This window comes from Cupressus sempervirens, chromosome 11, assembly GCF_028749045.1.
Source record: "Cupressus sempervirens isolate cs-2001-9-10 chromosome 11, ASM2874904v1, whole genome shotgun sequence".
Lineage (NCBI taxonomy): Eukaryota > Viridiplantae > Streptophyta > Pinopsida > Cupressales > Cupressaceae > Cupressus > Cupressus sempervirens.
Genome location: NC_143128.1, coordinates 28,595,465 through 28,667,553, shown reverse-complemented (window position 1 = coordinate 28,667,553; position 72,089 = coordinate 28,595,465).

Genomic DNA, 72,089 nt, shown 5'->3' with positions numbered 1-72,089 from the left:
ACCTTAGCAACCTATCATCGACCATGCAACTGCCCAAACAATGTACAATCCCTATCAGCAAATTCCTCACATCCATCCATATTCAGTGACCCCATCTAGAACATACCTACCTCAAGGCACTCCTACATTGGGGGCACCCCAGCCATCACCTATTAATTTAGAATGGGAACAAATGAAGACAGATCTGAAAGCCATCCAAGAAGGGAATGATCCGAAGACATTCAAGTTTGAGACTGTGTGTCATTATCCATTTGATAGAGCCATTACTATGACTCCATTCCTCAAGCATTTTGAAATACCTAAATTTGACAAATTTAGAGGAAAAGGAGACCCATTCACCGACATCAAAGAATTTTACATGCATTGCCAAGAAGTGGCATATAGTGACATCTTCGTCTTATGCCTCTTTCCCAAAAGCTTGGTTGGGCTAGCTCTTGAATGGTTTTATAGAATCCCATATGGCACAATTAAAAACTTTGCTAAATTGTCTGAGGCATTTGTAGCCCAATATGCCCATCTTGTTCAAACAGAGTTATCAATAGTTGACCTTGTCCACAGTAAGCAAAAAGGAGGAGAAAGCCTTGCCAAATACATGAAAAGATGAAAAATCCTTACCACCCGCATATCTTGCACCTTGCCAGAAGGCCATGTGGTGAAAATGTTTATTGATAATGCCCATCCCAGCTCTGCTCACCACATGACCATGAACTGTTTGCAGACTTATAAAGATATCAAAGAGAAAGGAATGATCCTTGAGCAAGGACTCATCAAATATGTTGTGGTCAAGATTTACAAGGAAACCAACCAAAATCAATCACATTCCAATGAAAAGTCTAGGTATTGGAACAAAAACAAGCACGTTGCAATAGATGGCATCACTAACACCAGGCATGTGAATATTGTTGGTCCTTCTCAAAATCAGTCCAACCCACCATATCAACCAAACAATCAACAAGCTATCAACTACCAACAACAGAGTAACCAAAGCTATCAAAACCACAATCCAAGATCCAACTTCTGAGGATCTAGCAATCAAGCTATTGCCATCAATGTAGCTACAAGGCAAAAGACCATATTCCAACCTGCACCTAGAAACTATACACCCCTTGGTGAACCATTGGATGTCATTTTTGAGAAATTAGTCAAGGAAAAGCTCATCTAATTTCATCCTACCCAACAAATTGATCCAGGCCAATCCAAAGCTGCATGGTACAAAGACAATGAGTACTAAAAATTTCATATGGTAAAAGGTCACACCACCCTCAGATGCATGAAACTGAAAGATTATGTGCAGGACCTCATTGATTGGAAAGAAATCACAGTTGGAGCACAAACCTCTCCCAATGCAGGCTTGTAGATCTATTAAAATGTGTTTCCTCCTCACAATAACCAAAATCCTAGAAAAGCACCTATTCAAAACAACAACAACAACACCAACAACCGCCATCCAAACCAATAGCATGGGAAGAACAATGACCACACTTCATCCTATATAGACTATGGTAGCCTCATAGGTTGTATATCTGAGAAAGAGCCTTCTGTCAATGTTATCAATATCCGAGGACCAGACAATGAGTGTGTCGTCACCACTCGAAGATCATGATTTAACATCATAGGCCCACTAGTTTTATCAGCACCATCAGCTCCATCAAAAAGCTGGTACAATATCTTGGAACACCTTGGGAACATGCTAGCCCAAATCTCCATTTTAGACCTTCTCCGCACTAGTCCTGTGTACAAAGACATCCTTGATATTTCTCTCATAGAATCTCGTGTCCCTTCAGATATCAACACTACTAATTTTCGTAATCTTGTTGGACACCTTTCATCCTCATGTGCCCTATCTTTCAAACCCACTGACATACCCGTGGTCGAGCCAGATCACACCCTTCCGCTTCGCATAGCCATCATGGTATCCAATTTTTCCATAAAAAGAGTAATGATAGATAATGGATCAACCTTGAATATTTATTCATATTTATTCATAAAAATTTTATTTTTTACCAAATCTTTATACTTCTTTTATTGATGAAACTCAATTGCTATAAGTACGCAAGTGTCTAGGTGTGGTAACCCTTATTCTTGAATGATTCCTTACTATCATGCTGTGATGTGACCCATATTTAATTTTCAATTGACCGAATTCTATTTTTGGACAATTTTCACATATCCATGATAAACCACATTATTACTTGTCATAAAAAATTGTTATGACATTAATTAGCTAAAAAATGAAATGTGAAAATGGGTTTGTAAAACAACAACAAAAGAAAGCCTGAATTCATAGGAGGGAAATAGTGCAAACAAAGCAAAGAGTAAAATTGTCAAGTAGAATGGGTGGACAATTGTAGCGATGAGAACTAGTGGAGCATACTACTTTACTCTTAGATGGAGAGGAAGTGAGGATATTTAATGCATGTGGCTAGTTACGCTATTTCTTAAATTTAATTGCATTTGATGAAGAAATAGCCATGGAATTTACAAGAACATTTAATGAGGGAGAAGCTACTGTATGGGGTTTAATAGTTGTTTCTATAGAAGAATGAATAGCAAAAGTAACTAGGTTACCAGCAATAGGAGAACATTATCCTAATACATATGATGTAAGATTGACCAAGGCTCAGTTTGTCAGACCAACTAATCCTTAGTTGGATATCACCAAACAAGGTTGCAAAAGGATGTCTCTTTTGCTGCCATACAACAAGCTAGTTATGGACATTATCAGGTACCTCACCTATGAAGGAAGATTTTCATATTTACATGCACATCATTTTAAATTGCTCAACTGTATAAGGCACAATTATCCAGTAAATGTTCCCAATTTCTTGTATAACATGTTATGCATTAGTTCTAAAGAATCCCAGAAGGGAAAGGACAATTCTATCACCGATCATGCCCTAATTAAATTACTCAGAGAGAGATCACTTAAAGATGCCTCTCCCATGTCATGGGCAGAATTTGTCCAAGCTAAAACTCTACCACCCTAGGCTATCCTTAATGAATAGCCTAGTGAAGAGAATGCAATTATCATGATGAACCTATTGAGCAAAGCACTCAAGATGCTAAAGCTGGCAATGTGCAAGAAAATGTGTCCTTACCTATTCAATAGACTCAAAAACTCACCTTTGCCCAAGCAAAGAGAAAAAAAAAATGACAAGAAGAGACCTTGGCTCCAGTAGTAGAAAAGCCAAACCTTGAAGTCACAAAGAAAAAGAAAACTAAGATGGGTCTTGTAGCAGTTACTCCTACAACAAAGACACTGAAAGGAAGAAGTAGGAAGAAGGCTGTGATACCAGAGGAGACCCCTATGAGAAGAAGTCCTAGAATGAGGAGACAAATTTCTAAAGTGACAGTAGAAACTTAGTCTACTTCATCCAAACCATCCACTAAAGAATCCCTAGTACAAATTCTTCCTGATAACTCTCCCCTTACCCTAAAACTGCAAACATTCCTTAAAACCCTAATGAGGAATGGAGGGTTGAAGTAAATGAAAATCAAAATGATCCCCCAATAGGCCAACAAATAGTTCCCATAATGAATGAGTTAGTTTATTCAAACACTAGCCTAATTCCCTATAAGCCAACATGGCTTAGATATTTCATAAAGCAGTTATGGAAGGAATATAGGAAGAGAAAAAATAACTATGAAGAGGATAGTGGTTCTAGTACCCTACAAAAAATTCTTTTGTAGTTGTTTGGACAACATATGCTTGCTGTCACCCTATGGGAAGAGGAGAGGAAGAAAATTATGAAAGTCATAGTGTTCATAGCTGAGGAAATTACAAATTTGAAAGAGCAATTGGAAAACCAAAAAAAAAGGATGGATCATGCCCTCAAACTGGCTAATTAATCACTTGCTTACAAACCACCACCTCGTATTTATGCTATGTGTTAAAGGAACAATTCCTTTTATTCCAACTCATGCTAAACCTCAAGAACATAAATGTAGAATTCAAATCAGCTTAGGAATTCAATGGTTTATACTAGACTCTGCCATCCTAGCAGCAGAACTTGCTCTGTGAGTTATATGTGCACAATTTTATCATTCTAGAAGAAACTCAATGGAATCCTTAACTCTATTTAGGGGATATATATATATGAGGGATTTGATGTCTTAGATGCATAATGAAGCTAATTATGATAGATAGTTGAATAATTATAGAGATGAGGAAAGAACAAAGCCCCTGTCATTAAGAGTTGTGACCAGTAAACTAGAGGAATTTTTTTAGGGATTGGTTTAGATTGACTTATGGGGATAAGAAGAAGGGAGTAAGGGACATAATCTTTGTTGCCAGAACCAAGGTCTATGCAAACTATAAGAACCTACCTTACTTTTCTTTTTAGAAAGCCACTATTGGTGTTAAAAGTAGGTGGGCTAGATTACCTGAGACACTTAAAAGATTAGAGCCATAAAATCCTATCAATTTAGAGGATGCCCTTCACCGAGTTCCAAAGTATATAGAGTTGGCGAAATAGGCTAGGATAGAACTATGGTGCTTGCCCCTAGTTTACATTTTTTTTTATCATTACCAAACTCTTTTAGGCCAATTTTATGCTTGATGACTAATAGCATTAGTTTTGAGATTATCAGACATTGATTCACATTTAGTTGATTATATGATGAGATTACTTGGTACTTTATACTTCATGTATGCATGATGATTATTACAATATTTTTAGTTATTGATGATGATTAGCTAGATGGATTGTCATATTTGTTTTCTTATTGATACTTACCCAATAATGCATGTGTATGGTGTGTGTGTGTGTGTATATTTTCTTTATGTATGGCATTTCTGAATTGGTTAAGGAAGGGAGTCATAGTCACCTACTAGTTAGGATTTACACAATGCACCACTTCCTTCCATTGCCTATTTAGCTTAGTATATATGTGTTTGTACATGTGTGGATTTATGCCAATTGCAAGTACCAGGTACTGACTTCCCTAAATTTCCAAGATGAGCGTACCCTATCACATTATCTCAATGGTAAGAGAGAGCATATAAATTTTTAAGTCCAAATCCTAAACCTTTGAACCCATTTGTCCTAGAAAATTAGGACAAGTATCTTAGTTGATTACCTTCTGAATGTGTCGAATGACATTAATTTGTGATTATAACCCTTTACTTGATCTTGTATGTGTTTTTCTATGATGGGTTTTTCATATGTTATTTTATAAGTCTTTAGTGATTTTTGATGAGGCTAATTATTGCCTCTATTTTATGATAATTTAAAACACTTTATTTTACTTCCACCAAGACATTTGTGAACTTATGTTTATTTGAATTGATAATTAACCTATGGGTAGATAGTATGTCATATTTTGCCAATATTAAATATAACTATCAAAATGTGTGTTTTAATATTTGAATTTAATTTGATAATGATTATTTGCAAATATCTTTGCATAATAACTAACTTGTTAGCAAAGGAAGCTGAAGATGGTCTGAAGTATTCAAAGGGAAACATTGAAGATAGCCAACAACATTCAAGGAGAAAAGATGTTAAGGTTTAGTCGCGGTGGAAAGAGTCATAATGGTGCTAAGGGACATGGCTACTAATATGGAGGAGTTATGAAGAATTGTTATATTTTCTTTGCATTCATTATTGTGTCAAAGTGGTTGTCTAGACTTTATTATTCATTCAGTGAGTTGTTATCATTCCTTCCTTTTTCCTGATGGATTTGTAGTTAGTTATTTTTGCTTTTCTATTTTAGAATAATTGTTGATCTTCTATTTATAGGGATTAGACCAATAGTGTTAGAAGTTAGAAGAAAGTTTATGACAATAAATTGTTGACTCTTGCAATGAGTTGTTTTTATAGTTTGATGTATCGTTCTCATGTAAGGAATTTTTGGAACATAATAAAATAGCTCTTAGTTTACATTTTTTGTTAGTCGATTAGCACAAGCCAACCAAGGGGGCCCACTTGGGAGGTGGATTAGATTAGAGTAGTGTAGATTTATTTTCAAGCTTCTTTAGTATTGTAGATAGAAGTTGTAAGTTCCTTCATGTAGCATCATACTTTGTGAGTGTTCCAGCAGCATCTGTAAGAACAGTTATAGTAGATTAATTGAGTTGGAATATATATTTGTATTTAATTGTATTTCTAGTATTCATTTCAGCAAAGAGTTAAGTGTTTTAGTTTCTTACAGCACTAGTGTAGGTTCTTTTCTTACATTTTACTTTCCTACAAAATAAGCATAATGACTCATTAAGAAACCTAGTGCACATACTATACCGACCATTTCAAGTATACATCCCTAGGTTGACAAAATTAAATGCACCTCATGGTGGGGAAATATAGTCCTTAGAATGAATACACTATTCCTAAATATCTTTGTATAATAACTAACCTGTTAGCAAAGGAAGCTGAAGATGGTCAGAAGTATTCAAAGGAAAACGTTGAAGATAGCCAACGACATTCAATGATAAGAGATGTTAAGGTTTAGCTGCATGGAAAGATTCATAACGGTACCAAGGGACATGGCCGCTAATATGGAGGAGCTATGAAAAATTGCTATATTTTCTCTGCATTCATTATTGTGTCAAAGCGATTGTCTAGACTTTATTATTCATTTCGTGAGCTGTTATCTTTCCTTCTTTTTCTTTGGTAGATTTATAGTTAATTTTTTTTTCTTTTCTATTTCAGAATAAGTGTTGATCTTCTATTTATAGGGATTAGACCAATAGTGTTAGAAGATAGAAGAAAGTTTATGACAAGAAATTGTTGACTCTTGCAGTGAGTTGTTTTTACAATTTTATGTATTGTTCTCATGTAAAGAATGTTTGGAACATAATGAAATAGCTCCTAGTTTAGATTCTATGTTAGTAGATTAGTAGAAGCCAACCAAGGGGGGCCCACTTGGGAGGTGGATTAGATTAGATTAGTGTAGATTTGTTTACAAGCATCTTTAGTATTTTAGGTAGAAGTTGCAAGTTTCTTCTTGTAGCATCATACTTTGTGATTGTTCCTATAGCATCGGTAAGAACAATTATAGTAGAAGAATTGAGTTGGTATATATATTAGTATTTAATTGCATTTCCAATATTCGTTTCATTAAAGAGTTAAGTGTGTTAGTTTCCTCTAGCACTAGTGTAGGTTCTTTTCTTGCATGTTACTTTCCTGTAGCATAAGCATAATGACTCATTAAGAAACCTAGTGCACATACTATGCCGACCATTTCAAGTATTTGAATTGCTAGGATGAGCATACCCTATCACATTATCTCAATGGTAAGAGAGGAGATAAATTCTTAAGTCCAAATCCTAAACCTTTAAACCCATTTGTCCTAAAAAATTAGGATAAGTATCTGAGTTGATTACCTTCTCAATGCGTTTAATGATGCTAATTCGTGATTATAATCCTTTAGTTGATCTTGTATGTGTTTTTCTATGATGGGTTTTTCATATGTTATTTTATAAGTCTTTAGTGATTTTTTCTATTAATTAAGTCAAATTAAATGATTAAGTTAATGATTTAATTTAATGGAAAATTATTATGATATTTTAATATTTAATTATATTTAATTTATTTGGAGAATCAATTAAATAAAAAGAATTAAATTTAAAGATAAAAGTTATAAGGTTAATTTTAGAATGTGATAATATTTATTTAATTTAATAATAATATTTTTAGAGCTCATTTTTAAATAAATGCTAAATATTATTATTGTTTAAGTTAATAAATATTTTATCAATTAACATTTCAAAAATGCTGTAAAGCATGGAAAAAATATTAATTTATTAAAAAGTTTTAAGTTTGCATAATGTGTGCATAAGATTAAAATTTAATAAATTAATTTAAAAGAAGTCAAGTGATAATTAAATAAAGTTATTTTATAATTCATTTAATGTGCATGAAAAAGATAAAGAAAAGTTAATAAAGAGTTAAAGTCTATTAAGCAAGGAGTCCTCTCTGGTGATTGCACAATTAGTGCCCCGAATTTAGGAGAGAACTCCTAATCACCAATTGAGGGTTCTTTTTTGAGGGACTGTGAATTTTGGGGGAAGAAAATTTTAGAAGAGAGAAAGTTTTGAGAAGAGAAGTTTCTCTCATAATCATTTTGGGTGTAGTGATTAGCATCATAATCCAAGTAGATTTTTGTGATTAATTCGCATAGTTAATTACATTATTTCTTTTCCTGTCTTATTTGTGTTTGTGAGATGGTTAATTGAATAATTCTTTGTGATGGGTGTTTCAATTTTGGAATTGTTGGTATGCATGTAGATTTCTTCTACATACGTAGAGATTAAATATCTTAAATTCCCTAATCAATAATTCACAAATTAGATTGAAATTGGAAAGGGTTTTGAAATTAAAAGAAAAATTTAAAGAGAAAATTTGACTGGTTGGTCATATTTATTAAATCAATAATTAACTAAATAATATTAATATGGATTTGTTTATATATAATTAGTAATTAATTTAGTTAAAGTTAATTATTTAAGATTAATTAATAATGGAGGTTGTTTAATTAAGTTATACATTTATGTAAGTATTATAATACTGATTTTAATAAAATCATAGATTATCTTTATTGGAAAATCAATAAGTATTATTTTAATAGTTTAAATAAATGATTATCGTTAGAATATTTTATTAAATTGACTTTAAATATATGGGGGCAATTCTATATTTTATTCAAACAAATGAATGGGTTAACTTGTAGGGTAAACTAAGAATCTCTTACTTGAAACGTACATTGAAACACAAACTGAAACCTTAGATTTAACTCATCATTATGTTTTTAAAATCAAACCAAACTATGAAACCTACAGTTTGTTATTTGTATGTTGTCTATGTTTTGGGTTTGGGTTTACTAGAGTGTTGACTAGTTTTAGGATGTCTACTAGAGGCTTGGGGGTTCTATGATTGTGATGTTATGATGATTGATCTCAATCTTTCTAAACTCAATCATGGTAATGTGTTGGTATGCTTTATGATGAGTTTGTATTTATTGTTCGTTATTGCTTTCTAGTGTTCATGTGTCAAGTTGAGGTGAATGTATGACATAATTGACTTAACCAATTTGGAGTCTTCGATCAGTATTTTGGGATGCTTTCTAGTTGCTCATAGAGAACTGATGTGTTATAGTGATTATCTTTTCATGCTTTCTAGTCAGTTTTATAGGGCTGAGGTGAAATTTGTGATTCTTTATTTTGTACTTTTATGAGCCCAGGGTAGGTAACTTGTATGTTAAATCGAGAAGTGGCTTGCAATGGAGGTTGGGGCCCAAAGTGGGTACCAGGATAACTCATTATAAGTAGTTTAATAAGTGATAACATCTCATTAAATGGGTTTAAAAGGAATTAACAAGATATTGGTACCACAAAAAATCACTAAGGGGTTAGAGGATTAAAAGACTAGTCAGGTAACCTTAGAGTTGACTCATTAGTACAGCTTGTCAATATGCAAGGATAATAGTGCCGCATAGGGTTACTAGGGGGCCAGAGGATCAAAATCCTAGCTAGGTAACCCTAGCATTGATTTGTGTGATGACACTTTCCCTCTAGCAATATAGATTTCCTACGTATCTTTGTGTGCCTTTGGGTTTAAAAATCGATTTATCTTGGAAACTTTGAGTTAGATTACTTTTAGGGTTTCCTAGACTTATAGATTACTTTTGATTTTTGGATTGATATCTTGTTTGGGATTTAGGACTATCTCCTCAACGCGGTGGGAGTGGGCCATCTAGGTTCCATGCAGTCGGGTGGTAGTGTTTTTTACTCTTACCATTGAGATCCATCCATTGATACTGTGGTTGGAGTTCCTGATTTGTATTTCCTCTCTTTTTATCTTTGTGTATTATGATGGATGGTTGTATCTTTATGATGGATAGTTATATCTTTATGATGGATGGTTAAATTTATTGTATTGTACTTTATATCATGGATTTGAGGAGGATGATGTAATTTATTTTTATAAATGTATATTCTTTTAGCCTTTCATACCCTGTGACATGTACAATGGATGATTGAGCATTCTAAATTTTATTGCCAAGTGGCATTTAGAACAAATGCATATTATTTAAATGGACTTTGAAATTTTAATTATTCTTTCATGTGGATGTGGTATTTATTAGACTTAGTATTAATTAAATTTAAATGTGACTCAATGTCTTGGGATCCTTAAGGAATGCAATCTGTTTGCTTATGTATGAGTATATGTTATTGCTTCCGCTACTTTATGTTTGATGTGTATATTATTCTTTCTTTAAAAAAAATGTTTGGAAAACTTAGCAAAACTTTAGGTTAATTCTTTTGGATCCCTTGGTAGGGCGTTACACCTCAATTCTACAACACACCAATTACTAATATGTTCTTCCAAGTCTTTAACTAGCTCGAGTGTCCAAAGACACTATTCAAAACCAAATACCAAGAGTCCTCAATAAATCTTCTTTTCATAGATACTAACCCATATGGGAAGTATTAATATTCATGCTAACAATAGCTGAAGGATCTGGGTGTTGATTAAAATTTTGAACAAAAGATAATTATAGGTTAAAGGTGAATAAAAGTTTATTTATGTTGTATATATATGTGTGTGATGTGCAATAATCAGGGTTCTTTGACACCTAAATCTATGCCCTTTCTGCAATCAACATGAAAACTCAACCAATAATCAGTGGACCAATGCCTTAACCAATGAAATATTTATCATTCTTCTATCAATTACTTAAAATGTTAAAGTAACCCTTAGAGACAATCAGTGATCCCTTTAAAACAATTGTTATCACTTTAATGCTTCAAATTGACAAATGGATCAAAATAACTTTAATACTAGTAAGTCCTATTGAATTTAATTCCCCTTAAGAACCCAATAAGACAAAGATACAGATTCAACAATCAACACAGTAACTTTGTAATAATAAGTATTGAATAAATTTCAAATATTCATGCAAATCTAAAATCAATTAAAGAAAATTCAAAATTTAATCTAGGGAACAAATCAAACAATAGATAAATGATATCACCAAAAGATCAAACGACCATGTCAAATCTCTGTATTGCTTTCGATATTATTCACCACAAAATTTTGTGTTGTTGGTGCATACATATGACAAAATCTAGAGTGAACAAAATGAATCCCTTCTCAATTGATAAAATGTAGGTTATAAAATGGGGATTGTGAATGATTGTGATATTTGATGATCCTTGTATCCTTTGTAAAAATTCAAAGGATGCATACAAGCTTCAGATCATCATGACGCTTCCTAGAAAACCCTAAATACAACTAAAAACTTTATTTACAATGTAAAGGCTTTAATGAAATATTTAATCTGTAGTGCCTCTTTGATCTCCCTTTTGATTCTCTTGACATGTGCTTTAATAATTTAAATGAATAAACCTTGCACACAGAAAATAACTTAATGAGAGATTTTAATAAAGTAACTAAATTAGGATATTATATTTAATTTAGTATTTCTAAAAGCTCTTTCCGGTACATAAGCACTTTAAAAATATTTAACCTTCAAATATTACTATGGAGAATATTCTTATAATATTGATTTTCTAATTTTAGGGTAAAAGTACACAATTTTGAAAATGAAAACTTTACCCTAAAATTGAATTTGACGGTACTTTATTAAATATCAAGAGAGACATCATTTATACTGCATATGCATTTTATTCTTTGCAAACTTGGGGTAGAAGTAAATAAAATACCTATCCTTTTACAAAGAGATGCAAATATATTATATTAATAAAACAATTCTTTATTCAACATATGCTTTTAAAGAGTTATCTTTACAAAGTAATAATAATAATTTTTTATATATAATTTTTAATTTAAAATTAAAAAAATTAAATTCAAAGTTGCTTCTATGAGTTTCATCCAAAATTCCAAATCATATTTATATTACAATATAATGTTGATAACTTCATTATTGGATAAATCAAATAGTAAGTTTTACCATATTTAGAAAAAGAATCTAATTATATAATTTCATAAATTATTATTTTAGTACTTATATACAACTATAGTTAATAAATTAAATATTTGTTAAAATTATATATATTATTATTTTTATTCTATTTATGAATTTATATTAATAATATGTAATGCATTTTATAACATGGCATATTGTATTTGATAATTATTAAATAATCTTTAATAAATCTTAAATACTGTTAAATTATAATATATTAAATAATACATATTATGTGTCATGCCCAAAAAATGGGGCAAAACACAGGTAATTTTTTTTTTTAAAAATCAATAGTTATTAAGTTCACTAAGTTTGATAAGTTTAAATTAGTTAAGATAATAACATGATTCCCCTAACAGTGTCCTGACATTTCCACTTAAGTTTATAACTAATGAGTATGGATAGATCATCAAATTAAAACTTTCATTGTTTAATCGATTAATAATTTAAGCAAATCCAAATTCAATTTATTAAAGATTTAACACATTGCCGCTTGTATTTACTTTAAAAAATAATAAGGGTTAATACTCTAAAATCATTCAGATGACAATCTAATAATTATAGAGCCAATTTTTTTGGAGCATTAGAAATAAATAGAATTTACTAATTAATATATCATCACATCAATAATTTAACTTTATCTAAACTCAAGTCTAATAACAGTTTTATTTAAAACTATACTCTAATAAAATATTTCTAATAATAACAATATAAATTAAACTAAATATGACTAAACAATAAAATAAAACAATATAACATTTTCTATTAATCTAACATATACCATGCTACTATTATAACACTAAATAAATCTATATTAACACTAGCTAAAAATTTAAAAATAATTATAATTTAAAAATATACTATTACTTTAACAAATTAATTAAATTACTAAAAAAAAATTAAACTAACTAATATCCTAAGACTAGATACTACCCTATACTAACACCAATTTAAAACATTAAGTTTAAAGCTTATATATATATATATATATATATATATATATATATATATATATATATATATATATATATATATATATATATATATATATATATATATATATATATATATATAAACTTAAACAAAAACATAAAACATTTCTTAAATTAAAAACAAGGTACACTATCTAATCTCCCTAACATTTAACTAATCAAATCCTAAACTAAAAAATCCCCTAGCTACCCTTAACTAACCTTACACTTGGCAAAGGGACAAATGGATTGTCCCATCCACTTTCCCCATTCTCCCATGCCTGAACATGCTACCCTAGAATGCTTGGAATGCTACTCATGGAGTTGGAGTGCTGCCCAAGACAGTCAACCTCAAAAGAAAGATGGAGATCCCAAACAAGGAAGGTGGTGGCAGGAAAAGGTAAGTTAAAATTTTGTTTGGTATGAAAGTTGACATGCCCACTTGCCTTGGACATCCACCAAGGATGTTACACGCTGCCCTAAGGCTAAAATTTGTAGCCCAAGTACTATTTCCGAGGGAAAGTATGCTTGGGATGGTAGAGAGCTGAAAGAATAAGAGTTTTGAAATTTATAACAACCTGCACACCATTAATGCCTTCTTCAAATCCAAATTGTCATATCTAATGGGTCAAGGCATGATGTTGACAAGAATTCGCTGGCTAAGAGGAAAGTTTGAATTAATTACTTTTGTCGGACTGAGAAATATGACTTGCCTTCCCTTACAAATTTATGTTTTTTTTGACATTGAAGCCTAAGGTCACAAGGGTTAATAGCAATCAAGTCTAGTGGTTAGGTTAGGATAGCTATACAAGGTAGTTACAAATTTATGTAAAGTAGATGAGTTAAGGATATTGTTAGGATATAAGAACATGTAATAGTGAAAAGGCTTATATTTATTATTATAATTCTTTTTTTAATGAATAAAAGAAGATAACAAAAATATCAAAAGGAGGAATATTAGGAAGAATCTTTTTTTGATACTCTGTTGCAAGAAAGCATTTAATCTTACTCCCTATACAAAATGAAGTGAGCATTTTTGCTCAAGAAATGGTATTATTTTTTTAAGACAAATTTAGCTAAGTGTCTTTTTCAAGTAATTTATTTATCACAAGTGCGTTTTTAAAAAATTATTATTATTATTATTTGTTTAGATAGGTTTATAACTTAGAGTTCAATAGTTTGTTTCCACAACAATGCAACATCAATTTTTATCTCCTATAAAGCACGAAATCGAATTGATGATTCAACCATATCAATCTTTTTCCTAAACATAATTGAACTCAAAATTTCATAAAATTGCATGTTACAATTTTATCTATTTTTCAAAACACATACATATAACTAAAATTATGAAAAATCTCATGAGCAAGGATTACTCAATCATTATTTTATTGACAACCTGATTCAAAGGCTCCGTTGGGAAAGAACCAAGAAGAAAACCCGGCATCATTGCAATTACAAAAAAGGTTTTAAAATATAATTTACACATGATTTCAATCCCAAAATTTCGACCATCAAATTTAAATTTCCTTCATGGTCCTTAACAAGGGACCCATTTCATTTTCTGTAATACATTGCTGAGGTCGTGGAGGGAATGATAACTGACCAGGTGACAAACAAACATAACAAGGAGACAAAATTAGACATTCATATCCATACTAGGTTTTCACAACAAGATTCAACATTGAATCAAAACTAGGGAAAGGTGGATTTTTTCAATAGGAGATGTCAGACACAATACCAAAATAGGTGTCCAATCAGGGCTATAACTCAAGAACTTTCATTCTTCCATTTTTACATGCCAAAACTCATACGTGGTTTGTGCTGATAGGTAGGGGCCCATAACATCCTACCCTCACTCCTTCTTCTCATCCTGAGAAGAGACTCTACACTATTGGAGTCCAACTGAATACCTTTCCCAAAATTGGCCACTTCTGCCCTATCCAAGGGTGAGTGATGCCAAAACACCCATACAAGAAAACTTTGAGATTCAAGCAAAACATGAGAGAAAAGCATTCAAGAAAACATGGTTTCAATCCTTCCCAAGCATACCAATAAACAACACAATAACACAAGCATGAACCGAGCATGAAACAACATAAGCAACATGAACAAAAGATATGAAGAACTCCTACCTTGACAAAGAGGTTATGGTAAAATGAACAATTTGAGAAGAGTTTTTCCTTTCTTTCCTTCAATCTTCCAAGACTTCTCTCTAAAAGTAGAGATTGGGTAACAACCAAAACTACTCAAAAATGCATCCAAACAAGATCCAAACTCAACCACCTAAAAAGGTAATAACGTCCCCCACTTGCCTAAAGATCTAGAGGTTTCTAACTCAACTAAACCTAAGGCTAACTTCTAAGTGGAGTTGAGGTTATTCAACCCATGATAACAACTTTCAATTTTCGCACTAAGGCAAAAATAGACTTTTTGAGTGACCATAAAAGTCAACAAAAGGGGCTAGGGGGGTGGAAAATGCCCCCAACCCATACCCATACCCCTTCGGTATTAAGATTTCATGTTTTTAGGCCTTAAGGATTAATTTGGGACCAAAAAAATGCTAGGAATTTTCGGGACTATCTAACAACTTAAAAAACCAGACTAAGCACCAATCTGGATTAGGGGTAACTAAACTCGATTAAAAATAGATTAGCAAAGAAGGTCAGTAACTTAGTCTGACTTAGGTCCATAGGTTACTTAGCTCACCCTAACTAGCATGCTGGAAAGCATATACAATCCACGAGTGTCAAGCGACACTATAAAAATACTGTTTACAAAACATTAACATTTACTGAATATAGAACAATACATTCATACATCTCATGATATGAATAAAATATGAACAACAATTTTCCACAAATGGCACATAGGGTTCAGTTTCATTTCTCCATTAGGTTTTCTTAGCTAAAATACCCTGCACACTCATTGCACACATCAATAGCTCTAGAAAATCACATGCATATATGTATATAGCATATCAAGGAAAACTTATAAATTAAAACATTCATCTTTCAAGTAATTCAACTATTTTATCAGGCTCTACTCATATTCTCAATCATTAAAATTTCATAATCAAAGTGTTAATTTTGCATTTACTTACTTTAGTACACATGTTCATAAAGCATTAAATAACTAAACCAAATATCTGAAAGCATAAAACCTTGAACATCGAGGTACCATAATCAACGTCATCATCATTGGGTGAAAACACCTCATATCATCGTTAGTGAAATTTTAAAGTTTTCAATAGTCGAGATGATGTAGTAGCTCTCGAATCACTGGGTATTAAAACATAGATATATCAACTACTCTAAATTTCATTTAGGACATTCACAAAAAAAAACATTACTTCATATATGTTCTAATTTTCTACAACAGATTCAACTGATGAATTCATATTTAACAAGTACATACGAGGATGGATCTTAGAATATGTTATATAGCATAACATATTATCTATTGTTTATTTATGTCACACACTTCACCAAATGGAGACTTGTCAAGAAAGCACATATTTTTACTCATTTTTCAATTTAATTTCATTCATATTATAATACAAGATAAATGAATTTGTTATAAATATTGAGGGTATGTGCAAGTAGACTTCCCATAAATTTATATTTTAGCTATTGGTATAAAATTTATTTTTTTCTACTATTTAGGTGTAGTATGCATGACTTTGTGTGGATTAAAATATTTTGTGACAAATATGTGTGTGTGTGTGTGCGTGTGTGTGTGTGTGTGTAAGACCCTCAGAGCAAGGGACTTAACTTCTTAATAATTGAACAAATGCACTATTTAACTGCCTTTGTGAGTTGTTCTATTAACTTATTAATCAGAAGACCCACCCCAACCCCTTATTATACTTTAGTCACCAGGGGTGGGTGGAGAAGGATGGTTATACCTAGGAGCGGATACCTTTCAACCTCAAGAATGGACTAGGATGAGCTACAGTCAACTTGGCAGGGTAGAACTAGTGGAGAGGAGGGCTACCCCAGTAGAGATCGGGACACACACACATGTGTGTGTGTTTTATTTTTATAATAAGAATTTTAATCATAACCTTTCCATCACCATAATCATAACCCTAAAAATAATCATAATCATAACAAAGAATACTTGTCATGACCATAAATCCAACCCTAACATTGAATTCTAACTGTACACCAACCTTATTTAAAATTATTGTGGGTGGAAAATGAGTCTTCATAAAATCAATTCAATAGAGTTTCTTTACTCAAATTACACATAAGAAATGAGAGGCAAGAGGCCTCATTTTCTTAGGAGTTTAATTTTATTCAGTGCACAATGTGAAATGTTCCTTTATATGGGGATGTGGCACATGAACTTTATATTCTTTATGTATTCATGAGAAACTAGAATATACCAAACATGCCCATTGATTTAGGGGAATTGTTTACCGTTAGGAGGCATCGCTCGTAGTTGAGAAAGAAAAACAAGATGTAGAAAAAAAAAAGAAATATGGGTTTCTATAGTTCAAGAGGCCTTTAAATCAAAGCAATATCAAAATTATTACACCGGAAAAAAGGGGTAAGGAGAGTAAAGGCTTAAAATCTATTTTTGTGGTTATAAGAGATTTATGTAATTGAGCTCATTAATATGAAAAACATGATTCAACATATAGAAGCAAAGGGGAAGAGGGAACATACCAAACTAAATGAGAGTATAGAAAATAAATTCTAGAGAACATTAAGAGCTAAATCATTTAAAACAAGAATTTGAACAAGTGAAAGCATTGGGAGGGAGCAAGGAGTGGAGAAGGAAGAGTCCCAATTAGAAATTTCAACCATCAAAATAAGAGAAAATAAATTAAAAGAATATATTGAAGTCAAGTCTTGAGCACAAGCTAAAAATGGATTCCAAGTCAAACAAAGAAATTATAGAAAAATAAATAAAGAGGCAAATAAAAGGAGAAAAATGAAAACAAGGCCATAAACATCATCATCAAATATTAATAGGAATTTGGTAAGAACAAGCTTACATGGAAAGGCTATATTCTTCAAGAAAATAGAATTGGAAACAAAATATGAGGAAAGAATAAGCATGTAAGATTTGTGCTAAGAAACATGTAAAACAAGATTGCAATCCCAAATATTAGGGGGTCCATCAAATGTACTCATATATAGTTAGATGAAGACTTGATATTTTCCCAACAAGAAGAGAAAAGGGAGTAAGAGAGATTGAAATCATCAAGTGATGCAAGAAAGTGGGTGTGGTTGAACACGGGAAATTTCAATTCGGTTACATGAGAAATAGGATTTTAGGGGCCTATAGAAGTATTTGCACATGATAAGTTGGAATTGTAGAGGTTATCAATGGGGTACTTAGTAGAGGGTGAAGGCATTTATAACTATTGTTATCAAACATGAGTGTGATAGATGCAAAGTACAAAACTTTAAAGGACATGATAGTCTCAATATAGAATGAAGATATTGAAAAAGTAAAGAATGTGGAGGGATCATAATCCTAATGAGAAAAGAATGGAGTGGAATAGTAAAAATAGAAAAAGAAAATCCAAATAAGCAATTTATATGGCCAAAAATAACATTAAAGGTGACAAAATTAGGGTAGATGCTTGTTATTTTTCTCTAAAAAGCTCAAAGTTGTACAAGAAAATAAATCTAGAAAGAAAAGATCCTTAAACTACTTTAAACAAAGTCAATATTTTTTTTATAAACACAAGAGAAAAAGTTTTGATTGGTGATTTTAATGCTAGAACAACAAACAACCAATCTATTTAAATGGGCAACAAAGGAGGGATAATAATCCTATATGGCTAGAGAAAAGTGAAGACTTTGAGAAATGAGTTCACATTATGCGAATCAAATGTGTCAAACTATGCGAGGTAACTACTAGGTTTATATAGTTTGTGTGGCATGGTTATTTGTACTGGCATGCCAACTTGAACAAAATCCCCAAAGGTATTTCTTGTAAAACCTACAATGGGAAAAGTACTCACATGACAACTATATGATCTATTCTCGGAGTACTATTTCTAATTTTTCATAGTTCAATATTGGAAGCACACTAGATATAGAATACATAAATGGATAGAAAAAGGAGGGAAAAGAAGCAAAAGAGAAGAATGACCTTGGACCAAGACACACTAACACTAACCATTGACTTAGACACTTCATTGAGAAGGTTTGGTACACACAAGGTGGAGAAACCTTTTGTTCCATTGTTGATTTTAAAACTTGCTTTGATATCATTCCATGAGTCAAGTAGAATGGACAAGTTTTGGATATCCAACGAGTATAGAGCAACAATTCATTAACTTTATGAGAGGGTTATAAATAAATTGAAAATCAAAGAAAGAGGCCATGTTTGAATACTTTAATAGAAATGTTGGAATGAAACAAGGGTGGTCCTCTTAAACTCGTGAAATGACTTCTTTGATACCTGCTCAAATCTTGGAAATAACTCTTGCTGAGCTTGAATTCCAAAACAACTCTTCAAAGGGAGGCACTTTTTCTTGGTCCCATTTGTACAGCAACTATAGTTATGACAAAAAGAGGTTCTTTCAGCTTCACATCACAATTGGAAGGATATTGTTGTATATTGCTTCTTTGTGATGTGGATAAAAGAGTGATCTTCCTCTTATAATGTATAGATGGATAGGTTGTAGCCCAAACTATAGAAGAATGAGTTATAGTTCTATTTTGATGAATGTGTAACTGTGTCTCATATTATTACTATTGCAAAAAAACAAAAAACAATCACATATAATAGGACCTATGTATTATCTTCTAAAGTGCAACAATCTTGTCCATAGTACTAAGTAGTATTAGCATTTACAAAGAATTCAATATTCTCTCCCAAATCTAGACTCTTATGATAGTTTTTTTTCTTTTTGTGATGGATAAGGGGTCATGAGTAAATTGAAATCCAAGAACTCTTCAATAAGAAGTGTGTTGCAGGCTCTTGCCTAAGATAGATGTTTCAACATTGGTACTGTCCAGGCTTGAACAGGAGACCTAGAACTCTTATGATAGTTACAATCTGTAACAGTTTCTACATTTTCCCTCAAATACATGAACCATTAGCTGTGGATTTTCCTGATATTGTCAGGTCCTATTTATGGTGGTAGGTTCATGCTTTTTCTTTGGCACTTTGGCTTTTCCCTTGGCCTTTGCACAAAATGAGCATACAAATTGCTGCATATAATGCTTAGCAAAACCCTTTTGATTTTAGTTTATCGTTAGATTCCTAAACATATAAATGGGTACATAAAATAATATTTTTACTAGTAGTGAATAAGAGTGCTTTTAGATTTAGGCAAGAGCCTACAATACAAGGGTAAATTGTGAGTTTCTTATATGGAAAGTCTTGAATTAGAATCTACTTAAGATTAATAATAAAAAAATGAAAATAATTTACACATAATAGAAATTAATCTTGACTTTACCCTTTTACCAAAAAAAAAATTTGTCAATAACTGTTAGAAACAGTGAAAAACCCATGCCAGTCAAATCCACATCAGCTTCTATTATAGTCGCTACAAATTTTCTTACTAAACGGATATGGATGCTGTCCTCCAAAATAGGTCATACAACTCTATAAAATCCACATCTCCTTGTGGACTAAGTCTTATAGCTCATGCAGCCATCCACTTGTCAAAAGCCTAGGATTTTCCTCTACTGGTTTTGTAGCTCCAATCCTCTATCTACAGAGTCTATGAAATTGGATTTTTGTGTGTAGCTAGATCAATATGAATATTGCAAGTTATATTTTCTTGAGATTTGCTGTCACCATTTTTTGTTAATTCTTTGTTTTCAATTTTCTTCATGGTATCAGAGCTAGAGAAAAAATTAAAGTTGTTGGACAATGTTAAGAAAAAAAATGATGAATTAGAAGAGAAAATGAAGAAAGTAAAAGAAGAAAATGATTTGTATTTAGTTTTGAATTGGAGGGAAAAAGTTATTTAGGGTGATGAGATTTGCTTTCTGATTCATAGTTATTTGGAGAAATTGGAACAAGTTATAAGTGATTAGTGGGATTGGGAATCCATATTTCTTCTATTACAGAAGGACTATTTTTTTAATGGTAGAATCATACATTTTGGGAGCTTGCATTATCGGTTGTACCCGACACTTCAAAAGTTTTTTTTTCTTGGTTTGACATATTGATGAACCATGTATCTAAAAAGTATTCCTAGAGAACTAGCGAGCACAGTGACTGAGCACCCATGTGACTCGGTAGATGGATTATTTTTCATATGGACTCAATATTAGTGTGTATGGAAAATTCTAGAGTTGGTTTCCCTATCATTAGATCAATGGTTTTGTGAAGTTTGAAGGGTTTGTGTTAATCCAAAACCACTTGTTTAAGTAAATATATTGAAGGGTTTGTGGTAATCTGAAACCATTTGTTTAGGTGAAAATCCTAAAAGTCTTGAAGGGTTTGTGGTAAACCAAAACCACTTGTTTGGGTGAAAAGCCCTAAAGAAGGGAAAAATAAAAGTTTCTATGTTGTGAATGGGTACCTCAAAAGGCTTAATGCCGGGACCTATCATGTTTAAATTTCTTATTGTAATTTCTCCCACTCAAAGATTCTTTAGTGGTAGAAATTAAGGGAGGGTGTTAGAAACAGTGAAAAAGCCATGCCAGTCAAATCCACATCAGCTTCTATTATAATCGCTACAAATTTTCTTGCTAAATAGATATGGATGCTGTCCCCCAGAATAGGTCATACAACTCTATAAAATCCACATCTCCTTGTGGACTAAGTCTTATAGCTCATGCAGCCATCCACTTGTCAAAAGCCTAGAATTTTCCTTTACTGGTTCTGTAGCTGCAATCCTCTATTTATAGAGGCTATGTAATTGGATTTTTGTGTGTAGCCAGATCAATATGAATATTGCAAGTTATATTTTCTTGAGATCTGCTGTCACCATTTTTTGTTAATTCTTTGTTTTCAATTTTCAATAATAACACTGTTCATTAGAAAATCATTGTATGACAAATCTCCCACAGAAGCATCAAAGACCACTTCCAATCTCCTTCACCTGCAGATGATCTCGAAGGAAAGATGATTCTTGAGAAGAAATATAATATGATCATATTCCTCTTCAAGATTATCTGCAAGTGAGGGAGATCTGTTCATATTTGTTCAGTTCATTCTCATAGATTTTTAAAAAAGAAACTGTATCATGACACAGTAAATAAACTATGAGATATTGAATCCACGATACAACAATTTAAATAAGCATTGAAAATTTTTTTTGTATTCCATTCCAGTCCACATTCCGTTGGAATAAAAAACCATTCGCATTCCCCACCATTCCAAAACCCAAATTACGTTCCAATGATAGCGTGAATGCACTCGCAAGAAATGAGAACCAAAAAAAAATTAATCGTTAATGTGGAATGGTTAGATTGTTGTAATCCAAATTAATAGTTGGATATTATATTAATACTATTTGTTGGTTGGTTAGTAGATAAACTATAACATGTTAATTCACAATTTGATTTAAAGATAGATTCCTCTAATTTTAAGATAGAAACTATTTACAATAGTATTTACAATAGGAGAAAAAATGAAAATGTGTATTAAGGTTAGATTTTAAAGACTACAATATATTATATATAATTAATAGATATATACATTATATAGTATATAATATATGTAGAAAAAGTTCAACTTCAATTTTAAAATATGAACGATTTTATTAGAAATTAAAATCTTGATATATTAGAATATATATATATCGAATGTAGTATATAATGTATATAAAACTAGTAGCTAAGGATAGGGATAGGATTATTTTATAAGGCTTATTAATCGAGTTGAAATGGTTTGTTCGAGTATGCTCCAGTGCCTAATTAGAAAGGTAATATTTTATGATTAGCATTTAATTTGATATGATGTTTAATTAGCCTTAAGTTTAAAGTTTACTTGAATGTTGTTTGGGACAAGGTTCATTTTAGTTTAGTGTTCCTATTAGGGTTCCATTTGGTGTAGATTAAGAGTAAATTAAATTTGTTATTAGGGTTTCATTTTTTCTTTTTTTCTTTTATTGATTAAGTTAGACTCCATGAATTTACATTTAACATTCAATTTTGTTTAGTCTTAAATTCCAATATTGTTTAAGATGACATTTATTTTTATTTAATGTTGATGTAGGTTTAGTAACAAGGTTAAAATATGTTTAGGGTTACCTTTTAATACGGTTTAGGGTTTACTATTTATTATGTAAAATTCCAAGGGTTCAATTTGATATAGATATATAATCAAGACTTAATTTTATACAAGTTTATATATAAAATCTCCTCTTCCCTCTCTGCCTTTCGTGTCCTCCATTTCAAGATCCCATATCTTTATTTCCCTCTCTAGCCCCCTATCAATTTCTCTACATTAACCTCATCATCTCATTATCTTCCCATAAATTTATATCTCTCTCGAGTGCACTCATGTCATGTATCTTTGTCTCTCCCTTATTTAGGACCACTATCTCCATCTTCCCCCCTATATGTATTAATATACTTATCTTTTTTTTGTTTCACTATATATTTCACCCTCTCCCTCTCTATACATGTACTTATATGTCCCTACCACTTATTTTATTATCTAAATGGATATGTCTCTTTTCCATCTATTTGAATATTTATATCTCTCTATCTCTCTCTTTCCATATTTATCATTTATCATTTTCTCCATCTCTCTATTTATTCCTTTCTATCGTATATATACACATTTTATGCTTCTCTCTCCCTATACATATCCTCCTTTCTATTTATCTATTAGTTGCTCTCTCTCTCTCTCTCTCTCTCTCTCTCTCTCTCTCTCTATATATATATATATATATATATATATATATATATATATTTGTGATTTACTATCCATTATTGAAAGGGTTAAGGGATAAATTTTGTGTACTTATATAATTAGGGTTTAATTTGATTTAGGTTTATATGCACACATTCTTTTGCACATCTACCTATCTCTCTCCCTTTTTCATCCTTCATTTGCATATCCCATATCATTTTATGAGCCTCACTATTCCCCTACCCATCTCTACATATTAAACTCATTATCTCATTCTCTTCAATTATATTTTTGTCTCTATCAAGTTATCTTTCTTCATATATTTGTCTCTTCCTCATTTAACCTCACTCTCTCTATCTAACCTTCTATATATATCTAATATACTTATCTTCATTTATTTCACTATCTTTTTATCCATCTCCATCTATCTTTGTTCCTATGTATAATTATATGTCTCTATCACTCTATCTCTATATCTCTTCCTCTTTGATTTGAATATTTACATCTCTCTATCTCTATGGATCTCTGTATATTTTTTTCTTTTGATCTTCTTCATCCCTGTATTTATTTATCTCTATCATACAAAAATATACACATTCCATGTTTCTCTCCCTATATATATCCTCCTCTCCTAGATCTACCTATTAGTTATTTCCATCAATTTCTTTATGAGTTTTTTTTCTATTGAAATTATATAAAGTCTCTAGAGCTCTTTTTCCCAAGTGGTAATAATGCAAAAAAACACTAAAAACACATAAGTTATGATTTTCTCTTTAAAAAAGGAAGAAACAATAGTTCAAGAATTCATCTTTATGGAAGCTCATTTGTGATACAAATGACTATGAATTGATTTCCAATAAAAACTTAGTTGGGAGACTTGTATAATTAGGAGAATACAAGATAGATGGAGAGATCCATTCTTGTTTCAGTAAAGGTGTATGAAAGTGGAGCTATGAATTAAAAAATCAAGAAAATTTTTTTTGGTTTGATGTTTGTATCGGTTGTCCTCTATGGTTATGAGATTTGGGGTAAGAGAATGAAATACCATGAGTGGAGGAAAGTAGAAATAATTCAAAAACCTTTAATCACTAGTTCTCTTGAAGTCAAACCAATGGTCTCATACAAATCCTTTTTTCTAAGGTGCAAATATTTCCAATGGTAGTATTATTAGTAATTCATTTTCTAAGATACCTAAAGAAAGTGGAAAACATGGATGAGAATCCCTCGCCCAAAATGGTTGTTGAAGAAGAATTACACCATGGGAAAGTGACTTGAATGAAAAAAAAAAAAGTTGACGAACAAGGGAAAATCAATTTTCATGATTTCCTTAATACTATTAATGAAAACAGGAAAAAGTTAATGTTAGAAAAAAAACCATGACTACTATGAGGACTAAATAAAATTTTATATAAAAAAATACAATGTATCAAAGAGTTCAACCTCATGTTATAGCACAATGAAAAAACTTATCTTAGAGTTACAATTTTGAGAAAGGTTAAAATTATATTTACATACTTGAGGATTGAATCTCATCATTTTATATGTGAAATAAGTGGATGGATAATCCCCAATGAAGAGTGGGGAGAAAGAACTTGCACTTTCTGCTATAAAAGGGTGGTTGAAATGGAACACTACTTCATCTTTGAATGCTCAACATATGAAGACGTTCATCCAAAGGTATTTTGATATTGGTTCATTTTAATGAGTTATTTTAGAAGGCAATGATTCATTAAATAGAAAATTTTCTAGTAAAGATTCATAATAGAAGAGTTTGCATCAAGAGGAACATGAATATGTGTCAATTTTTTGATTCCTTGATCCCTTAAGTTTCTTGGTCTTGTGGACATCATTAGAACTCCATTCTTTTATTATTCACTAGATTTTTTTTCCATCTAATTTATTATGGAAGCTACAATGGTTATTCTATAAATGTTATTTGTTCTTCTCCTTTATCCAAATATATTGTATACCCAAAAAAGCTACCAAATGCAATTGACAAAAAAAAAAATAGTAGAAAGGAAGAGTAAATATTTACCAAATCTATTATCAAAGAAGGGGAACAACTCTATTTACTATTAATGTCAAGTTACTCTAGGTTGATGTAGTGGAGTTGTGTTGAGCTACACATTGAACCTCTTTGAGAACTTGGAATTAATTCCAAGTTGAGAGGCTACTCTAACAAATCCATGTGTTTTAACAATAATAAGATGAAATGCATAACATATTTAGAGCTTAAAAATTATAGATGCAAATAATTTTTTTAAAATTAATTCTTTGTTGAATTTAATTGTACAGTGTTGAAAGAAGTTAAAGAAACATATCTAATATGGCTTCTATACCAAATTATAGGTTTGAGTAATTTGTTTTAAAATAAAAAAATTCATTAAATGTTGTTTTTCAAAATTTGATTGCATATGTTTCCATGTCCAAAATCCAAATATATAACCTCCTAAGTTCATCATTGGATTCAATTAAACATGAAATGATTTTTTTGATTTCTTCTTAAATCTTGATAATGAAACCTTGTTGGGCTTCAACTCCACCACAACACTTCAAAGGAAGTTAAAAAAACTAATGTCCCTTTTATATATTAATTTTAAGTTACACACAAAAATAGGGTCATAGAAGGTTTGAGACACTAAAATAGTGCCTAATGAACAAGAATTTATATAGGGGTGTAGTTTGCAATGCTAAACACACTTAGATCATGGTTTTAGTCCATGGAATTAGAAAGTTTACAGTTTCTTGCATTAAGTTTCTCTATATATTAGAGCTTGAAGTAGGAAGAACACAATATTTTTCCAAGTTGTAGAAGTAATGAATTGCTACAAAGGTTCTTAAAGAAAAGTTGTAATGATGTAACTCCATTGAAAAATTATTTGGATTTTCATCTCTTGTTTGGTTCTTTGCATTTTAATTAATTATTTATCACTAAATCATGCACTAGGATGCTTTGAGTTTGTAACATTATTTGATTTATAAGATGTATCATGTTTCTATGATTTTTTTATTTTAATATCACTTTGGTTTTAGATCAAACTTTCTATTTATTATTGGTCTAGTATGATTCTTGAGGAGAGGGCCTACACAGGTAACACAATCAGATTGAGGTTGTGGGTAGTTTCCCATGGTCTTGGGTTTGAAATTGATTTCAAGTTAAAGAGGTGGGATGACTAATGCATGAAGGATCTTTCCCTAGTCTCACCCTTCCTTGCACATGTTGTAGGCCGCTGGACAAGGTCACATGGATGCCTCATAAAAAAAGATTCTTAAGGAGTGATCTTGAAATAGATTTGAAATACCAATACAAAATACTATAGTGAACTGTTTAGATGCATGATACTATGTCCTCCCTAGTACATTTTGACTCTTTTTTGACAAAAATTGGTCAAATTTATGACTCATGTTGGTCAAATTTTTGACAAACTATTTTGTCACTATTTTTGTCATCAAAAATTCAACCAATTTTTGCTTTGGTCAAAATTTTGACCAAATTGACAATGATTTTTGTATGTTATAGTGATATATCCTCCTTTTCGATCACCAAAAACACTCATTGCCATTACTTATAGTGATATGTCCTCCTTTTTTATAGAAGAGATCACTATATGTTATAGCGATATCTCCTCCCTTTTTATCACTGCAAACACTCATCATGATGACTTAGAGCAATATCTCCTCTTTTTTAGTAGAAGAGATCATTATATCTTATAGTGATATCTCCTCCTTTTGGACAGAAGAGATCACTATATGTTATAGTGATATCTCCTCCTTTTTTATCATCAAAAATACTCATACTTTGGGTTGTCCTTCAGATCCCTTCTATATTGGTCCCTCATAGTCTTTATATGTTTGGATACTCTTTTGAGAAGTAGGGCACTATCCAAAATGCTTTTTCCAAAGAGGTTCTCAAAAGATGTAATGGGAGAATTTTTTAATTTAGGACTTTGTTCATTCTACTTTTTTTAAAAAAAATTGTTAGATCAATAAATTTAATATAGTACAATAAATGGAAGAAAAAAAAAATATTATAGCAATGATATGAAACTACGTACCTTGACATATGGTGGGTCCAAATAACTTCAATGTCATTTCAAAAAGAAAATCATAGAAAACATCATTTCCTACAAAAAAACCATTGGATTATAATTCCAAAATGAGTTATGTATAAGTAAACTACTATTACACTGTAAATAATAACAATTTTAGAGCACCTAGAAGCTTTGGTAATTTTAATGGAAACATATTTTTTTTGTTTAGCAACAATGTCCCTACAAATGAACTAGTACTAGTCATATAGGCTGCTCCAAGAAATGGTCCAACTTCACTAGTAGTGGTCTCTATTGTTCTATCGACTATAGGTGAGTCAATTAGTGCACAAATAGGTCCATGAGTATAAAATCAACCCAAAAATAATAATAATGCATGATTAACACATAACAAAATATAGCAAAACAAGGTTTTACCAGTTGTACTTGGTATACTCAAAGATGCATGCAAGCTCCTTGTTGCCAAAAATGTCATCAACAATATTGGAGTGGTGACTAAAGGAGTTGTCTGTACTTCATCATGAGCTAGAGAATACATTATTAGCAAAGACATTTGCAATGGATAAAGATCAAATGGGATACTAGCTAGAAGCATCTAAAAATCAAAATTAAGTGTTATAATTTTGATGAAATCAAACAATGTTGCACTAGTAGGGTCACAATCTTCTGTTATTGTTCATATTGTTTCACATGTAGCTAGTGAACTTCATGTACTAATTATTCCATTTGGAGCAATATATCCAACTCTCTCATAATATCAATATGGAATGATTGGTTTCTATGAGAGAAATGGATAGCTTCTTTTTATGGTTGCATATACAGATGATATGTATGGAATGATGGCAGTTACAGCTGTGACTGGTTTCTATGGCTAGAAAGATATTGGGGTTGCATATAAAGATGATTATTAGAGGAGAAATGGAGTAGCTTCTTTGAATTATGCGCTAGAAGATGTTAATGCTAAGATTGTTAACAAATAACCTTTCCTCCTAGAGTCAGTAAAAATGATATTGGAAGTTTTTTGGTGCAATTAGCTTTGATGGAAAAGGGTTTTTGTTGTGCATATGAATCCAGAAATAGGTATTGATCTATTCTCTGAGGTATTGTAGCTTGGAATGTTGAACAATAACTATTTCTAGATAGCCACATATTGGCTCTCTTCCCTTTTGGACTTTGATGGACTTGACTATGAAACCATGAATTCACTCCAAGGAGTCCTTGCTATATGCAGACATATTCCAATTTCACATCAAGATCATGCTTTTAGAGTTTAAGGTGGAACAATATTTACAAAACTAAGATAATTGATTTCCACTTGAATGCATTTGGACTATATGCTTATGATGCAATCTAGACAATTTCCCATTCAATTGACAATTTCTTGAGGAAAGGCTGAAATTTTCATTTTACAAGTTATCCTTAGCTCTCAAATTTAATTGGAAATGAAATAGAAGTAGGAGAGTTAAAGGCGTTTGTAGGAGGATCATAGTTACATAATATATTGCTACAAACAAATTTCACTAGCTTAACTGGTCCTGTAGAATTTGATAAAACTAAAAAATTTCTTGGTTCTACATTTTTTAGATTATCAATATAGTTGGAACACAGTTTCATGAGTTAAGTTATTGAGAAAATCAATCTAGCTTGTTCGTTATTCGTCCAGAAATCATAGTTGCCAAGTCACACATCCAACAAATTGTGGGTCAGAAAATGATTGATATAGTATGGCCAGGTCAAGAAAAACTAATACCATATGGGTGGGTATTTCTTAATAATGGAAAGCATCTTTTGATTGCTGTGCCCAAAAAGATTGGATTTCAAGAGCTTGAGAATACAATGTAAGGTAACACCAACATGATGAAGGGCTTCATTATTGATGTGTTTGTTTTTGTAGTGGCCTTGTTACCTTATGCTCTTTTGTACAAATTTTAACCTTTCTGAAATGGAAAATCAAACCCCAATTATGATGAGCTTGTGCAATAGGTTGCCTCAACGGTTGGTATGCAGATCTATTCTTATATTTGCTACTATACTTTAAGATAATCATCTACATGTTAGAGCTCTCATGTAATTCTCACATTACATTTTTTGGTGCACCAGAGTTAATTTCCATATGCATACTAGGGTTATATTTGTATAACTACAGTAGTGCAGAAATTTGATGCAAGAACATGGTGTACAACTACTGCATTCTTTCTTCTCATAGGAGTTGTTTTATAGACTTTGGAGCATAATCAAACTGTGATTTTCAAGGATGTCTAGAGGATCAAGCCACATTGTTAGCAAAGACATTTGCAGCATTGTTTATTCTCATTTGCAATGGATAAAGAATTGAGAAATGAAAAGGAATTTTCTAAAAGTTTCAACAAACCTAGTGAAGCCATCAAATATTTTGAGAAACTGATGAGATTTAATAGATCTAATAATGATACTGTTGGATTGGGATACACCAAAATCGAGGAAGGAGAATCATCTAAAAGTGGTGAACAATGAAACAACAAAGGTAAGAACTATGAACCCACTTATCATAATTGTGGAAAGTTAGGTCATACAATAAATGTTTGCAGGAGCAATAATGCAAATTAGAACCCTAAGTAGAAATTCAAGGGTTATTGTCATAAGTACAATAAGCAAGGACATTAGACACATGAATGAAGAACCAAGACCTTAAGCACACAAATATTTGAAGGATATTGTCATAATTGTCAGAAGTATGGACATAAAACATATGAATGTAGATCTAATGCCAAGTGGGCATCTAACAAGTAGACAAAGGTACAACAAAATGAAATATCGTACAATTAGGTTTACAATACAAGGTACACTTGTCACTATTGTCAAGAATATGGACATGTTCCTAAGAAATGCATTAGAACACATTTCTAAGGCAACTACAATAGATGGTTGAGTGAGACTACATACTTTAGTTGTTTTAAGATTAGTCATATCAGTAGAAACTATCCAACTAGATCACCAACACCAAGTAATGGAAACAATAAAGGCAATGAAAAGGTCAATGTTGAGAAGGTCAAAGTGCAAATGAACAAGACATGGAAGAAGGAAGATTTCAGCACATAAATTTTAGATGAGGTCACTTCATCCAATGGATTAGTTGATCTCATCACCTCTAACTAGGCAATCAAAAGTATGTGTGGGACTGATATTTCAATAATATATTTTAAATCAATTCTTAGAATCTAAGTTCTGAAAAGATTATATATGCATGAATTAAGATGCAATGTATTGGTTAGAACCTAGAAGAAATCTATAGCTTTGTTAGTTTTCATGTTATTTCCAAGTATGAAATGTTTCACAGTTACTACTAAGCGTAAATGTAATTTCAGTTGTTGTCGAGTAATGAAGGTATGGTAGTATTGGCTGAGTTTTCTATGTAAACTGAGAAAAGTGGAAATAATGCATATACCAAGTGAGTTGGAAACCCTATGTTGACCGAGATTACAGCTGTGTAAGTATTAAGAATTTATTATAGAATTTTAAGGGTTATATAATTGTTTCTCAACTCATTTGCATTCACCAGTGATCAAAGAGAGCATGAAGGTGAATTGCAATAGGAGATTCTTGCACTTGTGAACTGAATTCAACTAAAACTTCACATATTCATAACATTGGAAAAGTATTTTACTAGTGTCGAGTTTCGTTGTTTAAATATTCGTGAACCCTAAGTATCAAATATGGCAACTAGCTCTTCTGCAAGCGTTAGGAAGGAAGGAAGGAAAGGAAGTGTTTAATGTGAAATCAATTAGTAATGATGTAAGACAACCACATTTTTGAGAAATACCTAAAATTGCTTATAAAGGAGACCCGTCTAGTGCATTGTTGATGATACCACCAAAGGTTCTTATGATTTAGGATGTTAGGTGTTGTTATACATGCAAAGTTGGAAGTATAGGAGACATGGAGATAAGGGATTTGTACAGTCAACTTTGTGTAGATGAAGTCTTAAGGGAAGAGAATAAAATTGTAGAAAAGAAAGGGTTGACCTATGCCCTAGATTTCCCTAATGTATTCAAAATTGAATGGACAAAGATTGTGCTCGGTAGATACATGATGACTTTGTATGGTTGGAAAATGGACCAATTAATATCACTAAAAGGATCATCAACCGAGTGACATGGTATCCTACCCTAGATAGGCCCAAGAGAATTTGAAATGATTCAAAGGAGATAATTTAGAAGAACATAGGTGTAATATGGAACAAGAGGGGAATTTCTATAGTTTTTATCTCTGACCCCTTAATTGACTTTTTTGTGAGAGTAATAGCTCACAAGTTCTTTCAATCTAGCAAACCAAATAGTGCATCTTGCATGGATGTAGGTTTGGGATACAAAATAGTGAAGAGAGACCACACCTATGACCTTTTTGAGTTGGAGCTTCAAAAACTATTTGAAAACTTGGAGGCAATAAGGAAAGCAAAGAGTGTATCTTGCAAATTTGGTTCTTTACTAGTTTGTATATTCTTTTATGTGTAGAACACATTTCCTACATTTGGAAAAGTTTCTTGGAATACAATAGGTCTATTACAGTACATATTGTAGAATTCATAGAGTAACTTGGAAATAACTTTGAGTTAGTAATGACTAGTTATTTTGAGGATTTTAAAAAATCCATGAAACAGAGACTAAGGATTCCTATGTCACTAGTGGAGAAACATTATAATGATATTTGCTTCTTAGTGGATGTAGATTATACATATGTGCAAGAAACTATTCTTAGGGTTAGATGACTTAATCCCTTTCCATATGTGATCAATGGTGATGAGGTATCTGCAACTATCACAGCTCTACTGGAAAAAGAAATAGATAAAAGTGCCACCTCATTTGGAAACTCTGAGGAAGGCAAGTCCATAATTACAATTGACTTGAAGATAAATTCTATGTTAAGGAAGAAGAATAAACTTGTGAAGAAGCTGGCGAAGGGGGAGAAGAAGATGAAGATGAAGAAGAGGATGAATAAGTCCAAGCGCCTTTGGCACTCACTCAAGGACAAGGATAAGATGATGAAGTAAATGAAGAAGGTGTCAAGGGAGAAGAAGTTGATGAAACACCCAAACCTACTAAGAAGAAGAAGAGAAAGGATAAGGAATCTGAAGTGGAGAAACCTAACAAGAAGCTTGTGAAAATTACACGATAGAAGCCATCAATACCTACTACTAGGCCTAACACAAGGGCAACCACCGAGAAAGTTAAGGTTGTTGAGAAACCTAAAGGAAAGAGGACTATTGCCTTTGCAGAGCTGAGCCAACTAGCCAAGAAGACATATGTGAGGAGAAAATACACTCTAGTGGCTGAGTAGATGAGGAGAAGACATAATCTAATGACATGAGTCAATTCAAGGTGGTAAGCCATAGTCCCTCCTCCAACTTAGATCATTTGTGTGACAATATTAATCTGGTTTTGTACACATAGATTTTGATAAGTTAGGAAAGTTTGAACAAAATACTACTAAAGAAGCCATATATGTGATGATGGCTACATTCAAATCAACTCCTATTGAGATTGCCAACTCCCTACCTAAGAGTCCATATGACCGACTTGAGCAGAAATGACAATATTGTTTACAAATTGAGAGATAGATGAGGGAATCCACTCTAGCCCAAGTAATGCTAAAATTGGATAAGAGGAAGATTACCAAAGCTATGGAAAAGCACAAGTCAAAATTTTCCCCAAAATATAGAGCTTTCCATATATTGAACAAGAATATTGAGGATGTGGTGACCAAGAGTACACAAATCTAGAAAAAAATCTATGGGTTATCCACTCCTACAATAACAGACAAAGGTGAGCAAGAAATGAAAGATCTTAAGAAAGATGAAAAAGCTACAATAGAAACAACACAAGAAGAATCAATAAAGGATGGTAGTATGGGAGGAACTAAGGAAGCAACAACAACAAAAGAAGCCACAACTAAAGAAGATCAACAAGAGGAACAAAATGTACAAGATGTACAAGTGCCAAATGACAATCCTCCACATGTAGACCAAGTGAGTCAACATGACTAAATACAAATCGAGGATGTTCCTAATAATTTTTCTCAGAACATCAATCTTTGGATTGATAATTACTTGAAGAAGATATTGAAGGATTCCACCATGGCAAAAAAATTATGCTCAAACTATATTGGTGAGAACTGATGAAATTGAAATGGTAGAAGTGGAAGCAACAGGGGAGAAACAAATTGATGCATTTAGTGTGTCCCCTACAACTATAGAGACAAAAGATCAAAGTGTAAGAACTAAGCAACTAAGTGTTATTATTGAAACACTAGTAGCATTGTCTCTAGTGCACTCATTTAAACTAAGCAAGCCTTAGTTACAGTTGAGAAAGATGGAGCATAAGTCAAATTAGGTCAAGAATCCAATCCTATACTTACTCCACAAATTCAAGGAGAAGCTCAATAGGAAGTGAGACAAGTTGAAAAATCTAAAGAAGTGAAGGTGACTACTGCTCTAGAGGAACAAATTTTCATCTAGACTCTGGTTACCTTACTAGTTTTTGTGACTCCTACCAGTACTCAAGTTCTTCAAAGCCTAAGACCCAACAACAATTTCTCATCTTTTATACTATTTTAATGCTTGAGAATTTAAAATGCAAAAAAATAAAAAATAAAACGATCAAATAGACCTTCTTCTTTTGTGCAGCTTTTCGCACCATCAAATCTCTGGCGATCTACGGTGGGCGCATTCCCAAATTCTCCAAATGCACGACCTTTATGTAATGCGGGGAAGCCCCTTTATGACACGTGGATCAGTGGGTCCATGTTCTTTCTATGGGCTGCAAAGGGAGGAAGTCTCAGTCTAGTTGGTGATTCTATTGGTGCCTACTTACCCGCATTTTGAGTTCTGTCAAATTTCTTGACAATGCAGGGAAGCACATTTTGGCCACGTGGTAGGTGGGTCCACCTTCTTTAGGTTGCCACAAATAGGGTGGAAGGGTAGTTCTGTAGGTTTAGAAGTGTGTGTTATGAGCACCATTAGATCTCTCAAGATCAGCGGCTGGTGCATGCCCACAAGATGAAGTTGCAAGGAAGTTAAACAATGCAGTCATGCCCCTTTGTGACACATGGCTGGTGTGACATCATGGGCCCACCCTTCTCAAGGAGGTATTGACAGCTCGTCCTCAATGGAAGTTGTTAGGAAAGTTAGAGTACAAAAAAGGTATCTCATTGGCCCTTCCAGCTGACCAAATATGCAGTTCTGCAGAGTTTTGATCACCATAGATTCAAATGAAATCAGTGGCTAGCGCATGTTTGCAATATAAAGATGCAGGGATGTTAAGGAATACAGACATGCGCCTTGCTACCATGTGTCCTTGTGGGGTCAATTTTATTTAAGGTGGCGCCATTTGTATGCCAGGGTAATGCTGAGTCAGGCTAGGTCAGATGCTGAGTGTTTTCGTGGGCCCAGGTTTTCATGGACAAGCATAGTGAATGGAGAGTCTTTCTTGATCATTGATCTTGTGCAGATCGACGATCAGTGCTTGCTCGCAATATAGAAGTACGAGGGAGTTAAAAATTGTGGGGAAGCGCCTAAATTCCATGTGTCCTCGCAGGTCGGAGGAGATACGTTGTGGCTAGGTAGTGTGGTTAAGGCTGGAAATTGGTAGTTGCATCACAATTAGGATTTGAGGAGGTGGAGCAGTTAGTAAAGAAGGTATTGGTCAATCGCATGGAGAATTGTAGAGTGGGAAAATAAAATGAAGTTATTGGCCCACATGGCCTAACTTGGGTGCAATATTCAGTCGACCTACTGATCATGTTGATTCACGAGCTAGAAACAGGTGAATTTGAGTTTTATTGCATGATTCGATCCTTGTGATCAATGCCAACCACCCTCAAATGAGCATTGAACTCAATGAATGTGAGAACACCCCACCATCTCTGATCCGATCCATATACCTGGTCAGAACTATTTAATGGCATCGTTTCTATCTTCTCAGGGCCCTGTTCCAACAAGATCAGATATCATTACATTTGGATCTATACTCAGATTAAATTTTCTTCAGATCTCCATGATTATTCTCTGAAGGGCTTAATGGTAGTGGTTGTGGAGTAAATTCAGTAAGAGGACATCTTAGTTATGCTTGAACTATAAAGGCAATTTTTGTAAAATATTGTAAAGGTTGACCCTTCTCTAACTTCTCTGATATTGCTTTGCAATTTCATGGTAAATTCCCTTTGCCTCTGAGCTGTATGACATTCTGCCTCATCTCCTTTAGCCATTGATGTAAAGTACAAAAACTATTTTCCTCTCATTTGTGTATTGTGGATATCTACAATCTTGCATGACTATATTTCTTTTGGCCTGTGAATGATATATAAGTGAATCTTCTCTTTCCTTGTGTCATTCATTCAGGTTTTCTAATCTGAATGTGATTGTTAGATTAAAACAACCCTGAATGTGTATATATTTTGGTGTCATGATGGTTCAATAGTGCATGTATGGGTAGAGATCAGTTTGAACGCTCTATTTTGGTGCATCACCCCCTTAGGTTAGAGTAGGTAGATTTGTTTTCATGCATTCCTTCTCCCCTTTCCTCTCCAAGAATATTTAGGTGCACCCTAATAGTAAAGGAAGTTGGCCTTCTCTAGAGACTCAACCTCACAGTTCAAGTCCCATAGCTTGGAGGTTGTTTCCATGTTTCACAAGGTTGTCCTTAGGTAAAAACTTTGGACAAGGGTGCAAACCTTTGTGACAACAAACGTCAAGGAGCTCAGAAGAAATATCTTATGGAGATGTAAGCCTAGATGAGCTGATTGAACTACCCAAGTTTGATCTTAAAAAATCACCATTGAGCATATGAGCATTCTACAGGAAGCTCTATAGAGGAAGAAACAACAAGAGTTGCTAAGAAGGGAGCATATTTCTCGATGCTTTCAATCTTCTAGATACAAATGAAGACAAACCAATTATTAAACAACTGGTACACATTGTTGATAAGATCAATGATGAAGACCTAGATGCAAATACTAAACTATTAGAATGGTCTAAAAGAAAATTTGATACTAAGGTACTTGAAGAGATATCTAGTGCCCTTGCACTATTTTAGGTTGATTTAGCAACCAAGATGGAGAGTGTGAATGAGGTGTTGGAGAACATTTTTTCTCTTTACACCAAGTTAAGTGATGTGAATCTTTTCACACATGAGATTCAAAGGCATGTTGACTAGCTAGAAGGAGATCTAAAGACTACAAGTGATACATTAAAACTATCTCTTGGTCAAATTCAGTCACATTTTCAGAGACTACTATCCACTCAAGGTAGTCTTGCTGAGTTGAAAGCACAAGATACTAACATTCCAACTACTTTGATCAGCATTCAATCTATGTTGACCCCACACATGGAATTCTTGTACAAGGAACTAAACTATGCTAAAACATTGATGAAGAAAGATTCTCATCTTTCCACTCATGATGGCCTAGTTAACCTTGTTACACAACTAGATATCCAATATCAATATCTAGAGGTAGCGTGCAACAATTGGGATGCAACATTGAAAATAATAATGGAGATCCATAAATCATTTTTGGATAAACATACTATCAGTGTACCATCCATGAAAATAATTTTCAAAAAGGGAGACAGTGAATATAAGGGGGATACAATACAAAAAGGGATATAGTGAAGTGAAGGTGAGCAATGCAAAAATAGGGTACAACTAATATACTCAATAGGAGTATCAGATTCAAATACAAAAAAGAAACATTTACTCAGGGTGAGCAATGGAGTAATTGAGGAATGAGGTATGATAGTTTGACATCCATTTTGCAAAATTTTGAAGTTTTGAAATTGTATATAACAACTAAGTCATAGATATATATTGTCTGATTTGTGCTCATAATAAGGATTGTATATGCATGAAAACATGCTTTTGCCACTCTATCAAAGTGGGGAATTGTTAATCTCAGATTGGTTTTGATAAGGCAGTGAAAAAACACTTAGTCATTATTCAACAGAATTATAGTGCAAGCTGAGTGATCAGAGAAAGTCAAGCAATCAGTGTGAGCCGAGTGATCAAGGCATATTGAGCATCAATTGCTATACAATACATGTTAAGTAATATACATAGTTAGTGCCAACCACCAGTATGTGCCAAGTAGATAGTTAATACTGAGTCACTCATAAGTTGAGTAAACAGAGTATGTCGAGTCATTCAGAAGATGAGTTACAACATTGAAGATACAATGAATGTCTAGCATCAGAAACTTTAATTGCTGAGTGAACAATTTTGAGCATAGTTGTTTGTACTAGCACAAACTTCTATGTAAACCATTTTTGGGCCAACTTAATGATTTTTTTGTGATTCTAGAAGATGTATACAGATGTATATTATGAATCCCTATGTAGTGCATCCAACTGGTCAAATTGAGGGATGTTCTAAGTGAAAAAATGGATCAACCTAAGCTATTGATTCTAACCTAACCATAGCCAACTTGTGTTTACTTAAGGAAAAAAACCCTAAACATTTTGTATTGCATGAAGGAAGAGAAGGAGACACAAGAGAGATGAATGCTAAGTACAAAGAGAACTCATGATGGCTATGGAGGTTGTGACTATTATGAATTGTAGAATCAATTAGAGAGATAAGAGAAAAGCAAAGAGAGGATAGAGGAGATGTATCTAATCAGAAGGATTAAGTACACACCAGTAAAGAGAAGATTTGACATCTAGCAATAGAGTGCTAACCAAAGTATCATGGTGCTGAATCATTCTAACAAGTGATGTAGAGAAAATATCTTAATAGAGTGGTCTTAATAGGCTTGTGTAATCTCTTAACTGAGTGCTTGTTTTATTGCAAGTTTAAGTCATCTAACAAGGCACCCTTTTAGCAAGGTGTTTAAATCCTTTAATAGGGTGAGATCTAACTATCTGTGTAGAAGACCTTTCACAGGGTAGATCATAATTTATGGTTAAACTTCTATTAACCTTAATTGGCTATACTTTAGAGTTGCAACAGTGAAGATTTGTGGGTGTCATCCCCACCCTAGTTTTATCTTCTCATTGGAGGGTTTCTAGGTAACAAATTTCTTGTGTAGTTAGCTATTTCATTTTACATGCTAAATTATAAGATGAATGTGTGGCAAATATTTTATGATTAAAGTTTTGAAGTACCGACTCATGCCCCCCCTCAAAGCTTACTTTCCCATTGTTATTTCCAACAAAGTTTTGGGAAGTTTTCCAATAATAGGTATAACATCGTAAAATAGAGTACTAGAATACTAAGTTTTTGGTTAAGGAATTATTTTGACTTGTCAAAATAATTGCTTGGCAATGTTGGGCTGACATGCTAAAAGTTAACTCTCACATAGAAGAACTTAATATGAGATTTTGGTAGCATGTGAAGAAGGATCAGGATGACAGTTTAAAGTTTCTAGTATAAAAGAATATCTTTTTGTTTAGTCAACTCACAAGTTGTATTGTAATGATATGATTTCTATAAGTACACTTTGTATGTACTATATAGATACAAATTTGATGAGCAAAGAAGGGAAGATTTTTCTATGAAGTTTTGTATATGTGGGACTACAAGGACATATTATACATTCAAGATATAAACATAGTTAAGGTTTTGTATCTATTCATATAAATTGTAAAGTTGTATATACAAATTTGGGAAGTGGGATTGACTTGCATTTTGTATTGTAATTACAAATCCTAATAGTGTTGAGGCGTTTGACAAGGCCTAGTCCTATAATAAGGACATGTACACTATATAAATCTAATAGACTCATAATAGGGTCAATATCTTTCACAAGATACTTTTGATTAGTTGATCATTTTGTGGGTACTATCCCCACCGAGGATTTTTACTTGGCTATAGGGTTTCCCTAGATAACAAAATATAGTGTTATGAGTTTTTTTATGTTGCACATGGTTTCAATGTTTAGTTTACTGATGTACATGCAAGCTTATAATTTGTAAATCATATCCATAGTTGGGTAGAAAATTGTTAAAAATACATAACTAATTCACACCCCACCCCCACCTTTCAGTTATATTAGTATACTTTACTTTGTAACAATTGGTATAAGAGCATAGTTACTTAGAAGAAGTTTAGTAACTTGAGGGAGATCACTTTAGATTTAATACATTTGTTGAAGAATCTTGAAGAAACAGTTGAGGAATTAGATTTGGTTAATGATGAAAGAAACATGTTAAAAATCAAGCTTAAGGATGCACAAGACTTTATTCAAAAGATGAAAGATCAGATTGAGAGTATAATATCAAAGAAAAAAGACTCACCAAAAAAAAAAGGATTATAAGTCAGAATTAATAATGTCAGAGGTGAATTACTTGTTTTCTAGAAAAATGAATAATAATGGTCTTGGCTAATCTTCAGTGGTAAACTGAAAAATTGTTTAATCTGAAAGCAAAATTTGCACATGTATTGGTTAGTGACTGTACTGATTGTTGAGTAGTGAAATGTCCCTTTTCTAATTTTATATGATATTTCAAGCCTCTAATCAGATCTTTAAGATCAAACAACCAATATTTCAAAGATCCACCAATTTCTGAATAAACCCCAAATCGAGTATGCCGAAAATAGTGCCAAAAACTTCACAGCTTCACATATTATTTATAAATTTGAAAATGGTCTTCTTTTATAGAAATTTCAGTAGCATAACAGCCTACAAATTGACATTTCCAGATTTGTAGCTCCCAAACGGAGGACCAAAACAATGCTCATTGAGCTCCCGAAAACAACACAAAATAGCTGGAAACACCACAAAAGCACTGATAATCTATCATAGAAGTATAATCTAATAAAGTACATATATTCAGCTCTATTTTAACATCTAAAAGTCTGAAATACAACAGCAACCCAAACTGATATGAAATACTCAACTGAAAACACCAAACTCTTACAAAAAAACACCCGAAAATCCACAAATCTGCACTGTTCAGCACAAAGGAAAACTCTGCATGAGCATGCACATGGAATGAATTCAAACTCCCATCCTTAGCCTTCTTGGAAACCTACAAACTCCCGTTCTTGGGTCTCCTTCTCGATAGGTTTTGCAGCCTCTGAAGAACAACAAAGTAATGCGCAATAATCATGTTCTGGAATGAGCCCAAAATGCCTCCAAACCCCTTAAAAGAGGGCATAACCCTAACTCACGTCCAAGAGGGGTTAATAAAACATATTTTAATAATAAATTTCATTTATTAGTCCATTAGCTTCCAAAGATTATCCCCTTTTTTCGAAACTTCACCTTTTTGGGCCTGCCTGCCTTAGCAAAGATTATTATTTTTAATTATTTGAAAAGGGGACATGACAAGTAGTCACTTTCAAGTTTCAACTTGTGTCCTATATTAGGTGTGTTATTAATAATTTCGTAACATCGTTACGTCAGTGCCACAATTACCAAGTCGACTATCATCACTTTTGGTACGTTAATAGTAAATACAATAGTTTTATTGACCGTTGATTAGTTAAAGATCAACAATAGTAGATACATCTCAGGGCCACTCGCTTGAAAAGACTTGGAGTTGGATGGAATTTTTTGGAATGGAGACACGTGGAAAAGTTTACATGTAAATCATTAATCATGTCAGGCACTATTGACTATCCGACATTAATGTCAGTACATTTTGGCATTTCACATACTTGAAAATTAATAGGAATATGAAAAGATAAGATATGGAAGATTGTGAGCGCCAAAGAATTAGATGCAACTGCAGTCTACCAATAAATAGGCTCTTCAATTCCTCTTTCAATATCATTTCTTGTATTCTAATTTCTTTAATTTGAATTTGGTTTGTAGTTGCACTTTGCAGAGTTTTCAGTTTCTTGAATCGTAGTCATGGATACATCAATTCGCCTGAAATGCATTGATATGGCTCTGCAAAAACCCTTTCTGGGAAAAATGCCTGATGATGTCCTTGCCATGGTTTGCAAGGTAGATGGCCAAAGTCCTTTTATCTGCCATGCTATATGCATGGTACTTGGCCATGAATTCTTGAGAAATGATAAGAGGTACCGTGTGTCCATGGATATTACCTCCCACTTCTTTGTGTCTCTTCTCGACCTTGGAGGTAGGCAAATAGACATGTTGATGCTTCTGCGTAACATTTTTTAAGGAAACATTTTTAGAATATTATGTCAAAATTATTGTATTGGCCAAGCAGGTACTGGGGCCAGGTATTGGCATCCCTTTTGCAGATGTAGCAGACAAGTGCTGGGAGGAAGGCATAGGGTGCATTATACATAAGCATCCTTCCTTGCTCAGCATGAACAAATGGCAACTGACTCACCATCGAAAGTGGGCGCAGATTAGAAGGGACTTTCTACAAAAATGGTTGTTGCTGGATGATGATCTCAGCGAGGCAAACTTCACATGGCTAGACGAGTTCAGTGACATCATCTTCTCCAGTAGATTCCTCGCAGACGGAACTGAAGACCTTTTTGATGAAAGGCTTCAATCCTTTGGCCCCTCAGCCCACTCATGCTTCTAGCCTCCCTGGTTCCCTGGTTCCCTGTTCAATGTTCGATGTTCCCTTGGCCCTTTGGGGCAAAAAAACATTTTGATAAGGGCAAAAGTTTGCCAATTTTTTTTTTCAAGATTTCTATATTTTTCTTTGGATTGGGCCCTGCCCTTTTTTGTAAATTACGAAATAGTAAAATCAGGCTGATTAGTGATTTAATCAGCTATTTTGAATATGTATGCTATGAATCAGTATTATGTACATTGTACAGTCTAAAATATTATCAATGAAAATAATAGTTTTTAGCTTCTCGAATCTCAAATCGTTGTTCTTCTTAGTCTACGACTTTGTAAGTTTGTTTCAAATTTATGTGTCAAATTTTTATAATTTGTGTCAAATTTTTATAATTTGTGTCAAATTTTTATAATTTGTGTCAAATTTTTATAACATACCTATCTTGTCACCTATTCCTAACTTTTTTTCCATTATGAAATCTTTTAAATGATGAAGAATAGTTTATAAACAATTATCAAAATTTTTGATATATGTTAAATTTTAATAATTTATGGATATTATAACTATATTATATTTTAATTTTGAAACTAAATAATAAATATGAATAAAAATAGAGCATTTGCAATTATATTTTTAAATTGTAATTATAACCATATCATATACATATAATATAATTAATTATACTATACTGTAATATAATACAATATAATTATAATTTATAACCATATAATATTTATATAATATAATAATAATAATAACAATGAGTATGACCATTTTAGATAATTGTGGATTCTGTGACACGTGTCACGATTTCGAATGAATCTGGGCAAATGGGAAAAGATTCCCCGAATCGGCCCAAAATTCATCTTGGGCCGTCGATCTATCAGATTGAGTCTACTATCTGAGATGGTCATTATATATTTTATTAAATTTATTATTATTATTATATTATATTTACATGGTTATATTTATTTTTTATTACATGGTTAAGATTATATCATATGACTATAATTATATTATATTATATTATAGTATATGTTCTATTATATAATAAATAACTATAACATATAATATTTATATAATATAATAATAATAATAATGACTCGAGTCATCGACAACCTGGGAGGAATTTCAAGCCAATTTAGGTAATCTTTTCCCATCTGCCCACATTCATCCGAAATCGTGACACGTGTCACGATTTCGGATGAATCTGGGCAGATGGGAAAAGATTCCCCAAATTAGCTCGAAATTCCTCCCAGGCCGTGGATGACTCGATGATTCTTATTATTATTATTATTATTTATATAATATAATAATAATATTTATATAATAATAATATTATACCATATCATATTTATATAATGTAATAATAATAATAATGACTCGAGTCATCAACGAAATTATTATTATTATTATTATTTATATAATATAATAATATTATTATTAATATTTATATAATAATATTATTTATAATAACAATAATAATATTATTATTATTATTATTTATATAATATTATATTATTATTATTAATAATATTTATATAATACCAATATTTATAATAATAATAATAATAATAATAATATTATTATTATACCGTATAATATTTATATAATGTAATAATAATAATAATGACTTGAGTCATTGACAGAATTATTATTATTATTATTTATATAATATTATGTGATTATTAATATTTATATAATATAAATATTATTATTATTATTAATATCTATATAATATAAATATTATATTATTATATAAATAATAATAATAATAATAATTTCGTTGATGACTTGAGTCATTAATATTATTATTATTACATTATATAAATATTATATGGTATAATATTATTATTATTATTATTATTATTATAATAAATATAATAATAATAATAATAATAATAATAAATGTTATTATTATAATTATAATAATAAATATAATAATAATAATAATAATAATAATAATAAATATTATTATTATATAAATATTATTATTATATTATATAAACAATAATAATAATAATAATAAGTTAGAACCATCGAGTCATCGACGGCCCGGGAGGAATTTCGGGCCGATTTGGGGAATCATTTCCCATCTGCCTAGATTCATCCAGAATCGTGACACGTGTCATGATTTCAGATGAATCTGGGCAGATGGGAAAAGATTCCCCAAATCGGCCCGAAATTCTTCCCAGGCTGTCGATAACTCGAGTCAATAATTATTATATAAATAATAGTAATAATAATAATTCCGTCGATGGCTCAAGTCATTATTATTATTATTATATTATATAATAATAATAATAATTCTAGAGTCATCGACGGCCCGGGATGAATCTCGATCAATCAGATTGAGATGGTCATTATTATTATCATTATATTATATTATTTAATATAATATTATATATTAATATAGTAACAATAATAAATTTAATAATAACCATTTGATAGTGTATAGATTGATTGCCCGAGATGAATTTCGAGCCGATTTAGGGAATGCTTTCCCATCTGCCAAGATGCATCCGAAATTGTGACACGTGTAACTTATGTACATCACTACATTATTTAATATTGATTTTGAGTCTTGACAATTTATTACGGACCACGGTTAGATGTATATTGTACATAAAAGTTAAAACCATTAATTTCTTATTACTTTCATTTCAACTATTAAACTTCAAGTATTACCTTTTTAGAGTATGAAGTTGAGAGTTCTGGAATGTAAGAAGACTTAGACGAGAGTCCGATAGAATAGTCATAGGGTTTCCAAATTTTAAATTTTCAAAGACTGGCAGTTGTGTTCTATTTTCTGAAGACTGAAAGTGTGAGACCTGGGTATCAAACGACAACACCAATTATCCAATCTCAATTCCAGGTATTTCATTTTTTTCAAAAAAATTCCATTGTGATTTGTAGCAATAGAAATCTTGATTTTAATTGTCTTAAGTTTACACTTTACAATTATTTTGAATAGGGTCTAAAGTCTAATAACCAGTAGCCACCAGGCATGGGCAAAACAAAGTCAAAAACCTCCCAAACAAGTGCACCCATAAAGGAAAAGAACACCATTATACAACTCAGACAAGTGTTACAAACCCCAGGTTTCATCGATGAATTTCATGATATTTTTGATCCTGTTATCCATGGATATTCTGGAATCATGGCAATTAGACATTCATTGTTTAGTAAGTGGAAAGATCCCCAGAAGGGGAGAATTTATTACAAATATGACAACAATATTGGTGCATATACAAATAAACTAGCTACTCTGGTTACTGGATTAGCAAACCTCGTTGCACCTGAAGTATTCCCTTGCCCTGAAATTGTAATGCTATGCGCTTAGAATTATGATGAAAATAGAAAGGAAATTGTAAACCAAAACACTCAGGAGGAAATTTTATCAATAACTAAGACTGAATTTTTTACTCTGTTAGACCTAGGGTTAGTGTTTAGAATAGAAAGCTCTAATGAGTGCATTGACTTGGATAAACTAGCTCAGGATAATGAAAAGCTGAAAATAAGTTTTCAAGATTCATATATTAAGGGTTTAATACCCTCAGCGTCCACTAGTAGTGTTACTGTTATAGGGGACAAAGACCATAAGCCTCCTTATCAATATGATATTTTTGTGCCACGGGTTCAGAATACTATTTCTTTGTTATCATTTTGCCTGGGATTGAACAGTAAGAAGGAAGTGGGGGCCAGTGTTCTTGAAATGATTTATAATATCCATTGTCAAGGTCAATCAGTTGACAATGTAGCAGTAAGATATGATTTTGTTCGGTACATTGTTGAATTTATGCAACAACAAATACTAATGATTAAACAAAGTACAACTACAAGCAAGACAAAGACATTTAGGTTCACAAGTTACTTGTGCTACCTTCTTTTAGAAAAGCATCGCCCAATATTTGAGACAGAGAACAACAAGCTTGATATTGAGGTCTATAAGTTTGATGAGAAAACCTAGAAGAAATCAAAGACACCAAGTCTAGTATATGAGTGGAGACATAAGATGAGGATGATTGCTAACAATAAAAACTACAACCATTTTGTAGACTTCTTTTTACAAACTTCCAATGTATGTTACAAAAAAGGGTTTTTGCATTGGAATATGTAAGGCAGATGGAGAGCGCAGATGAACTTTTCAGTGGTCAACAAAAGAAAATGATATTTCCTTCCTTGCCTTTCGCAATTGGAGGCCTCACATTTGAGAGAAAGGCTTTCAAAGTGGCAAATGATTTGGTAACTTTTTTTGGCTTTCATTTTGCTAGTCACTGGAATTATGATCCACTGAACATAATAAAAACAAGACTTATTGCCAATGGGAACTCTGCAAGAAAATATCAACACCAGGAGATGCCATTGATAGAAAAGTTAAAAAATAAGGATTCGTGGGATGAGGTTAAGAAAGAGATGGAGAAACATGCAGCAGAGAATAATATTTCAAAGCAATAGCTGTCATCCCAAATTACGACATTGCACATATCAGAGTCACACAAATTAGGGCCTCTGACATACTTAAATTTCTATGAGAAAGCACTTGAACCTTCTAAGAAGTCTATGCCGAAAGAAATTAAAGAGGCATGCGCATCTGAAATGTGGTGTCAAACCAAGACAACTGAGTTTTGGAAATTGAGGAAAAATTTGGGTGAACGAAAGACATCATCAAATTTTGAGAAAATTGATGAGGATGACCTTTTCAACACTTATTGGGATAAAGAGCATCCAACTATACTATATCAACTTGAGACTTGCAGTGACAGTGATATTCAAAGACAGGAGGATCTCCAGTCTAATGCTGACATTCAAGGTATTGAGGATTTCGGGTCAACCAGGGGCAGAGATATTATTAAACTTCAAATGAGTGATTCTATTAAACAAACGTATGGTAAAGGAGCAACTATGATACAAAAAATGGGTTATGCAGGTATAGGGCCCATTGGTGCAAGTGGTGATGGGATTTGGAATCCAGTTGCAGTGCTAGACCCACCCAAAAAAAGAAGTAAACCAATCATTGGAAGCTTCAAGATTGAAGATGATTCATCTAAAAAGGGAAAAAAACATTATAATTCTACTTCTAAAGGTCATCCCAACACATTATTTATTAAATCTTCAAATCCAGTTGTAGTTGATCCCACTGGCACTGGCATTGACACTGGCACTAGCATGGATGAACCTTGTGCAAAAAAGAAAAAGCTTATGACAATTACACCGCAAGAAATGTCAGTGGTTACTTCAACAATGTATGGACTAGTGGCTTCTGTACAAAACCCTGAAATAGTCCTAAAACACCAAGATTTGGAATGGGCCATCTTCAGTATGTTGGCAATCCTCAAAATACAGTTGTAGGTGGAGAAAGTTTAGCTAGAGATGGAGGAGCATCAACATTCAATGATATAGTTGATAATTCACCTTTCAAACACTCAATTGTGTCAGAAAACCCAGATTTTAGTTTGAACGAGTTTGCATCAAAGTTTGAATAGACAAGCGAAAGAAGTAGGCAAATTATGAAGACTTTGAAAAGTAATGCAGTTGCCAAATGTCAGGGATCTACTAATAGAATATTTCTAACATATGATCCAAACAATGAAATGATGAACTTCATGGCTGTTATGCCCCTGGGCAGAGATAATAATCCACCACAAAATGTAATAAATCGTAACGATATACAAGTTACAAGTCTTCAAATGGATTTGTCAAAAGTGAAAAATATTGACAAAATCAATATATCAAAAGAGAGCAAAAAACTGGTCTACTCTACACTTCTGAAAGAAGAGAGGGGAAAAGAAAGGCTTACAAAGCAAATAGAAAAGTTATAGGCAGACCTTGATAATGTGAAGGTGAAGGAGAAAGCAACAGACAATAGGTTCAAAGAATTGAAAAAAATGAAAAAAAATCTTTTCCTATAGAGTCAATTGTCCAGCAAGAAAAGATGAATGAACAAGTGCAACATTTGACTAAAGAATTGGATGAGTTCCAAAAAAGACTTAAGAATGAACAAGTGTCTACTGCACAGTTCAAGTCTATAGAGAGTAGTGCACAGGTCATGAATCAATTGAAAACTGAGCTGGAATCTGCTGCCAAGGAAAATAAAATTTTGAAGGATGAATGGGAGAAGGAAAAGAACAAAGTGGAGTCTAGGTAAAGTATGATTTTTAATTTGCAAAAGGAAATGGGGAATGAGAAGAAAAAAGAGGAGTCTACTACAGACACAATCCACAATTTGAATAACCAATTGGAGAATATGAAACAAAAAGAGTTGTCAACTGCAAAAACTATCAGTGATTTGAATGAGGAATTTGAGAATGCAAAGAAAACGGAGTCTAGTGTTACTGCAAGCACTAACACAATCCACAAATTGAGGAGAGAATTGGAGAATGCAAAGAAAAAAGAGGAGTCAGCTGCAAAGCAAAACCTTGATTTGAGAAAGGAATTGGAGAACACGAAGAAAGAGGAGCCTACTCAAAGTCTCTATGATTTGAAGAAGGAATTGGATAGTGTGATGAAAAAGGAGGAGTCCACTTCAAAGACAATCCATGATTTAAAAAGGGAACTCGAGGTAAATAAGAAAAAAGAGGTAACTAATGCAAATAAAATCCAAGATTTGAAGAATAAATTGGAGGATGAGAGGAAGAGAGCAACTGATTACACTAACACTTCATTTTGACATTAAAATTTGAACAAATCTTGATGTGGAGGGCCTCCAAGCGCGCGCTTGAAATCAAGTTTCACATATCTTTGTTTTGGGCTTAAAATAAACTCACACTCAATCTTGAATGCCTTAAAGAAAATCAATCAAAACTTGACGTGGAGGGCCTCAGGACGCGCGAGTGTGCTTTTGTTGACCCTAACTCTTCTTCTTGCTTGCATTCTTTGATCGATTTTACTTTTGTTGGTGCATTTGAAGTTGGAATTGAACATTTGCATCTTAAACATGAGTGCTTTCAAAGTCTAGATCAGCACACATAAGAGTCAGTTGGTAAAAGAACAAGCATATTTTTTAGCTCAAGATCATCCAAGTCTTCTCTCCCCTTGTCGTCTTTTGAGGCCATCTTGGGTGCATAAGGTTAGGATCCAAAATCTTGTTTAAATTTTTAGGAGGCCTAATTGGGGATTTCATCACCCCTTGGGACGACCTCAACTCCAATGTTCCAGCAAAGTATAAGAATCGGGAGGTGAATCGAAAGACATCTCTCTTGGGATCAAGATTTTGTCACTCAGGCTAAGCCTCAAGAAACTTTATACCCTTGAGAAGTGAAAGAGGAGAAGAGGGTTACCACTCCTCTCAGCTGTGTGATATCTTTTTGGTTTCATCTATGGATTTGGGCCTCATGTACCTTGGGTATATCGAGAACTCCCTAGCTAAACCAACTGTCAGCCTTGCAGACAACCATCTAGGATGTTAATGTGTTTGAAGTGATTGATCGAAACATTTGTAGAACATACACACTCCTTGGCGCAAGTATCACATTCTGAGAATCACAAACTTCTATCTGGTTGTTCCTATCTATTGCTTGATTATTTTTTATTTTGTTGAATGAATGTTTGCCAAACTTGGTTGATCCTAGTTTAGGGCACACTTACCATAGTCACTGTTTGTTCCAAAAGTTGAACGAGTCAAAGAAAAACAACTGAGATGTCTCAAAGCCAAGCAAATTCAAGAATTTATGTCAGAACAACCCAAACCCAAACAGAGGCTTCACAAAGTCAAACTCAAGCCATCTCAGGCATACCAAGAACTTTCAGCCAAGAGAAAGGAAATAACACCAAGCCCTCGAATTGCCAAACTTCATAAAGCAGAAGATAAAGCTGCCGACAAAGCCCTTCAAGAAGCTTGGTTAGATCACACTATCAAATTTAGCCAACATCTAGGAGTTAACCCTGCTTATGCCTTACCAACTAGGCATGATTTCTATGATTAGACCCCTTTGTTTCTCCACATTTTCTTGCCTAAGCTGCATCTTAGAGTCATCTTTGTAGGAAAGCCAGCCATTCTAGGTCATCCCCTTAAGCATTTTAGCTCATCCATCTCATTTAGAACCAAACCATCTAGCCAGAAATCCAAAAATCATTCGCATCCATGCTTTGAAAATTGTTGTCACATTGCCAAAGTTTTCCATTCCTAACATCTTCCAAATCCACCAATCTCACCAAGGTTATCCCTTTGACAGAGCTTTGTCTAGGGTAATCTAGCTTTGTCACTTGTTATCCCTCATCACCTTGAGCTTAAGGTTGGGATCCACAAGTGGTCAATCTCGTGTTTTTCCTAAAGGATCATAAGTCTATCCTTAAGTTGACATAATCACCACCAAGCTTGCACATAGGAAAGAAGACCTTTTGTGCTTTGGCAACATATCTTTAAAGTTAGAATCCCCAACCCAATCCTCTTTAGGTTTTGTCATACAGCTTTGCCTCAACCTAGAAAATCATTTGCATAGAAAAGCCTTCCCCCTTTGCATCCATCAGCATTGTTGCATCTCATCGCTAGGAACATTTTGCATTTTCATGCCACCCATCACTTGCTTAGCCAAGAAGAAGAAGGAAATAATGGAGCCCTATTATTTGGTTCAAACAACATCGCTCCCCTTGAGCACTCAACCATCCTCCAGCCTAGAGAACACTATACCATCACCTATTGAAGCTTTCATGAACCAACCAAGAAATGTAGTATTGGTGAATGCCATTATAGATAAGAACAAAGAAACAATCATGGCTAACTTTTGAAGGGACAATGTAGGAGCCTTCGACTTTGGAAGACCTCCTCCATTATCAGATCCATCTCACCCATTGTTTGGGTAGCTGCTACCACCCATAGGCTCTTATGATTCAAATTATCCTCAATATGTGCCAAAAGAAGAGCCTCAAGCCAATCCATATGATCCAACAGACCCAAACATACCATCCTCTACCCAAGTTGAAATCTCTATTCCACAAGCCAACCTAGCCACCACCACTCCATCCTTGGTCCATACCACTCCATCCCAAACCCCCTTCACCCAAAACACCTCATCATTCACTCCCTTCACTATTGCTGCTTCTACTTTCCAACCTAGCCTTCCAAATCCACCCATCTCCCAAATCAATACTAGCATCTTCGGTCAACCTCAGGAATATACAACAAGAATGCCACCTATGGGGCCAAGTAATCAACCTTTTATCACCCCATGCTTGTTCACCGCAGCCCAAAGCATAATTCTGTCATTTCCATTAGGTCCTTGGAGCTCAGTGCCATCAGCCACAAATCAAAAAGCTACTACCCTCACTCCACAAAGCTATCAAACTGCACAAGCTACCACCAATGTTCTTCCAAGCTCTCAAGTGACCCAAGCTCCTGCCACCACTCTATGAAGCTTTCAAATCCAGCCACCAAGCTATCAAACCCCTTCAGTTCCATTCCCAAGCTTTCAATTCCCACCACCTCCACCACCAACTAATCCATTACCTCCTATTACCAACTACTTTTCAATGCCACTTCTAGGAGGTAATCCACCACCCTAGCCAACCACCAATTATTTGCAGATACCATCCCAAATGGGGGCGCAACCCACATATATTGGTCAAACTTCTCAAATTCAAAGTCAAGTTCCACAAGTACCCTGATCCTTTCCCCAAGCTTCACAATCATCTTATAGCTTACCTCTACAAAGCAATCCATTTATCCCATAGCCAGCTTATGTTCCTCAATCCCAACCTCAAATCCCATATCAACAGCAAGCCTCGCAGCACATGCAACAATATGTGCCACCTCCACCTTAGCAACCCATCATCCACCATGCAGCTACCCAAACAATGTACAATCCCTATCAGCAAATTCCTCACAGCCATCCATATTCAGTGACCCCATCTAGCACATACCTACCTCAAGGCACTCCTACATTGGGGGCACCCAAGCCATCACCTATTAATTTAGAATGGGAACAAATGAAGACAGATCTGAAAGCCATCCAAGAAGGGAATGATCCGAAGACATTCAAGTTTGAGACTGTGTGTCATTATCCATTTGATAGAGCCATTACTATGACTCCATTCCTCAAGCATTTTGAAATACCTAAATTTGAAAAATTTAGAGGAAAAGGAGACCCAGTCACCCACATCAAAGAATTTTACATGCACTACCAAGAAGTGGCGTATAGTGACATCTTCCTCTTACGCCTCTTTCCCAAAAGCTTGGTCGGACTAGCTCTTGAATGGTTTTATAGAATCCCATATGGCACAATTAAAAACTTTGCTAAATTGTTTGAGGCATTTGTAGCCCAATATGCCCATCTTGTTGAAATAGAGTTATCAATAGTTGACCTTGTCCACAGTAAGAAAAAAGGTGGAGAAAGCCTTGCCGAATACATGCAAATATGGAAAACCCTTACCACCTGCATATCTTACACCTTGCCAGAGGGCCATGTGGTGAAAATGTTTATTGATAATGCCCATCCCAGCTCTGCTCACCACATGACCATGAACTGTTTGCAGACCTATAAAGATATCAAAGAGAAAGGAATGATCCTTGAGCAAGGACTCATCAAATATGGTGTGGTCAAGATTTACAAGGAAACCAACCAAAATCAATCACATTCCAATGAAAAGTCTAGGTATTGGAACAAAAACAAGCATGTTGCAATAGATGGCATCACTAACACCAGACATGTGAATATTGTTGGTCCTTCTCAAAATTAGTCCAACCCACCATATCAACCAAACAATCAACAAGCTATCAACTACCAACAATAGAGTAACCAAAGCTATCAAAACTACAATCCAAGACCCAACTTCTGAGGATCTAGCAATCAAGCTAATGTCATCAATGTAGCTGCAAGGCAAAAGACCATATTCCAACCTGCACCTAGAAACTATACACCCCTTGGTGAGCCATTGGATGTCATTTTTGAGAAATTAGTCAAGGAAAACCTCATCCAATTTCATCCTACCCAAAAAATTGATCCAGGCCAATCCAAAGCTGCATGGTACAAAGACAATGTGTACTAAAAATTTCATAGGGTAAAAGGTCACACCACCCTCAGATGCATGAAACTGAAAGATTATGTGTAGGACCTCATTGATCAGAAAGAAATCACAGTTGGAGCACAAACCTCTCCCAATGCAGGCTTGTAGATCTATCAAAATGTGTTTCCTCCTCACAATAACCAAAATCCTAGAAAAGCACCTATCCAAAACAACAACAACAACACCAACAACTGCCAGCCATACCAATAGCATGGGAAGAACAATGACCGCACTTCATCCTATATAGACTATGGTAGCCTCATAGGTTGTATATCTGAGAAAGAGCCTTCTGTCAATGTTATCAATATCTGAGGACCAGACAATGAGTGTGCCGTCACCACTCATAGATCATGATTTAACATCATAGGCCCACTAGTTTTATCAGCACCATCAGCTCCATCAAAAAGCTGGTACAATATCTTGGAACACCTTGGGAACATGCTAGCCCAAATCTCCATTTTAGACCTTCTCCACACTAGTCCTGTGTACAAAGACATCCTTGATAGTGCTCTCATAGAATCTTGTGTCCCTTCAGATATCAACGCTACTAATTTTCGTAATCTTGTTGGACACCTTTCATCCTCATGTGCCCTATCTTTCAAACCCACCGACATACCTGTGGTCGAGCCAGATCACACCCTTCTACTTCGCATAGCCATCATGGTATCCAATTTTTCCATAAAAAGAGTAATGATAGATAATGGATCAACCTTGAATATTTGCACCCTAAAATTCATAAAACAATCTGGGTATACTAAGGTAGATATGATCAGTGAGGTTATCACCATCAAAGCTTATGACAACTTGGAAAGAACCACAGAAGGAACTATTTTGCTACCAATCAAGGTTGGACCAATCATCCAAGAAACACTCTGCCATGTTATTGATCTAAACCAACCATTTAACATCCTCCTTGGTCGCCCATGGATTCATGCCATGAAAGCCGTTCCATCCACTTACCATCAGTGCATCAAATTTTTGCATCAAGGCACTGAGGTAACCATCCATGCCAATCCAAAACCCTTTGCTTACTGCAATGTAGTTGAAGCTTCATATACAAACCATTACTTTGGAATTGATATTGGCACAACCATTGCCAGTTCATCCCACACTTGTAATGACCCATAAACCATCCTTGCCTCCACCCTATCTACCGTGAAGATCAATAACAAAGGCTGTGGAAAGTATAGTTTGTCAGATGCATTTGCTGTCGAGGCACTCCCACTTGATCCACACGCCCATGGATGATCGACATATCACAAAGCTAAGGAGATTCCACCTCCTCAATACTAACAGTTTGGCCCAACAACCTTTGTATCCTCAAAAATCCCTCTTCATGAGGAGCTCACCCCATATATCAACAATTGGTTACATAAGGATGCACCTCTAAGAAATCAAGCATGCCTTGATAACTTTAGCCAAAAGTATCCCGAAGAACATAAGATCATCACTAACAAATGGAACTATCAAGGTGGTGGTCTAGGACTAGAAGAAAGAGGCATGCAGTGCCCCATCGACACACACAAGTGGGAATCAAAGTCAGGTCTTGGCTTTGGCATACTCACAACTGGGGGCACCAATGAGAACGGTCACGCTTTTTCAAACATTCACCGCGACCTTGTCAAAATTATAAACATTCCTGAGGAAGTTGAAAAAAGAGCCTATGACAATATCCCAGACCAAATCTTCCTCGGAGACTCTGTTCTCCAAGAACTGTCCATCCACCTCATTGACCTACCACTCGCCTATCTACAACTCATAGATTGGGACCAACCAAGCGTCATACACATTGATGAGTTTACATTAGAGGAAGCACTTCTGAGATTCATGGGAGCCAAAACTCCTCACAAGAAAACAAAGCCAGATTCTGCCTATATCTATAAGCTAGATCCCAAGGGGTATTTTTGAGAAAATCCCCAACCTAGTTCTGATACACCCAAAACTAGAACTAGGGTGAATCTGAGACTAGCTAAGGTAGCGAAGAAAGCCCCTCAGCAAGAAAATCTAGAGTCACAAGCAGAACATGAGGATTTAGCATTGCCTCCTCAAGATAATCGAGCAGAGGTGTCTTCTATTCTAATTGAGGTTACTAGAGAAGTCAACATCAATTCTTTAGAGATCCCCAGACTTGTTCACATTGCTGCATCCCTATCACAAGACCAAGCTAACCTCCTCTTTGAGGTCTTAAGAGAGAATATTGGTTGATTTGCATGGTCATATCAAGACATGCTAGGACTTGATCCAAAGCTTGTAGTCCATCATCTTGCAGTCGATCCAAAGATCAAGCCTGTCAGACAAAAGCTTAGTAAAATGCACCCCAAGGTTGCGTTACTGGTCAAAGCTGAATTAGAAAGAATGTTAGCTGCTAATGTTATCTGACCTATCGACTACTCAGAGTGGATCTGCAACATGGTCCCTGTCACTAACCCTTCTAGTGACATCAGAATCTGCACTGATTTCAAAGATCTTAACAAAGCTTGTCCAAAGGATGATTTTCCCTTGCCCAACATAGATATGATTGTAGATCTTACAGCTGGACATGAAATTTTGTCCCTCATGGATGGATTTTCCAGGTATAATAAAATCAAGATTGCAGAAGAGGACCAACATAAGATAGCATTCACTACCCCTTGGGGAACCTTTTGCTACAACATGATGCCTTTTGGCCTAAAGAATGCTGGGGCTACCTATCAAAGAGCTATGGCAGCCATTTTCCATGATCTTATCCATAGCATTTTGGAGGATTATCTGGATGATATCTTGGTCAAATCTCATACCTTCATGGATCATCTTGCTGACTTGGAGAAAGTCTTTGATAGGTTAGCCAAATATCATCTCATGCTGAATCCAAAGAAGTGTGTCTTTGGGGTCACATCTGGCAAGCTTCTAGGCTTTATAGTTTCTAAACAAGGTACAGAGATTGACCCCAAGAAGGTCAAGGCTATCTTAGACATGCCTCCTCCCCAGAAACTGTGACAACTTCACTCTCTTTAGGGAAAGCTTCAATCCGTTCGACGCTTCATCTCCCAGCTTGTAGATAAGTGTACACCATTTACACATTTAGTGAAGAAGGATGAAACCTTCAAGTGGGATCCTTTATGTCAGTGCAGCTTCAACCAGCTCAAGCAGTATCTAACCAATCCCCCTACCTTGATTCCACCAGTTCTTGGTCATCCCTTGATTTTGTACATATCAGCAATGCCTACTGCTCTAAGGGCACTTCTAGCATAGCTTGATGACTACGGCAGAGAAAGAGCCATCTACTATATCAGTAGAACCCTAGTTGGTTATGAACTCAATTATACTCCTATAGAAAAAGCTTGCTTCGCAGTTGTTTTCTCAACTCAAAAGCTTTGCCACTACATGCTAAGTCATACATCCAACTAGTCTCCAAGATAGACCCTCTCAAGTATATGCTCTCTAGAACAACACTTACAGGACGTTTGGCTAAATGGGTTATGCTCCTTAGCGAATTTGACGTCCAGTATGTGGACAAAAAGGAAATCAAAGGGCAAGCTATAACAGATCACCTAGTTGATGCACCTCTAATAGATGCATATCCTTTGATCACAGAATTTCCAGATGAGCATATCAGTCTAATTGAAGAATAGCCCCCATGGAAACTTTATTTTGATGGCTCATACACATCTCATGGATCAGGGGTAGGAATATTGTTGGTTACACCTCAAGGAGATTACATTCCAAAAGCCTTCAAGCTACAATTCCCAGGCACCAACAATATAGTAGAATATGAAGCTCTCGTAGCAGTATTAAAGATAGTTGCAGAATGGAACACCACTAAGTTACAAATCTTTGGTAATTCTTAGCTCATCATCAAGCAAGTCCTAAATGAATATCAAACCAAAGATGAAAAGCTATTACCCTACAAAGTGCTAGTTGATAAGCTAACCCAACATTTTACAAAGATTCAGTTTACACAAGTGCCTTGAGTGCAGAACAAAGCAGAAGATGCTATGGCTACTATTGGCTCGCTCTTGGAAATTCCCCAAGTAGCTACATAGTATGAGTTTTTAGTCAAGTAGCTCCTCACACCCACCTATGCAAATGAGGATTCAAATCATGTTTGTATCTTGGTTGGTCCCCAATCCCCTTGGTACCATGAGATTCAAGCTTACCTTAACGATGGTATCATATCCCCTCACCTCACACGTATCCAACACCAGAACCTCATCCAAAAATCATCCCACTATGTTGTCATAGCCAATACCATATATCGTCAGGGTTATCACGATACTCTTTCTCGATGTTTAGATGAAAATGAGGCCGCGATGGCATTAAAAGAAGTACACTCCAGACTTTGCGGTGCCCACACAAGTGGTATTTTCCTAGCACGAAAAATCCTTAGAGCAAGTTACTATTGGCCTACCATTGAAGAAGACTCCTGTGACTTTGTCAGAAAGTGTCTCCCATGTCAGCAGCACGCAAATCTTGTGCATGCTCCCACACAAGATCTATAGCCTATTGCACCACCTTGGCCTTTCGCTTGTTGGGACCTTGATCTAGTTGGAACTATCACACTTCTCTCATCTAATGGACATAAATGGATAATAACAGCTATAGACTATTTCACTAAGTGGGTGGAAGCAGTCCCCCTAGTCTCAGCTATAGGAGTTTAGGTCTCCAAGTTCATCTTGTACCACATTGTTTGCTGCTTTGGCATCCCATCCACCATCTTCATTGACCATGGAGGTAACTTTGAAAATCTCAACATGGAAGAATTATGCACTTCCCTCCGCATCCATCACTGCTTTTCTAGCCCATACTTCCCACAAGGTAATGGCCAGGCAGAGGCAACTAACAAAACCCTCCTCAAAATCCTAAAGAAAGTTGTCAATGATTCCTGCCATGATTAGCACCTACAAATAAATCCAATTCTATGGGCCTATCAACCTCCTTCCATAAATCCAAAGGAACAACTCCATACTCCTTAGTCTATGGTGCTGAAGTGGTACTACCCATAGAGGTTGAACTTCCCTCATTGCACATATCTTTGCGAGGGCAAATATCAGATGAAGGATACAGAGTAGTTCAGCTCACCTAGCTAGATCTCTTAGATGAGAAGTGACAACAAGCTTATGATCATCTCATAGTCTATCAAACTCATCTCAAAAAGAATTTCAACAAGAAGGTGCTTCCATGACACTTTCAGCCATGTGACATGGTCCTCAAAGAAAACATGAAAGTCTAAGCAGATCGAGAAAAGAGAGGCAAGTTTGAACCTACATGGCTTGGTCCTTATGTTGTCACTGCATCCTTTGGCTTCGGAGCCTATCAGCTATCTACACCAAAAGGAGAACTCTTGAATGATGCTACTAACATCATTCATCTCAAGAAGTTCTATGCTTGAAGATCCTTGGTATACTCAACTTTTGAAAAATACAAAAAAATAGTAAAGAGAAATAAGCATCCAATGGTGAAAACTTGGCAATTCAAGTGCCTTGGATAGGTACTTTGGTGAAAACCTGGTAATTCAGGCACCTTGTGTACTAAGACTAATCCATTATCTATCACTATCCTATCCCTCATCCATCCATTCACCATCCCATAACACACCTGCTTGTTCCTTTGGTGTTCCAACCAAATATCCAAAATCTAATGAAGCTTATAAATACCTCCTGTACAGCTTGTAAAATCTTATACCTCAGCTTGTAAAATCTTGTACCAAAGCTTGTATTATACCTTGTAAATCTTGTACCATACCTTGTATATTTGAATCTTGTCCAAAGCTTGTACCATATTCCAGCTTGTAAATAATCTTGTATCCTAGCTTGTATCCTATCACATGCACACAAAGAACCCCATTTTCACTTAAGCTTTTTGCAAACCATCTACCTATCCACCTATCAACTATTATAGACATCCCACCCTTCACAAATATTTCCATCTCATAAAACCGAAACATGAACAAAACCTTGTACATTTGTAACATATCCTGGTTTGTTAGCTTGCACATACTCTTTAGCTTAGTACCATTATATCTATCCAATGTTCGTGTCAGTTCATCTTTGATCAACATCTTGCACACATTGCACATCTTGGTTAGCTATTCCAATGCATCCTTTAGCTAGATCTCCTGTCACCAAAGTGTTATCCTTCTTAGTTTAGCTTGCTAGACGCATCACTCATCCAGATCCATCAGCATAGGTGCTCTCCAATAGATCCGTGCAGGATATAGCTTTCCTCATCTCTCATCTTGGTCCGTTAGTACCTCGTCCTACAAATCTCGTTGGCAAATGACTCTCTTTTGGATTTTCACTTTCCTTTTGATTTGGAATCTTCCCTTTTGGGTCTTGAAATATCTTTTCCAAAAAATCTTTTGTTCCCTCCTCAAGGTTGCCACGATCTTCCATATCATGGTATATTGCGAATGCAGCAATTTGAGCATAAGGTCTTGATTAGATCTTTTGTTTGTTTTTCTTTTCTGCTTGTGGGTTACCCATTGTCATTTCCATGCTTCTTCCTCTGGGATTCATGTGTGATACTGGGGCAATCCTTGTGTGTTTGTTTTGAGTCAGTTCGTCAGTCCTCTGGATGATTGGTGAAAAGGCCTTGATGTTCTTGGTAACCTTGACAATTAACCAATAGTCCTATAGCAAATCTAGTGCTCAACTACATGGTGGTACTTCTCTTTGAAGTATCCCCTCCGCTCAAAAAATATTCAATGGATTCCCTTCATCTTCATTACCCCCCATCCATCTCCAGCATCTGTCACTCCTCCCCTAGCTTATGCATTAGTATCTCTTTGAATCACTCCTCACGCTTAGCTTTAGGGATCCACAATCCTAGTCTTAGGGATCCACCAATCCAATCAATCCACCAAGCCTCATCTTTCGAGATCCAAAATCCTAGTCTTAGGGATCTCTGAAAACCATCTTCCACCAATCTGACTCTTTGAAATCATGTTGCACCAGCTTTATCATTCCATCATCCATCTGCCTACCATGGATTCCTTTTATAGCACTCTGCTCCTCCATCCGCCCCCCCCAATCCTAGAAAGTCTTAAGCTTGCTTTACTATTGTGCCTCTGATTCTCCTTTATCATTCTCCCATAGTGAGAGTTTGAGCTAATTCAGCCCCTCCTCTTTGCCAATCTGTGTCTCTGCTTGTCTCAATTTCTTGTACTTTTCAAGAAGCCGTTGAGCCTCATTTCTCTCTCTACCACCTTCTTGAGGGGGCATCATCTAAGTCTAGTCTGTCCTCTTCTTATCCGAGACTGGGGCAACCTTGTTGCTAAAACATCTTCCTCATGTAGTCTTCACTCAAAATTCTTTGAAATAGTGTTATCTCAACACTATGTCAAAGAGGGGCAAAATGTAGACACGCAAATTTGATTACACTGCTTTGGTAATCCTATTTAGTTATCTCTAAAGACATCATTAATTAAATTCCTATTTAATTAATCCTTTTGCCATCCCCTAGCCGACTAATTTAATTAATCATCTATAGTCCTAAATTGATAAATCAAATAACCTATCATTTATCAATTAAATCCTTTTGTCCTATCTAATTCCAAAAATCCCCATTTATTAAATAAATCTATTTGATAAATAAAATCCTCAAATCTAAAAACCCCTAGCCTATCCCTAATCCTCCATTTAGCCTAATCCACCCCATCCACCCATACTAACCTAGCTTAGCCACTATCTCACCCAACCTCATTAATGTCATCTACTTGCACATCTCTAAAATCCTTAATCTAATTCTAAACCCAAGCCTAATCCACCCCCTAATGATGTCACATTTCCTAAACAAGTTTAAGACTTTCCTAAACCAAATCAAAGTCCCCTCTCCAAAATATCCCAACCACCAAGCCATGAGTGCTCTTACAAGCCCATTCATGACTCTTACATCCCTCTTCCATACTCAATCTCCCTCATCATGCCTTTAACCAACCCCTTATCCTATCCTCTCACACTCATCCTCCTTGTGACAAGTGTCACCTTCCCATTGGTGCTAAACAAGCACAATCCATGTGCTCCCCTTTGAGTGCATCTTAGCCCTCCTTAACCATCTCTCCATCCTTGCATCTTATCCCTCCATCCCTCTACCCCGTGTCCTATAAATTGAATCCATTCCCAAGCCATTTTATCACAATCCTTGAGCTAAAGTTGCCATGCTATTTTGAGAACCAAAGTCATCAATCTTAACATTATAATGCCAAATTAAGAGCTCACAAGGCTACCAATTTTCCATTACCCATCTCCACCATTGAAGCAATTGGAAAAGCAATTGAGCATACATCCACATCAAAGGACACATCTACAAAATCAAGGAAGCATGGAGTGTTTTCTCTTTTGAGGTTTGCATTTCTTATTTGCTTTCTTTGTCTAAACTTATATGTGAATTTAATTTTAGTTTGTGAATGTTTCTCTTATGGTTAATGTTCTTTGCACACTAAATCTTGTTCTACACTACCTATATACACTTTTGTGAGTCTGTGACTATTTGTATTCTTCTCTAACTTCTAGAAAAACAAAATTTGGAAAAGCAAAAAAAAACACATTCAAAAAAGCAAAATACCACTTGCTGAAAAACAAGTTCTAGAAAAAAATTAAAAAGCAAATTTGACAAAGCAAAATGCTACTTAGCATATTTAATAATGTTTTAATATATTTTATTTTTGAGAATATCATTTGACAATTTATTTTAAGTTTGTATTTTAAAAAATTTTTGAATGTCTTTTTCTATTTTCTATTTTAGTTTGACTTTTCATTTAATATTTTAAATATTTCATTTGTTAGCTTATTTTAAGAAAGCACAAAGTAAATAGAAAGTACATAGCAACATGTACATAGAAAGTACATAGCAACATGACATTACATGTTTTAATTTAGTTTTTAAAGCTTTTGTGAATGCTAAAGGACATTTTCTAGTTTAAATTAATTTTTAAAATTAAATTTTGTTTATAACTCCCATCAAATTTCTTTTCTATTTCTATTAGTTAATAATTATGATTGCCAAATAAAATTACATATTTTAATTTGATTTTTATCAGTTTTGTGAATGTCAAATGACATTTTCTATTTTAAATTGATTTTTAAAAATAAATTTTGTTTACAACCCCCATCAAATCTTTCTTCCTTACACAGATTATTCCTTAGAATATTCTTGTACTAGGATTTGTTTTTGCCATTGTATGTCTCTCAGCATAAATATTTAGGGAAACAAATTAAATGCTCAAAATTAAATGTGAGGTTAGTGGGTTAGGTACCACATGTTTTTAACATATGGGTGATGTGATACCGCTTGACAATTTTGTTGAAGCTTGATATTATAAAAGACAATGCATGGGTAGTTTTAGAGGTAGGGCAAAAAAAGACAAGAAATGATAGTCAAGCAAGACAAGGTGAGACGTGTTAGCTAAGGAAGCATTTCTGACAATCAGAAAAATAGCATCGGATGTGTGGATTAATGCTTGTTCACATAGATTGCATGGTTTTGGCTATGGATTTGAAGACTTTTGTGGTTTTATTTTAATGGTGTTTTTGCTGAATAATACAAAGTTATGGATGCATTTGGAGGCTACATTTTTTCCCTCAATGAGGGTTTCCTAGGGTATAACTCATGTCACATTTTTGTGGGTATGTTGTCTATTCTCTTGCATGTGTATTTTAAGTACTTATTTATTTTATATTTATTAAGAGTTATGTGGAAATAATAACATTTGAGGTTGCAAGTTTCTTTACAAGTCCAATATATACTGGTAAATAATGAACAATTTTTTGTTGTTGAGCATGGTTGAGAAAGTACAATAAAGAGTGCAAGTTGTGATCAAGCCAGGGTAGAGTTGAGTATGTTGTGAAATGCGTTGAGCTTAAGTGGATCTAATTAAAAAAAGGTAGTGTTATTCCATAGATCTTTCTTTCTATTTTTCTCTAACAATTACAAAAATAAAATCCCTTAACTAGATGGATCCTAATAGGTCCTTTATTGTAAATCCTTTAACAAGATGATAGTTAATTAGTGTTTAAAGTCCTTTAACTAAGTTACTCCTAATAAGGTAAAGCTCATAATAAGGATAGCGGTAAATCCTCTAATAGGGTGACACTCATAAAAAATTAAGCTCCTCATAGGGCATGCTTCAAAAGAGTGCACAATTTGTGGGTACTGATTCCCATCACAATTTTCACCCAAGTTGGTTTTATGTGATACCAAAATGTTTGTGTCAATCTCGTGGATGTGATTAAGTGTTTCTATTAAGATTTTTTTTGAGATAAAGGTATACAGTTTGAAAAGTTTCTTAATTGTTTGATTACTGATTCACTCCCCTCTCAATAATCTAATCCCTTAGGAGCACAATGTAGGTAAGAATTCTTATCAGTATGCCTAGAAGAAAGAAGAAACTTTAAAGAGAAGATAAATAAACCCTAGGGAAAGTGATAAACAAGTTGGTCGCAAAGGTAAAATGACAAATTTGATTGAAGAGGAACATGATCAAAGGATTTTTTTAGAGAGGTAGTGACATAAAATAGTTCAAAGCTAATTGTTTTAAATGTGAGAGTGTTATACATATATTTTTCCAATGTTAGAAGGTTCTAGAAGAGGCAAGGATAAATAAAACCTAGTAACACATGAGAAGAAAGCTAAGAATGAGCCTCAATAAGGCATAAACAGATGATATGGGAGAATATTAATGTTTAGAAGACTCATGTTAACTAAGAAGGAGAATGATTCTATTCAAAGGAGAAACTTGTTTAGGAAAATTTACAAGTAAGGAAGTAAGTGTTGTAAAGCTATAATGGATAGTGGTAGTAATGATAACCTTGTATCAAATGAGATGGTACAAAACCTTAGATTAAAGGGATATTTAAATACCCTTTTCTTTATGGAATAATGTTGGGATGATCATATGGTTGAAGTTAGACAAAAGTGCTGAGTTAAGTTCAATATTGGACCTTACAAGGATGAGGTGTTGTGTGATGTGGTTAACATGAGTTCTTATTATTTTTTGTTAGGAACACCTTGGAAATATCATAGGGGGTATAGTCATGATTGTAGAAGGAATATAGTTTCAATTATGAAAGATGGAATAAATTTTACTTTGATCATTTTGAAAAAGGGAGGAAGAAGTACAAATAAATTAAGTATGATGAAGACTACAAGAAAACTTGCAAAAAAAATATAATCATTTCCACATAACCCATAATAAATCTGAAATAAATATGTAATTTAAATCCACATACAAGAGAATAAATAATATACCCATAACAATGTGACACAAGATATATCCTAGGAAACTCTCATTTAGGGAAAAACCTAACTTCCAAAAGCATCCATCACCATATTTATTCAACAAAAAATACCATTGCAATACAACCATTGAAGCCTTCAAAGCCATAGCCACAAAAAATAAATCCATGTGAACAAGCATGAATCCTTACATCCCATGCTATGTTTCCAACCTTCAAAAATATTCCCTTGGCTAACTTCTCAAGTCTTATCTTTCTCAACTTTCCTCTTTTCCTTTTGTCCTTCTATCTTGCCTTTCTAACTACCCTTGTGGCTTCTTATATAGTAGTAAGTCTCAAAAAACTACCAAGTGGTATTACATAAACCATGTACTACCTAACCCATTGATCCCACATTTAATATTGGATATTTAATTCCTTTTTCCCAATATTAAATAATTACATCAAATATTATCACAATGTTACAATACAACTCATCAAGAATATTCTATGAGAATTTCTCCATGTTGCACACCCATCTAGGTGCTCTTAGGTGCAACTTTACATAATAAAATAAAAATAATATAATATAACAATATTATGCAATGTGTACAACACATATAATACCAAAAATCTTCTACTTCTTGTATGCATTGCATATGGTCAATCTGTAGCCGCATAAAGGAACAAGGAAATAATCCCTCCTAGCACATCCACCACCATGGATAAAAGTACACCAAGTACTCCATCTTGTTACACACAAAAAAATTAAAGTATCCTACATATCAAACATGAATGAAACCACCACCTATTATGCCACTTCCACTGGACATACATAGAAGTCATCCTAAGAGAAAGCCACCCAACCTGTCACATAAGGATTCATAAAATTCAAAACCAACTGAAATTCCAAGAACAAAAACATAATACAAAGGTAATCACATGTATTAGTAGTTTAAATAACACCCACAACAAGTGCTAAACCCATCCAACCATCCATAGCTCCAAAGGTCTACCAAGTGAATCTCACCTCATCAACATATCAAATCTATAACTTGCAATTACAAGTCTCAAGAGAGATACCTACCCCATATATACCATGAAGCTCTCATTACAAAAGATAATGCCAAATCTATAACTAATCCACTCAAAACATCTCAAACAAGTGAATCCATGTTGTATCAAGGACATCCACAACACATAAACCAATAATCTGCAAGAACTGCTATCATAAAAAGTCTCTAACACTCTCCTAAGTTCTGCACAACCAACAAAGGAAAGAGATAATGGAATAACCATGTCATCTCTCACATGACATACATGAAAAAAAATTAGTGATTACAATATCCAACCAATCTCAAATCTAATGTAAGTGATACTGAATATCTAGAAAGATATCCAAGACCAAAGAGAAACCATGCAGATCATAAATTGTATCATGTCCTTCTACACATATCTCTAGATGTAAAATGTACCAAGTAAGATATCCTCCATAAAATCCCAAACAAGAAGCCACAACAACCCCCAAACCATACTATATAACTAATCATGGATGTAAGCCTCTCAGAAGAATACCAAAGTCATAAACTATTCTTAAACCAAGGAATATGGCCAATATAAAGCCATCTCCCAAACTCAACCAACGTGACAACAACATATGCACAAGGAAATAACCAATGGTAAAATATCTCTCAAATGAACCCTCTAAAACTAACTTGTGTACCATAGCTCAAGATCCACATCCATGAAAGCTAAGCATAAACATAATGCACCTGAGAGAAACAATGGGCTAGACCTCTCAAGTACTAAACCGTTGAGTAGGACAAGAGTGGGGAACGAGAATTCTCATCTAGATATCCAAGTCTCCTACCAAGCCTTATATGAGAACAATCTCCTCTCAAGTCTATATTAGGAGAATGCCCCTCGCACTTCTTATTGAAGCCATCAACCATCTCAACAAATACATCTCTAATCCAAGAGAAATCAACATCACCACTATCTCTAAGTATACATGAGCACCTATAACCATTCAATCTGTGCCAACTCCAAATGCAACATAGAAATATCATGAAAAATACAACAAATGATCAATGTACTAAATACTAAGAAACCAAACCATGATCAATGTCAAAGTTCCAACCATGGCCTTAGGAACATAAACATGACAACATGATCTAATCATCTCAACCAAAGAGATAACATGGTCCATATGAACATACCATAACATATAAAAAATCTAAACATGTATGAAGAGTATACCATGCCATAATAATAAAACCATCCTAATAGCAAGGATTGTTGGAAGGTTGGCATCATGTCCCCTCTAGGTAAAGGTATTATTCAACATAGACCGATGGATTTGTGACATGTGCTTAACTACCTCCTATGGATCCTTGTCTTTGGATTTTGTCACGTTCATTGAAAATTATAATAAAAATGGTGATTCCAACAAGTGGTATCAGAGTGCTAGGTTACAAGTTCAAATCCCTCGGGTCATGCTAAGGGAGGATTTTTGGAAGGTTTATGTCATGTCCCCTCTAGGTGAAGGTATCATTCAACATAGACCAATGGATTTGTGACATGTGCTTAGCCACTTCCCATGGATCCTTATCTCTTGCTATTGTGATTTTCATTGGCAACTCAAGCTTTTGGTGTAACTACAATGGTGATTCCAATAAGAATACCATGTCAAATGAAAGCATATACACACCTTTACCAAGACCCCATGAGTACTCAAGATGCCACCATCTCCACACACCATGAAGAACCATATCTACACACCATAAAGATAACCAAGAACCCCATGAGTCATCAAGATCCAACCATCTCCACACATCATGAAGAACCAACTGCACCATGCAAATGTCAAAGATGCTTCTAAAGCAACAAGATCCAAGAAAAATCTCTGACATCTACAAACACTCAATAAATATATCAATGCCAAAAACTCTCACTCAACTATGGTACCAAGTCACCTATAGCATCATAAAATTCATATCCCACATGAAGATCCTCTAGGTCTACACTCACACAAACAAAGTTTTAGTACCAAGTGAAACCAAGATCTTCAAACCAAGAAGATACAAACCTAATCGAGAACTAGTCCTACAATCCAACTTCATCACTATCACAAGCTCCTACTAAATCATGTATCTAAGCTATCTATGAAATCATGATGAAAAAAAATTCACTAACTATGAGAATCAACCAAGGCATCACACCATCAAACAACTCAAAGTGTACATCATGAGCTCCTCAAAAGAAACCAAACAATCATGATCCTCAAACCAAGAAGATATATATATATATATATATATATATATATACCAATGAACACCAAGAATGTACCTAACTATCCAATTATGTCATACCAAAAGCAATACATCATGATCACATCCATGAACTGAGCATCTAACTCTCAAAGTATCCAACTTGTTAGCATATAATAGTCAACCACAATCCTTCACCATGATTGTAATTGGTAACAACATCTCATCCCTTCTATGTGAAGACAAATAAAAAAATCATGTTACTAAGGGCATAGAAAACCCAAACCCAAGCCACCAATCTAAATATGAATCAATAATGAAAGATAAATGGGAAAACACAATCCATATCCAAGTCATAAATGTAACCTATAAGTATAGATTGTTGATGCAGGAGTATCTTGGGTTTTCTTGGTGGCTACTTTGGAGTTCATGGGAGGTGGCTCAATAGTTACTTTGGAGGGTACTTGGACTAGTAATTGATTGAAGGAGTGGTGCTTGACATGGTCTGGGAGCTAGGCATGGTCTTGGAGCTCGGCATGGTCTTGGAGCTCGGCATGAATCCACACATCCCATGCCGTGTTTCCAACCTTCACAAATGCTCCCTTGGCTACCCTATCAAGCTTTTTATTGTTTCACTTTCCTCTATGCCTTTTCTCCTTATGTCTTGTCTTTACAACTACCCTTGTGGTTTCTTATATAGTAGTAAGTCCTAGAAAACCACCAAGTGGTAGTACATAAACCATGTGCTACCTAATCCATTGACCCCATATTTAACATTAGATATTTAATTCTTTTTTCCCAATATTAAATAATTACATCAAATATTATTACAATGTCACAATACAACTCCTCAAGAATATTCTATGGGAATATCTTCATGTTGTTGTACACCCATCTAGGTGCTTTTAGGTGGAATATTACATAATAAAATAGAATAATACAATATTATGCAATGTGTGCAACACACATAATCTGAACAAAGACTTACAACTTGAAGATTCTGACTACTAGAGATTAGAAATTGAGTGATTTACAACATATTGTTAGGGATGTGTTTGAGGGTGTAGAATTAAAGTGTTAGAAATGTTTGGAACAACTAGGAGGGTGGGGGGGAATTAGTTACTCAAGGTTCTTAAGTACCATTTGAACTTTTAAACAATAAAAGTTTTATTGTTCTGCTTATCACGTTGTTGCTCAGTTTCTACTGTAAAAATCTCTTAAACATAACTTTCTTTTTATAATGAAAACATCATCAAATGTGAAACCCAATTTGGGAAAACCACCAGCAACATGATACCAATTTTTCACTCTTTTGAAGTGAGCCCTATTAGGAGCCAACAATGTTAAACATTACAAAACACACTATTAAATTTGACCTTGTTAAAGGATTTAATCACCCTGATAGAAGTGGCCTTTTTAGACAACATTGATGATTCCATTAAGAATTTCACCTAGTTAAAGGATTTACATAGATTGTTAAGTCTTCAAATGATTGTTTAGTCAACCTCTATTAAAAGGATTTCAATACAAAATATTTACAATGATTAGAATAAAAATAGTAGATTTTGATATGTGTGATTAAAACTAACTTTTGCAGGTTCAAATTTCTATTTGGTCCTTATGCCAATTGAATGATAAGCCTTCCATTGTCATCTTTGATCTTGATTCACTTGGAAACCCTTCAAGCAACTAGTCTACTATTCTCAACAACACCTAAGCCTTTCGCTCAAATTCACTTATCAATATCAACATCATTTCTGCAAGCTTTCACCTTTAGCTTCACATTCACTCACACACTTGTGTGTTTTTTATCCACTTGTGTTTGTATGTGCCTTCTGCATACATTTGCACTCCTTGATAATTTGTTTGGCTCTATAACTCTTTAAATAGGAAATTCTTGCTTTACCATTTTTCATCACCACCATAGATGTTAGGGTTTATGAGATCAAGTTCAAATCAATTCATTGTATCTATCTATCTTGTTGATCATCCTCTAGAAACTTCTCTAGAATCTTTTGGAGCCCAAATCAGTACATTAGGTTTCCTATGGAATGATGATCCAATGATGAGAATTCCTAATAGAAATTTTCCAACTGACAGGTCCACTCAAATGAATGTGAACCTTTGCAATTCTAGCTCTGCAAAACCAAGGCTAGTAGGCCTATACCCCACACCTTAGAGGCTTTTTAGAGCAGATAACTTGAGGATTCGGGTGTTGATTAAAAATTTTGAACAAAAGATAAATAAAAGTTAAAGGTGAATAAAAGTTTACTTATGTTGTATGTATATGTGTGATGTGCAATGATCAGGGTTCTTAGTCAACTAGATATGTGCCCTTTCTACAATTAGCATGAAAACTCAACCAATAATCAATAGACCAATGCCTTAACCAATGGAATATTTATCATTCTTCTATCAATTACTTAAAATGTTAAGGTAACCCTTAGAGACAATCAGTGATCCCTTTAAGACAATTGTTATCACTTTAATGCTTCAAATTGACAAATGGATTAAAATATCTTCAATAATAAGTCCTATTGAATTCAATTCCCCTCAGGATCCGAATAAGAAAAGATATAGATTGAACAATCAACATAGTAACTTTGTTTAACAAGTATTGAATAACTTTAAAATATTCATGCAAATTTGAAAGAAATTAAAGAAAATTCAAAATTTAATCTAGGGAACAAATTAAACAATAGACAAATGATATCACCAAAAGATCAAACAAGCATGTCAAATCTCTGTATTGCTTTCGATATTATTCACCATAAAATTTTGTGTTGCTGGTGCATACAGATGACAAAATCTAGAGTGAACAAAAAGAATCCCTTCTCAATTGACAAAATGTAAGTTATAAAAATGGTGATCATGAATGCTTGTGATATTCGATGATCTTGGAACCCTTTATAGAAATTAAAAAGATGCATACAAGCTTTAGATCATCGTGACGCTTCCTAAAAAACCCTATATACAACTGAAAACTTTATTAACAATGTAAAGGCTTTAATAAAATATTTAATCTTCAGTGCCTCTTTGATCTCCCTTTTGATTCAATTGATAGGTGCTTTATTAATTTCAATGAATAAACCCTGCACACATAAAATCTTAATGAGAAATTTTAATAAAGTAAATAAATTAGGGCCTTATATTTGATTTACGTTTTCCAAAATCTCTCTCCTGTACATACGAATTTTAAAAATATTTAACCTTCAAGTATTACTATGGAGAATATTCTTGTAATATTGACTTTCTAATTTTAGGGTAAACGTACACAATTTTGAAAATGAAAATATTACCCTAAAATTGAATTTGATAGTAATTTATTAAATATCAAGAGAGACATCATTTATACTCCACATGCATTTTATTCTTCGCAAACTTAGGGTAGAAGTAAATAAAATAACTACCCTTTTACAAAGAGATGCAAATATATTATATTAATAGAACAACTCTTTATCTAACATATACTTTTAAAGATTTATCTTTATAAAATAAAAACATATAAAAGGGGTAACCCTAAAATTATAAAACTCACCTCAAGAAATGATTTCAATAATTATCATAAGGTAAATAAAAATAAAAACATCATCTTATAATTTCATGATAAAAATATTTTCACTCTTAGGGCAAGTTTAATTTTTTTGAAAGGAACAAATATTACCCTATAAAAGAGTTTTACTATCTCAAACAACCCATAAGAATGATTAGATATCCTTTTTATAAAAATATTGTAATTATAATTTTCCTTTTTAACAACTATTCTCAAGGAATATAATAGAACAATTCGTTAAGGTAGAATGGGTAGTTAGGATAGGAAAGAGGATAGGGTTGATTAGTTGAGTTTTCAACTCCCTCTCCCCATCCTTTTTTCATAAAAACCATTTATTTTTGAAAAGGGAACAATTAATCAACCAAATATGAATTTAAATAATATTTGACATTTAATCACTTCTTACCTTTACCCCTTATCCTTTCGTACTTTGGGGAATAATCATATCATTTAATTTGATCATTAATTCAAATGTATCAAGAAATAATAAAACTATTAATGCTAGGGAAGGTAAATAAAATATTATTGTGTGCAAAATAATTTTTTTTTTAAAATAACAATGATATTTAAATAAAATAATGTTTAAAAATACTTCCCTTTCAAATTTGACACCTGCAAATTTAGGTGTCAACAATGGCTCTAATTGGGGATGTGTGTCCATGCCTTGGCACAACGAGAATCCTTTTGAGGAAGAAGACCACATTAAAAAAAAGCAGAAAATAGATAAAAAATATGTAAAAATTTAATCTATTTAAGAAAAATAAAAGCATAATATAAGGAGAAAGATACTTCCCATCTTGACTTCTCATTGGCATAGCAACCATTACAAAGAAAGCTTGAAACATGTTATAGTGATCCCCGATAGATGTAATCATTATAA